This window comes from Sorex fumeus, unplaced genomic scaffold, assembly GCF_029834395.1.
Source record: "Sorex fumeus unplaced genomic scaffold, SorFum_2.1 ptg000007l, whole genome shotgun sequence".
Lineage (NCBI taxonomy): Eukaryota > Metazoa > Chordata > Mammalia > Eulipotyphla > Soricidae > Sorex > Sorex fumeus.
This window is the reverse complement of record NW_026606064.1, coordinates 62708184-62780272: the sequence shown is the minus strand read 5'-3', so window position 1 is coordinate 62780272 and position 72089 is coordinate 62708184. Positions and strand designations below refer to the sequence as shown.

The window sequence follows — 72089 nt, the reverse complement described above, 5'->3', positions numbered from 1 at the left end:
GACAGAAGTTTCATCTGAGGGTTCATCACTCCAGATTACTAGAAGATCTACTCAGGGACGGGATTCCTTCTAGGTTGTATTGCTTTCTCCTTTCCTCAGCTAGTAATCCATTTAAATAATCATAGTAAATTTACTTCTTATAATATTTCTAGTCATTTTGTATGAACACAGTAAGAGATATATTAAGCTTATATGTATCTTCCTGGAGATATATGTCTCTTCCTGGAGACATCTCACTATATATCCCAACCACAGCCCTGAAGCCAGGTAAGTGTTTCTTAACCCCCAGCAGGGTCCTTATTCAGTTACTTCTTTTGGGTCATGACAGAGTTTTCCCACGACCATGCTTTTAACTTATAATATGTATGGTGCTTAGCTTGTCTCCTTCACAATGTCAGGGTAGCTTACAGCTTGCCCTGGGTCCATCCAGTCCCTTTGTTGGAACCTGCTTTTGAAGTGCTAGGAACTAAGGGCAACTGAAGCTTAAGTCAAGTAAATATGGATGCACAGGAGTAAACATTATTTTGGAATCAATTAACTCCCATGTTACAAAGCATAACAGGAACTGTATTCCTGTGTCTATACAAAAAGAACATTGCTAAACAAACCACGCAAATGACATAAAGGAAAGAGAAAAGCAATATAGGATTATTAGTTCTTGATGGAATTGGGTGTGCCTCAGGGGCACTGTTGTGGGAGTAGCTCAATAAACCTTAAGCTCCCTGCTGGAGGAGCAAGGACAATCCAATGTTATCCAACAACAAGGTTTTACATTTCATGCTGTGTCATTGACACCCCCCCATATAATTTTCCCGTATTTATTTTTGTTTGGGGGCCACACCCAGTGGTGCTCACGGGCTACTCCTGGCTCTTGGCTCAGAGGAACAAGCAGTGCTAGGGACTGACCCTGGGCCTCAGCCTTTCAAGATCTTCTGCAGCCTCATATTGTTTTTGAAGGGAAAAACTTCACAGAGACAAATGAAGAAAAAGATAAACTTTCATTTGTAAAAGTACAAATAAGAGCTCTTTTCAAAACCTAACTTTGTGATACCCATAGTTTCCAGACACCAATCAATGGAGGAATTTTAATCATGTGAAATAACTTATTGACACTCAGATTTTTTTTTATCAAGCAAGTACTTAGGTCTTTTCCCCAAGGAGTTTGACATGTTTTTAAAGAAGATTTTGCATCACTCTTAAGAAGCATTTGCTAGGCTTGATTGCCTTAGGAAAAAAATAACTCTTTTATATAATTTTTGCATAGCAACATCCCAAACACAGAAAACATGATGATGCATGGAAAATAGAAAGAGTCTGGGAGAAATACGACCATGGAGGGACTGGGCATGTGTTCCCAGAAACCACTTGAGGACTGCTGTGTTTCTGCTCCCTGGCAGCTGCAAGAGGCCAGGCCTGTCCATGGTTCTCATTTCCTGAAGCTCTTCCTTAGCAATGCTTACAAACAAAGTTTTATTTTATTCCGAAATCAGGTGAAAAGGAAAAAAGAGTCATGTTTATTGAAGGGAGCAAATCCTTTCAAGATGATGTGTACTCCCATAAGGCTGGGCTGCATATTTCAGAAGTATAGTAAGTCTACACTGTTCTAAAACAGTTGTCATAGGAACCAAACCTTTTCTCCATTAAACGGAAGGGTAATCATTGCTGTCAATTTCCCTACACATATCTCAGCGACACAGATTGAGGTTCTGTTGGGAGTCAGATCTAACAGGGATTAAATGGGCAGGTGTGAGAGGGGAGGATGAGAAATGTTTGCATATATAACAGCTAGACTGGACGTTGCTTAACCAGCTATCAAAGTGCATACTTGGATGCCTGCTGTTTGCTATTTTGCTTGCTTTTCACAGAAGGGCATCACCCTTGTTCTCCAGTAAATCTGTACCCAGCAATATCAAAGAGGATTCTCACAGCCTGGTTCTGCAAGGTTCTCTGAGCAATGGGAAGTGTTGAGCAGGTTATTAGTACAGATGTTTCCACAGCGAACTGGACTAATGCCAAGTAGTCCCTCCCTCCTTCTCCCTCTCCCTTTCTCTCTCTATTTCTTTCTCTCTCCCTCCTTCCCTGCCTCCCTCCTTCCTTTCTCTTTCTTCTTCCTTCCTTCCTTCCTTCCTTCCTTCCTTCCTTCCTTCCTTTCTTTCTTTCTTTCTTTCTTTCTTTCTTTCTTTCTTTCTTTCTTTCTTTCTTTCTTTCTTTCTTTCTTTCTTCTCTCCCCTCCTTCTCTCTTTCCTTCCCTCCTTCTTTTCCTCCTTCTTTATTTCTTGTCATTCTTCCTTCCTTTCCTTCCTTCCTCATTGTAGGGCCCCAATCAAGAGTAAAGTAGGTAGGGCACTTACCTTGCTCGCAAATAACCCAATTTCAATCCCTGACATTCCATATACCCCTCCAGCACCTCTAGGAGTTCTCCTTGAGTACAGTCAGGACTACGCCCTGAGCACTGCTGCATGTTGTCAATAACTTTTTAAACCCCTCCCCCAAAGGAAAAGAAAATCTTTCTGAAAAAGATTCTTAATTGTAGAGGTGAGAGATAGCTCAAAGGCTAGTGCTCATGCTTTGCTTGTGGGAGGTTTGGGTTTGATTCCCCACACTGTGTGTTTGACGATAGTACTCTGATCTCAAGAGCATTACTAGGAGAAACTCCTGTGCATTGAGCCAGTAGCCCCCAAAGACTATTCAGAATGACCCAAAAATAGAAAAAAGGGAGTTAGAGGAGAAGAAGGGAGAGGACAGGAGAAGAGGGGAGGGAAGATGAGGGAAAAGAAAAAAGTCATCAAGATTCTTCACTGGGGATGAAGTTCAGTAGTAGGGCACTTGCCTTGTATGTGTGAGGACTCAGGTTCAATCCTAGCAACACACACACACACACACACACACACACACATACATCTTCATTGGAAGCTTTGAGATGTGGCCTAGAGATATTGTGCTTCCCTTGCCTGTATGAAGCCTGGATTTGAGGCTTGGCATTGAAAAAAATGTTTTTAATTGCAATTTTATCTATTTATCTATCCATCCATCTATCTATTGATCTATCCATTGACCCCTCTTCCCTTTCCTCTGTTGCTGCTGTTGCAGGGACTGGGGGTTGCGCATGCTTAGTTGTGGCGCCTGCACACAGCCTCTATGTTCGCTACTGATTTCACTCAGCCTTGATGCGCATGTACATTCTAGTTGTAGTGTTTGCCAAGGCTTGCTGTGGTGCTCACACCTGTGCTCATCAAGATTGCTCTCCTGTCTACAAATTCGCATACGTGGAGTTGTGGTGCTCACAGCTGTGTCTTGGAGATCACATAGTCTATTGTAGCACTGAGGTACTAGACAGTGTATATTTTGGGACCATGCTTAGTGCATGCAAGTAGCCCTGGAGATCAGACTCCTGGCCACAGGCTTGCAAGATGGTCACTTTCAGCCACCCTCCCCTTCCAGTCCCATGAGCCATAGTTCCAAAGACAAGATCCTATCTAAGGAAGCAGGTGTGGTGTTAGAAGCATTTATCATCTACTCTAAGGTGAATCTTTTTCATATTTGAATACATCTGAAATCAGGCTGCCTTAGAATGAATGTGTGTCCTCATGCCTATCAAATGGTGACTGTGATGTTTCAGTATACCCATATGAGGGCTGGAGAAATAAAATGAGTCTTAGTGGATTCCTTTGCATGCAGTTGGCCCTAGTTTTATCCCTGGCACTGCATATGGGTCCCTGCACACACAAGGAGTGACAACTGAGTATAGAAGTAGCCCCTGAACACATCCAGACGTAGCCAAGGGCACCCACCCTACCCAAATATGTATGATCAACTAAGGCAAACTTGCTTATTGTCTCTTCATCTGAATTTTGTCCATTGTCCATTTTCTACTTATGTTGAGCATAACTGCCAATGAAAAGGTCTTATGATTATACTAATTCATAAGATTCATAATATTAAGTAACTAAGATTATACTAATTATACTAATATTGATGCTTGAAGGTATTTGTAGATACAGAAAGGTATACAAACAGCAGAGTGGCAATTGATATTTTGTTATAAGTTGAAGGAAGAGGTTGCCATTAGGTGAGTAAGTAACATCAAATTTGCAGAAGAGGGATGGAAAGAGTACAACAGCTAGGGCTTTTGACATGCATGTGGCCAACCCGAGTTTGATCCCCGGCACCACATATGTTTCCCCAAGTTATGTCAGGAGCACAGAGGCAGGAGTAAACCCTGAGCACCACCAGGTGTGGCCCCAAAACAAACAAACTAACAAACAACAAACAAACAAACAAGAATATGTGAAAAAATTCTGCATCTTAAGTTGAAAAGATTTTTCTAAGAAATCTAAGATAAATATTTTATATGAGGGTCAGAGATAGTACAGAGGGTTAGGTGTTCACCTTGCAAGTGGCCTACTCTGGTCCCTTCCCTGGTGCCACATATGGTTCCCTGGGAGCCACCATGTGTGTCCTGAGCACAATTTTCTCCACAAAATTCTAAATAGTAAAAAAATTTACAATTTCATTTGTGTCTTTCAAGTTATTAAAACAATTCATCTTATTATGGTGCCAAATTATATTTACTGGGACATTAATATACAATGAGATTTAGTGTGATAAAGAAAGTAAGCAAATATTATTCTAAGAATATGCAGTGGAAAATCAGAAACTTCATAAGTTGGAGGGCAAAAAAGGTCACATTATATAAGAACTCAGAAAAATATGTGCTACCAAATATAACAACTTTAGAATATAGTTGTCTTAAATACTTTCACAATGTGTACTTAAAAGACTCTAAAAGAATCTGTCACTGTCACTAGTACTGTTCTCCTGTTATCGATTTTTGCTCGAGTGGGCCCAGTAACATTGTGAGACTTGTTACTGTGTTTGGCATATCGAATATGCCACGCGTAGCTTGTCAGGCTTTGCCGTGCAGGTGAGATACTCTCGGTAGCTTGCTGGCTAAAAGAATCTAGCAAAATATATAGTTTAAGAATCTATTCTTTTATGCAGAATTTGACTTAGGAAGGGCAGGGTGGTTGGGGGATAGAGGGTGGAGGCAGGAAGGTGCTTTTGTGGAATATGTGGTGTTGGAGTGTTGAACACACAAAACTTTATCATGAAGAGCCTTGTGAATCATAGCGATTCAAATAAAAAATCTGCTTTTTTGAAAATAGACTTTATGTATTAAAAAACTTATAATAAAACAGCAACTGCATGCTCACTATAAATTAATTTTATTAGTATAAAATACCTGAGTTCTAAAATATCCTACATGCCATGTGATGAATCAACATTAGGTTTTACTTAAGCATATTTAAGCTTATGAGATAATACCAGAAACATAAGACTGATCATAGAATAATGCGTTTTTCACAGTGACGACAATTTTGGTGAAGCCCCTCTTTTTATTTTTTTGCTCTTTGAGAATTTCTCATTGTACTTTAACTAAAAAAAAAAAACATAAAGGTCAGTGGGGTGGCACATGCTTAAGACCCCACATTTCACACACTCACACACTTATACATACTCATTCATACTCAAACACTCTCTCTCTCTCTCTCTCTCTCTCTCTCGCTCTCTCATTCACACACTCACACACAGCATAAGGGTCATGTCTCCTCAACTTGATAGGCTAATACTAAAGTGACTGGAAAAGTTGCCAACAAAATCTTGACACATTTCTCACTTTTTTTTTATTGTATAAAATGTACTTAGTAGAAAGGATCTTCTAGGCTTACTGTTGTGTTTTAATTCCTCAAAGGGTGTATCAAAGTGATGTTTTTCATGCTTTGAGTGTATTACAAAAGAACCACCACAGCTTAATGACAGAGTAAGACAGTAATCCAAATTCTAACAGAATGTTATAATTTGAGGCCTAACTCACCAATCTCACTGTTTCTACCATGTACAGCCGCTAAGACACTTGGGTTACTTCTGGACATCATCTTACTATGTGGGTGGCAGCTGCCTGTCATCTCAATAATTCTGAAGAAAGGCCAGGGAATTTATTTGAAAGTGTTTTGTCCAGATGAAACCATGTGTGGTCTCCAGGGTGCTCTGGGCCCTGAACCAGAGCCTGCTGGCTATGTAGAACCATAAGGGATGATCCAGGAGAAAATTCAACTGGCTCTTAAAAGCCAATGAAGACAAAAAAAAAAAAGTTCTGGAATATCCAAAGCAGCGTGGCTCATGCGTGGGAATTGCACAAGATAAAGAGATTTTGAGGCCTCTGTGCTGATCTCAGGAAGGTCAGGGACTAGAAAGGAAAGTAGGCAGCTGCTGGGCTCCTCTGTTTTGTTGTTTTTCCTGCTTAAAATAAACGTTGGTTGGTCAACTGTCTTGAGAAGCTCTGTTGGTGAACAGGGGATCAGATGCATGTGCTAGCAAAGACTGGTTCTGATGCCCAGCTGGGTGGTTTGTTCTCAATTGATAGGAGCAGAATACTGAGTGAGAGTGAGGACTTGACAGCTTTCTGAATCTTGAGAGATCAAATTCCTCTCAGACATCACTGAACTGGGTGGCACATGAAGAAAAGATTCTTGGGCATGTGGGATGTTGTGGATTCCTGGTAGTTCATGGAAAAATGTTGTTTTTTTTAAATTTTAAGTTTTATAAGTTAGTTCACAATGTTTGATTACATTCAATATTCAAACACCAATCCCACCAACATAACACCTTCGCACCACCAAATTCGGGATGTTTCCATCCCAAACCCCAATCCCTGTCCCAAAACACAACCAAAATATTATATTTTGTATTGTCTGTTATAAAGAACTGTTGAACATACTTACAAAAGAGTGTTTGTGTAGGAAACAGTGTGAAAATTGTTCTATTTTAGCAGGAGCCATTAAGACATTCTATAGGATATCACTAACATGTTGTTAAGGTTTGGGTGATATGAGCTTTGATATATATATATATGTATATATATATGTATATATATATATATATATACATATATATATATATATATGTATTTCCCAGGGAGGTAATCATTGACATCAAGAGAGGGGTTCTTCAGGGTGATAACATTTCACCGAAATTCTTCAGTGCCACCCTCCCTCAAGAACGTCATGCAATGACTGGAATGGGAAGGAATGGGAGTGAAGATAGACAGTCAGCAACTACACCACCTCCGCTTCACTGATGACATCGTTCTAATAACACCAAACATTAGCCAAGCGGCACAAATGCTGGCCGACTTCAACCGTGAGTGTGGAAAGGTCAGACTACAGCTAAATCTCACGAAGACAATGTTTATGAGAAATAGTCTCGTTCCTGATGTTCCATTCACTCTCAACGGAATGACCATCTCCGAATGCAACAGATATGTGTACCTAGGTCAAGAAGTCAACATGACGAATGACCTGGCACCTGAGTGGCGCAGGAGGAAGAGAGTGACTTGGAACACCTTCAAGAGCATCGAAGAAATAGCTAAGAGGACAAAGAGCTTCTGGCTTCAGGCACATCTCTTTGATTTCACTGTTGTTCCTGCATTAACATATGCCTCAGAGACCTGGGCCCTAGGAAAACAGAATGAGAACACTATTCAGGTCTCCCAAAGAGGAATCGAAAGAACTATGCTTGGAGTATCACATTTCACTCAAAGGAGAGAAAGAATCTGGAGTTCTGACCTCCCGGCGATGGTCAAGGCCATCATTTGCCAAGGCCTCGAAAATCAGATGGGCAGGACACGTAATGAGATTTGGAGATGACCACTGGACTAGAGCCGTTACCGACTGGATTCCACAGGATGTCAAAAGACCACGTGACCGCCAACCTACAAGATTGTCAGACTTCTTCATCAAGACCCTGAACAATCGGTTTGAGGCTGTTCATGTTCCTAGGATGAGCAGATGCCATTGGGCTACACTAGCACGTGACAGGGACGAATGGAGACATTACTGGTGTCCACTCAAACAAATCAATGAGTAACGGGATGTCAAGTGATCAAGTGATATATTTCCTTCTATGATTTCTTGCCTACTGTCTGAACCCCATCAAATATGGTGTGGTAATTATGGAGAGTGGGTAGGGAGTGTCTTATGATGTCCAGGAATATGTTTACTCATATGTGAGGCTCGGACCGAGCGCATGAAAGTGACCTGGAGTATGGTGGCCGTTGGGTTGTGGAGGTTTTTGGCTGCTGGACCTGGGTCCCTTGGGGTGGGGAGGGCTCTCACCAGCCCCCCTCTGGGGCATCCCATGTGAAATAGCCTGGTGTGGAGCCTGGTGGCATGGTTATGGGTGCCTCATGTTATGCTCCCTTTCAGGAGAAGCAGCCTTGTGATCTGGATGGTGGCCAATGATGAGATTATCTAGCGCTGGCAGGAAGTGTGTTATGGGCATGACCCCTGGGTCACCAGAGACTGGGGAAAGCTGGCAGAGGATCTCCACTCCTGGTCCCATTGAGCAGAGTCCAAGGTCACAAAGTTCCTCATTACCTGGGATCTGTAGGACTTCACACATGTATGAGGCTTAGCCTGAGCGTGCGAGGAATGGCCTTGAGCATGGTGGCAGTTGGATTGTGGAGGTTTTTGGCTGCCAGAGATAGGTTTCTTGGGTCAAGGAGGGCTCTCACACGCCTCCCTTTGGAGTGACCCAGTGAAGACAGCCTGGTGCTGGGTGAGGACATTCTGTGGCGCTCTCTGTCAGGAGTTTTAATTTATAGTCTCTGGGTCTTGGCCATTGATGAGATTACATGGCACTAGGGGCAGTCTGTGGGTGTGACTGCCAAGCTACTGGGAAAACTGGGGACCTGGGGGGAGGAGGCCCAGTCCCAATTCAAACCAGCCTGGAGCTCTCAGTCACAGGTTCCTGCCTCTCTCTGCGCAACAGGTCCTAAGTGCATCTTTAGATTTCTTGAGATTTATGGGTCTCTGAAATAAGGCCAATAAATGAACTTATATAGATGAGTCAGAGGTAGTTTGTGGGTGTGTCTCCCACATACCTAACTTTTGGCCATTTAATTTCTTGGTAAACTTGTCCACAAGTTGTTGTGGTCTGGCCAAAGGTGCAGCAGCAATTTGGGGGTATCTGGAAGTCTGAAGGCATCATCAGGCTGCTGATGCACTTGCTCCACAGGTATAGGTTGACCTGCTAGAAGCATGATACCCCCATGGCAAAATATTTAATAAAATTGCCTTCTACCATCATAGAAGAGAAACCACCTGCTTATATACTCCCCCTGAGGGAACTTAGAAAATTTTGGAAGATTTTGGAAATATTGTGGTGAGTTGACTGTTCCTAGCTGCTTCAAGGGACATGGTGTAAAAGAGCTCAGGTAAAGTCTGATAAAGGGGTTAAGGGAGGTACTTTTTGAATGCAGTCTTCAAACTCAAGCTAACAAATATACAGCCTTTTGGTACTGGGAAAAAAAGTCAAAATTGAAGAAAAACACACAACATAGGAAACATGCAGATGAAAATCAGACTCCATTGGTATGAAGATGAGAGCAGATCTCAACAAATCCCAATCAGAACATTCAACATGAGGTGCCAAGGACGAGACAAGGTTCTATGTTTATGGCCTCTCAACTAGCCAGAATGATCACACTAGCCAAACTCCAGTCAATAAAACCCTTGCTTTCTTGATGGAACCCAAAATATTGATGTTGTGTGGCTGGTGAAGAAGGATGAGACAAATCAAAAGCTATTCCTAGAGGAATACGTATCATACATGCTGCCTCTTGGCAAACATCTAAAGACTGTTACAGCCTGTATCACTCATCGATCAAATTGTAGTAGTCCTCCTATGGGGACATATGTTATGTTTGTGATGCTGTAGATACACACACTTGAATAAAGCATTCCTTGGAAAGGGACACTAGAAGCTGAATCTTCAGGTATCCGTAGAAAAGAGGCTTAAGGGAGACTTACTTCTCACTTCTCACCTTTGGGTTAATTATGAATTTTAGACCACTCATGTGTGTATGTGATCTGTTTTCACACACAGAAAAAAATAAAAATATTTCAGGGCCCAAAATATAGCATAGAGATAAAAAGCACTTGCCTTGCACACAGCTTACCTCAGTTTGTTCCCCAACATGGCACATGGTCCCTCAAGCACTTCCAGGAGTGATCACTGAGCACAAAGTCAAGACTAAGCCCTGAGAATCTACAGGTGTGGCTCAGCCCCCACCCCCTAAAAAACCCCAAATAAACATTGTTTCATAAAATTTCAAGTGCATATTTTTTTATCTAGTTAGAAGTTCCTGGGAGTGATTGCATACAAATATAATCAAATGTGTGAAATGATGTACATTTAAAGTCATTCACTGGAGCATTACTTTAAATAATGGAAACATTGTCAGTGGAAAAACTTAAATGCCCATCAAGTGAAAGTTGGTGAAATATATGTATTCAAACAATTTTATGCTACATGTTCACAAAAAGAAAAGAAGCACATTATGCAAAATGTGCTCCACAGTATTACTGAAAGTCTTCCTTTGTAGTAAGACTCATATGAGTTTTTTGAAAAGAGAGAGGAATATATATTTTTATACCTGTGCTGACATATTTGCTTTGATAAAATATTTATGAAAAATGAAATAAAAATACATGATGTTGGTTGTCACAGCAAAGAAGATCACGTTGGCAGAGTTTGGAAATAGGACAGACACATTTATTCCCAAAGAATTCCACAGATGTTTTCTACATTAGTAGCATCATTTAGATAAGCATATGTCCTTGGCTCATAAACGGAACTCACTTGAGTGCCTGATTAAGGCTGTTTTAAAAGCACACATCACACATAAAATTTCATTTCCTGTAATATGCATGATGCTTTAGAATAAAAAAGCTAACCCAAAAGACCATATCTGTAGACATAATTAAAGCAATTAACATGTACACTTCTTTTTTACACAAGTCATGTGAGAGAGTATGTTTAGGTTTTCAGAGATAATTCATATTAGCATAGTTGGTTGCTAATTTCAGTTCTTTCTCATCAAGCACATTATGTGTGAAAGCAAGTTACTGCCACCTCTGACCTCACTCAACAATTTTTTTTTAATCAGGAAGACAAGATTTTTGGGGGGTGGCCATAGATAATGTTCTGGGAATATCAAGATTGTGCAATGGCCTGAATGTTTCTTTATAATTGGAACCACTCTTCCTAGATAAAAGGGCATAGTCCATTTATTTAAAAATTTTGTCTTCCTATACTTCTCCCTACTCCTCCTTCTTTTTTAAAAATTTTTTATTAGTGAAACATCATGAGGTCCAGTTGTAGACTTACAAATTTTTGTGCTTGGGTTTCAGTTATACAATGACAGAGTACCCATCCCTCCACCAGAGCCCATTTTCCACCACCACTGATCCCAGTCTCCCTTCCCCCCACCCCCATCCCACCCTGCCTCTGTGGCAGGGCATTCCCTTTTGTTCTCTCTCTCATTTTGGGTGCTGTGGTTTGCATTGAGTGTCAATCATGTTCGGTCTATAGTCTACTTTCAGCATGCATCTCCCATCCTGGGAGGATCTTTCCAACACCTTTATTTGGTGCTCCCTTCTCTATCTGGCTGCCTTTTCCCCTAGTATGTGCGACTGTACTTCAAGCCATGGAGTGAACCTCCTGGTACTTATCTCGTCTATTCTTGGGTGTCTCCTATTTTGTTACTTTATGTTCCCCAGATGAATGCAATTCTTCTATGTCTGTCCCTCTCTTTCTGACTCATTTCGCTTAGCATGATACTTTCCATGTAATACCACTTGTATATAAATTTCATGACTTCATCTTTTCTAACAGCTACATAGTACTCTATTGTGTAGATGTACCAAAGTTTCTTTAACCAGTCATCTGTTCTCGGGCACTCAAGTTTTTTCCAGATTCGGGCTATTATAAACAGTGCTGCAATGAAAAAATTAGCAGATGTCACTTCAACTATACTTTTTTTTGCCTCTCTGGGATATGGCAGAAGTGGTATTGCTGGGTCAAATGGGAGCTCAATTTCTAATTTTTTGAGAATCTTCCATCCTGTTTTCCAAAAGGGCTGAACCAGTCAGCATTCCCATCAGCAGTGAAGGGGGGTCCCTTTCTCGCCAGGTCCGCGCCAACACCGGTTTCTTTTGTTGTTTTGGATGTGGGCCAGTCTCTGTGGTGTGAGATGATATCTCATTGTTGTGCTGATCTGTATCTCCCTGATGATTAATGATGTAGAGCATTTTCTCATGTGCCTTTTAGTCATTCAGATTTCTCCTTTGAGAAATTTTCTGTTCATTTTGTCGCCCCATTTTTTTGATGGGGTTGGATGTTTTCTTCTTGTGGAGTTCAACAAGTACTTTGTATATCCTTGATATCAACCCCTTGTCGGATGTGTATTTGGCAAATATCCTTTCCCATTCTGTAGACTATCTTTGTATTTTGGTCACTGTTTCCTTTGAGGTGCAGACGCTTCTTAGCTTAAGGTAGTCCCATTTGTCTATCTCTGTTTTCACTTGCTTGGCCAGTGGCATGACATTTTGAAGATACCATTAGCTTCAATATCATGAAGGGTTTTGCTTTATGGATTCTGGTCTGATGTTGAGGTCTTTAATCCATTTTGATCTTACTTTTGTACATGGTGTTAGGCAGAGATCTGAGCCCATTTTTTTTTGCATGTAGCCATCCAGTTTTGCCAGCACAATTTGTTAAAGAGGCTTTCCTTGCTCCACTTCACTTTTCTTGCTCCCTTGTCAAAGATTAGATGATCATATGTTTGGGGGGAGATGTCAGTATATTCAACCCTGTTCCATTGGTCTACAGCTCTGCCTTTGTTCCAGTACCATGCTGTTTTAATTATTACTGCTTTGTAGTACAGTTTGAAGTTAGGGAGGTTGATTCCTCCCATTTTCTTTTTCCCAAGAATTGCTTTAGCTATTCGTGGGGCTTATTGTTCCATATGAATTTCAGGAGTTTTTGCTCCATTTCTTTGAAGAATGTCATGAATATCATTAAAGGGATCTCATTGAATTTGTACAATGCTTTGGGAAGTATTGCCATTTTGACAATGTTAATTCTCCCGATCCATGAGCAGGGGACATCTTTCCATTTTCTTGTGTCCTTTTTTATTTCCTGAAGTAGGGTTTTGTAGTTTACTTTGTACAGGTCCTTTACTTCCTTAGTTAAGCTCATTCCTAGGTACTTGATTTTCTGGGGCACAATTGTGAACGGGATTGTTTTTTTATGTCACTTTCTTCTCATTGTTTGCGTATAGGAAAGCCATGGACTTTTGTGTATTGATATTATAGCCTGCAACTTTACTATATAAGTCTATTGTTTCTAGGAGTTTCTTGGTACAGGTTTTAGGGTTCTCTAAGTATAATATCATATCATCTGCGAATAGTAAGAGCTTGCTTTCTTTCTTTCCTACCTGAATGCCCTTAATATCTTTTTCTTGCCTAACCGCTATTGCAAGTATTTCCAGCACTATATTGAACAGTAGTGGAGAGAGTGGGAAGGCTCTCAGTTTTTCCCCATTGAGGATGATGCTTGCTGTAGGCTTGTAGTAGATGGCTTTTACTATATTTCCTATTCCTCCTTCTTGTGTCCCATTCTCCCCTTTCTTCTCTCTTCCAGCACCTGTTTCCAGGAAAGACCATCTGTTTCACATTCTTCAGAGTGAAAAACATACAACAGATAAGAAGGTCAAGTGACTACTATTAAGAAGCTTTTAAAAAGAAAAGGTAGAACATGGGTTCCACTGACACCACCATGTAAGCTAATCTATAAGCTTTGTTCCAGAGACTTATAAATATATATCTCGAAAGAGGTCGACAAGCTGCAAAAATTTCTTGGAAACCCAGAGCTGACTGAGACCTCCAGGGTGATCTTGGAGAGGGGAGGGTGGTTAGTTCTGCCTTAACAAAGCCAGAGAAGCCACTCTCACAACCCAAAGCTGCCACCATGCTTCCAGCCAGACCTCCCACTTAAAAATTCTGGATTTTCTGGACATCCCAAACTCTACAACACTGACATTCCATTAGAGGCACACTATTATGAATGGGATGTGATGCTGAAAGCAACTAATCTCAACGAACAAAAACATTAACACAGAAGGCTTAACTTGTAACAAGAGCTTAGCAAACCCTCAGACAAGGATTAATGTCCCCATGGTGAAATACAACAATATTCACAACCTTCCTTCTACAGAAATATTTTTTGATCATCTCGTTAGCCATTTAGTCATAACAAGCAATATTTAATAAAGTACTGTGGGCCTGCTACAGAGCCAGGCTTGAGGGGTGGTTGGGAAAATGAAGACAATGGTAGAGGGAAAGTGACAGTGGTGGTGGGATTGGTGTTGGAATATTGAAATGCCTGTAACAAATCATTATGAACAACTTTGTAAACCACAGTGTTTAAATAAAGTGTGTGTGTGTGGGGGGGGAGATAGAATGTTAGTGTCAGTTTTTGTGTTCCTAACAGTCCTTGCAACCTGTCAAATGGGTAGGTGGGGTGGAGAGAGCTGGTGCAAGTCATCAACTCCGAGCCTTCTAGAACTTTTCTACATACTGGTTGATTTAGAGATCAAACTTTTGCTTAAACTAAGTTGATGAGAGTTTTACAGTGATAAAATTGGACGAAGATTTGGACAAAATTGAGTTCAGTTCCTTTGTTTCATGAGAATGAAGTTGAGCAACTAAATGATTTCCCAAAGGCCACCAAGCACAGTGTCAGAATCACACCTGCTGATGGATATTATTACCCAGAGCCTCGATCAGCACAGAGAAACAAACCCTCCAGAAAAATTATCTTGCTCTTCTTTGATCTCTCATACTTGCAGTAACCAGTGTTTATGAATAAATCATTGTGTTGCTAGGAACTTGGAAACTAGAGAAATTAGATTGTTCTCTTAGAAGTTCTTTATATTAACCAGCAATGGTCCTCTTAACTACTGAAACATTTCTTTCAGCTGTTGAAAAGTGTTCCTTCGTATGAGTGGAAAAATTGTATTAGTGGGATCTATATTAATAGCACCTTAAGTCACATGCTAATGTTGTGACTTTGGCCCACAACATTCACTTATCTAGTGAGATAAAAGAATTCAACATAAGAGTTTGGACTGCAAATAAAAACCAGGAGGAAGCCATCCAATCTAGAAACTGAACTACATCCTGCTGACAGCAGCAGAGAGGAAGAGCTGGCCTGAGAGCCAGGAACTTTATTCCCATGATCAAGGTTCTACCTTAGGCATAGGCTGATCCTTTGAATTTTCTTGTCTTCCTGCTCTCCTTCTGACTCCTTAGGCCTCTATCATGTACTTCCATTTTCCTCTAGTCCCAAGTAGTAGAGTTGCCTGGAACTCTTCTGTTGGCATTTTACTCAATTCTTAGTCTGTATTTAACTTCTGGTGATGAATTTACAGATTTATTGCTCTATCCAGATCTCTTTTCCAACTCAGATATTTATTTGTATCATCAATTTTCTAAATTTTCAGTGAGTGAATTTGGGGCGGGGAGCCAGGTGGTCCTATTGCTTGGAGCAAGCTGGAGGCTGCTGTTATGACTTGGCTTCATTCCCGTTGAGCACCCCAGAAGTCTTCACCCACCCATGCCCATACTCTAAGTCTGGCCGCACCTGCCTGCATCTTGCTGTAGTTACCTGGCCCCAGTAATTTTTGTGTCTCACCTTGTGAACTGCATCTGGAATTGAGTTGAAGGCTAAAAAAATTTTAGGGGTTCTTAGAGGCATAGTGGTGGACTTCCCTGGATTGGATGAGGAGGAGGATGCCAAAATTCTCTGGAAAATCACAAAATGGCTGGGTGGCAAGAAGGGGAACATCCTAACTCTGCTGTTATCCTGAAGCAATTCTTAGTACCAGGGAATCATGAACCCTTATAACTCAGATATTTATCCATCTCCTTCCAACTGTGGATCAGCATCCAACTTCCATACCAGTCCACAGAGTGACTGTAATAACAAGGGCAAGAGACCAGTGGTCCTTTGTACAGACCCGCACCCTGCATGTTGAAGATCTGCTCTACACAACCTGAAATCAGAATTGACTAGAATGTTAAAAAACTGGATTCAGACTCTGGTAATACAATCTCAGGTCTATCACGCTTCTGAGCTGAAGTTCACTGAAGGAAGTTGGAAAGATGAGAAAGTCCTGACAGAATACATTGCTTCAAGGTCTCCTAAGGAATTGATGGCCACTAGGCAAATCTATGAAGAAGAGTATAGCTCAATTCTAGTGGTTGCTGGTGGGTGACATTTTTGGGCAGAGTATGTCGGTGCTTTGTCTTTGGATCACTAGAGACCTTGGTGCTGGAGTTGATAAAGCTCGGGTTGAACAAGATGTTTCAGGCTAGAGAACTGAAATGAAGGCTGATGAGGAAAATTTATCATCATCTTAAGAATATGAAGTGTATCTCACTTGAGAAAGGTATTTTATCAATACAAGAGCAGATCCAGATTTCAAATTATGAAAAGCAATGAACAAATTACCAGATATATCTCTGGTAATTTAAAGCAACTATGATATAGTAGTTCCACCTCAAGATGTAGTCAGAAAAGAATAGAAGGCATCACATTGAAGAAATATTTGAAAATCCATTTGCACATCAGCATTGTCAGCAACAGCTAATATTGAAAACAACACAAGCATCTATTGATGAATGCATGAATAGACAGACCAAAACTGGTATATCCACACAATGGAATATTTTTTTACTTAAAAAAATAAAGGAAAATTCATCTCATCGTCGGCCACCATCCAAATCATATGTCCTTCTCTCCTGGAAGGGAACATAACGTGACACTCACCATAAACATGCTGCCCGACCCCGCGCCAGGCTGTTTCACTCAGGGCACCCCGGAGGGGGACTGGTGAAAGCCCTCCCTACCCCAAGGTACCCAGTACTGGCAGACAAAAACCTCCAGAACTCAACCACTGCCAAGCTCACGGCTGCTCTCCACACGCTCGGGCAGAGCCTCACCCGTGAGTGAACCTATTTCACACCACCCATACTCCAAGAGTACACTGCACCACATTTGATGAGGTTCAAAGCAGGAGGCAACCAATCTTAGAGGGAAATATTTTTTTACACACACACATACATACACACATACATACATACATATATACATACATATATACATACATATACATATGTATATATAAGCACACAAGGCTCAACCTTTAATAACTTTTAACAATATGTTAGTGATCTCTTATAGAAAGGCTTAATGGCCCCTGGGTGAAATACAACAATCTTCACACTCTTTCCTCAAGGATACTTTTTTGTAACATTTTCAGCTGTTTTTTCATAATTCAGGTAGCAACTCAGCGCACATGCATTTTATTTTACTAGCATCAAGCCTTGAGGTTCTGTGAACAGTGAACTTCTAGTGACAAACATGAGGTCAGGTCTTGAGTCAAACTGATTCTAATAAATACCACCCTTGAAACTTTGTGGGAACCTTGTAGTCCACTTCCTGGTGTGTCTTAGTATTGTTACTGATTTAAGTTTCTTTCTTTTGGATGATCTGTGCTAAGAAACTTAGGAAGTCTTGCCAAATTTTTGCAAATTATTACAATTAACAATTACCAAATACAGTTGATATCACCTGTGTATGAAACAAAGTCTGGAGAATTTCAGGCTAGAACTCCTGAATATTTCAATTAGATCCCTTCTTGCAACTGAGATTTATAGACTTGAAATTTTATTGACATGATGCTAATGTATCTTGCACCAACGGGATCAAAGTTCTATAGAACTGAACATTCTTCGTGGCATATTGCAAAACTAAATTTGTCTCTCTGTATGCCAGGGTCTATGCTGTTCTACATATATTGTTTTATTCCCATCATAATTCTTTAAGGTTATGGGTTATCAATTTTATCTTACAGAAAAAGACAGCAGCGTTAAGTTTCATAGCATAGATGTGGCTCAGTGCCCCTGGGCTGGTGTGTTCATGGGTCTCTCCATTTTTAGCGCTTGAGCTCCCCAGAACATGAAATCAATTGCTTTTTCCTGACTTGATCATGAATTATTCTGGTTGATGCAGCACCAACCAGATTGTTGAGTAACCAAAATCTCTATCCTGTGAGTCTGATTTTCATCTTTATAATAAATGCCAGTGAGTCAGTTCATGGTGGAAATTTCCTCCTACATTCTGGGATTTTCTTGGGCTGGAAGAATAATCAAATGAATATGAGACATATTTGTAGAAGAGAAAACACAAAAATTTTATTATGTAGATACAAGAAATCTAAATATAATTGGTTTGTGAAGACTGTGAGGCAATGACCTCTGGAATGAGTTATGAACCTAGAACTTCAAGTAAGTAGGATGGAGTAAGTTAGACGAGGAGGAGACGATGATTCATATGACAAAGAGTAGATAGATGCTCTGTAATCAGATGTTTACCCTGCCATGGAGACATATTCTTCGATAAACAATATTATTTCTGGGAATAACTCTTGTTCTGGGTAAGACAAACCTGACTTTCCAATTTTCAATCTTTTATGTAAAGGATTGGTACAATGGGTTTTCATGATGCTTCAACTGACCTCAGTTTGAAACTGAAGGCAGGAGTAGCTTAGCTTGCAGAAGCCGACCCTTTAGTCCTTAGAGATTTTCAGGGGCTAAGGATATGGCTGTAGCACTGTCCTCCCATTGTTGATCGATTTGCTCGAGTGGGCACCTGGAGCAATAGTACAGCGGGTAGGGCATTTGCCTTGCACATGGCCTACCCGGGTTCAATTCCTCCATCCCTCTCGAAGAGCCTGGCAAGCTACCAAGAGTATCCTGCCTGCATGGCAGAGCCTTGCAAGCTCTCCGTGGCGTAGTTGATATGCCAAAACCAGTAACAAGCCTCACAATGGAGACATTGGTGGTGCCCGTTCGAGCAAATCAAACTGGACAACAGTGCTACAGTGCAAGGATAGAGCTCAAGTGGTAGAGCACAAGCCTTATAGGATGAGAAATGAAGATGTGAAAATGTAAAAAAGTGAGTTTTTTAAAGTTGCACATAGCATTTTCTTTAATAAAACTAAGCTTTTAGATCCCTGAAATTTTTTCTCTGTGAAAAACTCAAATTATTTGTGTTATCTACAAAATAAACGTATGTATACCTTGCTCTGGTATTTTGTAGATTCACAAATTTTATTAAATTTCACTAATTCAAAATTTTATAAATGTTTCCTTTTGAAGGAAATTGCTTAGACATTTAGATGTCTAAAAATGTTTAGACATATACATATTTTGAATTAAAACAACTTAATCCAAAAATTTAACAATTTGTAATCTTAACAATAGGAATTTTATAATTTACTCAGAAAGGTCCAGAAAAACTTTTAATGACATAAATATGGTAAATTACGAAAGAAGTAAAAAAAAGCACTTAGAGTAACAAAGATTCTTCTTTTCATTTTTGTTTTAGACTATAGCTGGCAGTGCTCAGGACTTACTCCTGGTTTTATACTCAGTGATCACTCAAGGATGCCAGGGACTGCATGAGCCAGGTGCAAGGCAAGTGCCCTATTCATTGTCCTATCACTCCAGCCCTTGGAGTAGTAACATTCTTAAAAGTTGTTGCAACAGGGTGAGAATTTGACTCAGTGGTAGAACACATGTGGAATGTGTGAGGCTCTTGGTTTGATCCCCAACACTGAACAAGAGAAATAAAAGTTGGTATGTTCAGGTATTCGGATGCCAGGGGGATCCTACTGGCGATTCTTGCCCAACCAGGCCAGCAGTTCAAGGTAAAAGTTTGAGGATGTGGTGCTGTGTGGGTCTCAAGGAGTCACAGATTACACAGGCCCAGTAGTTTCTGGGGTTGACCCAACAGTGCTCGGGGAACACCATGTGATACTGGGATTCATGTTGGGGTCTTCAGTATGCAAGGTATGTGCCTTAACCCTTGCACTATCTCTGCAGCCCTAAACTATTCCTTTTTTCCCATTAATTTATTTTGTGGAGCCAGGGATTGAGCACAAAGCTTCACACATGTGATATGTGTACTTTATACTGCTGAACTATATTCCTGACTCAGTTATTATTTTTAACTGTCTTCAGTTATGCAATATCTAACCTGTTCTCTTGATTCTAGAAATGATCTTCCTAACTTTTTTCTCCTCTAAATATAAGCCTTTTATTACAGGTAACAATATGGATATAGATAATAATTCTGGTTGGGATTAGTTGCCATGGAGGCTAACAGAGAATATATGCTGTAAAATGTGTGGCGTTCTGAAACAATCTATAAGAAACAATCTAGAGTTAGTAAGAAAGCAGACAATACAATTTCCACTTAAAATACTTCACAGTTGTTTTTCTTTTAGCAGAGTCAGGGCCTCACCTGTATGAAGCTGGCCCTCTAGTTTTATATAATATTCCTTATATTATGCAGTGTTAAAAAAAGTGAAGTTCCAACTGCTCATGTTATGTTTCAGGACCTACGTGAAACAAGTGCCTGATAGCAACAATGAAATGCACAATAAGGTAAAGGCCCTCCCGTTGATCGTCGATTTGTTTGAGCGGGCCCAGTAACGTCTCCATTGGAGACTTTATTGTTACTGTGTCTGGCATATGCCAGAAATGCACAATAAAACAGAAATACTTAAAGTAAGATTTTATTTGGTCAATTTTAGAAAACACTCAAAAATTTCTCTCAAGAGAGGAAATAATCTATAATCTAACCATTTAATGTTGCCCAACTATATGCTAGTAGAGACCCACTTTAATTTCTTCATGGGTCTGTCTTCTTGAAGAAACTAAGCTTCATTGGTATACTCCCCCACCTTACATGAAAGTGACTGCACCTTTAAAGATACGTTACTTCTTATTGGCAATATAAATAATTTTGTGCTTTTCAATGGCAGCGATATCATGTTCCAGTTGCTTCATTTCTTCTTCCAGTCTTTGCTTGTGCATCTTCTTGGGGATTGAGTCGATGAAGACTGAGAGGGACTGGAACTCTTTATGCACCTCTTCCCAGTTTTTCTTCAGCCCCTGCCAATGGTGGAGAAAATGGTAACAATGACAGCAAGTCCCCCAAAGCAACATATATTGTAAGAGTGAAAGAAACATAAAGCAAAGCTCTGAAAAGGAAAATGTAAATCGTTAAACAAAGAGACTTTGAACAATGACATGTACTTAGTCACAGCAACAGAAAAACACTATACAGACACCTGACCCAGGCCTTGCCCGTACACTCCATTCCTGTTGGGAATATTTGTTTGCTCTGTTTTTAGTGTTACTGTACTTATTTTGACCACTGAATACACATACACAGAGTTAGGAGTTGTAAGAAATGAAGCTCAGACAAATGCTTTGGTAAAAACTTAAAATTAATAGTCCCACGCAAAATAAAAAATTGAACAAGAAACTATTCTAAAATCTTCCTTCCTTCCTTCCTTCCTTCCTTCCTTCCTTCCTTCCTTCCTTCCTTCTTTCATTTGTTTGATTTTTGGGCCAAACCCAGTGATGCTAAAGGGTTACTCCTGGCTCTGCACTCAGGAATCACTCCTGGCGGTGTGCAGGGAACCATATGGTATGCTGGGTATCAAATCCAGGTCAGTCATGTGCAAGGCAAGTGCCCTACCTGCTGTACCATCTCTCATGCACCTGGGTTTTTTCTTTAGAGTTTTCTTTTTTTTTTCTTTTTTCTTTTTTTGGCCACACCCAGTGATGCACAGGGGTTACTCCTGGCTCTGCACTCAGAAATCACTCTTGGCAGTGTGCAGGGGACCACATGGAATGCTGGGATTCGAACCTAGGTTGGCCGTGTGCAAGGCAAATGCCCTACCCACAGTGCTATTGCTCCAGCCCCAGAGTTTTCTTTTTAAAAAATCATTAGCCTCAATGGTATCTTCAAAGATGCCACGCCACTGGCCAAGCGAGTGAAAACAGAGATAGATAAATGGGACTATCTTAAACTAAGAAGCTTCTGCACCTCCAAAGAAACAGTGACCAAAATACAAAGACAGTCTACAGAATGGGAAAGGATATTCACCGAATACACATCTGACAAGGGGTTGATATCCAGGATATACAAAATACTGGTTAAACTCCACAAGAAGAAAACATCCAACCCCATCCAAAAATGGGGCAATGAAATGAACAGAAACTTTCTCAAAGAAGAAATCCGAATGGCAAAAAAGCACATGAGAAAATGCTCTACATCATTAATCATCAGGGAGATGCAGATCAAAACCACAATGAGATACCATCTCACACCTCAGAGACTGGCCCACATTCAAAAGAACAAAAGCAACCGATGCTGGCGTGGATGTGGCGAGAAAGGGACACTCCTTCACTGTTGGTGGGAATGTTCACTGGTTCAGCCCTTCTGGAAAACAGTATGGACGATTCTCAAAAAATTAGAAATTGAGCTCCCATTTGACCCAGCAATACCACTCCTGGGAATATATCCCAGAGAGGCAAAAATGTATAGTCGAAGTGACATCTGCACTTGTTTGTTCATTGCAGCCCTCTTTACAATAGCCAGAAACTGGAAGAAACCTGAATGCCCAAGAACAGATGACTGGTTAAAGAAACTTTGGTACATCTACACAATGGAGTACTATGTAGCTCTTAGAAAAGATGAAGTCATGAACTTTACATACAAGTGGTACAATATGGAAAGTATCATGCTAAGCGAAATGAGTCAGAAAGAGAGGGATAGACATAGAAAGATTGCATTCATCTGGGGGATATAAAGTAACAAAGTATGAGATTAATACCCAAGAATAGCTGAGATCAGCACCAGGAGGATTACTCCATAACTTAGAGGCCAGCCGGGTATCCTAGAGGAAAGGGCTATTCAGATAGAGAAGGGAGCACCAAATAAAGGATGTTTGGAGGATCCTCCCAGGAGGGGAGATGCATGTCGAAAGTATACTATGGACTGAACATGTTTGCCACTCAATGCCTCTTTTGCAGACCACAACACCCAAAAGGAGAGAGAGAACACAGGGGATTGCCCTGCCACAGAGACGGGGGGATGGGGGGATGGGGGTGGGAGGGATATTATCCATGGTGGTGGAAAATGGGCACTGGTGGAGGGATGGGTATCTGATCATTGTATAATTGAAACCAAAGCACAAAAAATTGTAAATCTACAACTTTAAAAAAAATAAAATAAAATAAAGGGGAAAAAAAAAATCATTAGCCTCATTCTGAAATACGAATATGACATTAAAAGTTTGTATTCTGACTTGCCAGGTCAGATTCTCTAATCTTTGACTAAATAGAATTGTATAAAAATTCCAAAGTTTATTTTTTACAAGATCTTTTGATTTTATTTTTGTTTTGGGGTAGTACCCATTAGTACTCAGTACTTACTCCTGGCTCTCTCCTGATGCCTGTATAGGGTATTGGCCTTATGCAAAGCAAATACTCTATCCATTGTATTATCTCTCTGGCTCATTCACAAGATCTTTATGTCTCTTTTAATGTACTATAAAGAATTCTTCCTCTATATAGTCAAGGGACCTCTACGTCCCATTAATGTATAGCAGAAATCTCCGAAATGTCATTAAATGTAATGCTTGTGCCAATTCAATAGTGTAGTTAATATTCTATATTCTCAGAACCAACAAATTTAAAATAAGGGATCTCTTGGGAGCAATAAAGTTTATTTCCATCTCTGTGCAGTTTCCATTTTTAGTATAGGGCACTAGAGGCTCAATGACAAAATGGTCTAAGGTACTAATTGAATTCAGGCAATGAAATCTTACAAGTTAAGTGCACTAATCATTTTATTCATACAAATCATTTTATTCAAACAAAAGCAAAAACGGAAAGCATAATTTAAAATGTTGCATTGAAAACCAATGTAGTGCATTTAGTTTTAAAAGATTAGGAATATCTTTAGGGCTGGAGCAATAGCACAGCGGTAGGGCGTTTGCCTTGCACGCAGCCAACATGGTCGACCCGAGTTCGATTCCTCTGCCCCTCTTGGAGAGCCCGGCAAGCTACCGAGAGTATTCGATATGCCAGACACAGTAACAACAAAGTCTCCAATGGAGACGTTACTGGGCCCACTCGAGCAAATCGACGATCAACGGGAGGGCCTTTACCTTTACCTTTACCTTAAATCGGCAGTCATAAAAATCCCATCCATAGTCACATGCATCTTTTGAATCCCTTTACTTTTCTTTCTTTCTTTCTTTCTTTCTTTCTTTCTTTCTTTCTTTCTTTCTTTCTCTTGTTCTTTTTTCTTTAATCTTTTTTTTTTTTTTGCTTTTTGCGTCACACCTGGTGATGCTCAGGGGTTACTCCTGGTTTGGCACTCAGGAATTACTCCTGGCAGTTCTCAGGGGACCATATGGGATGCTAGGAATCGAACCTGGGTCAGCCACGTGCAAGGCAAATGCCCTCCCCACTGTACTATCGCTCCAGCCTCTTGAATCCTTTTTCATTCCCATCAATTCTCCACCTTCTTGCCCTGCTCTGTGACTGGAGGTGGTAGGGACTGATTCTGGGGGATTCTCTCCCGGTCCCCTTCCCCGTCCCCTGAAACTCCAGTCTTGTAGCCCTTTTGTCCTCCAGTTTCTCAGTTTAGCCAATGGTGATTCTGGTGGGAGGAGGGAGAGGTGGGGTATTTTCCCCTTAGTCTATGACATTAACCTGGACACTGGTTCTGGCTTATCTAAAAGGGATGACAATGCCTGTCCACTGCCTTTCTTCCAGCCTCCAGCTCTCACTGGACTCTGGGCAGTATGAGTCTTACCCCTGCTCTGCTAGGGTAACTGTGGGTTCTCACGTTTGTAGCCTAGGGGTGCCGCGGTGCTCCTTTCGGGTCCCCTTCACCCTGCTTTTGCTCCTGTCAATAGAAGTGTCTTCATAAACTCTCTTGAGAGTTTCGGCGAGCATTTTTGGGACTTCCTGCAGGAGCTCTGTTGGTGCCCCACCTTTTCCCTGACATAGGTGGGAGTGGACTCAGGCCCAGAGCTGAGTCCATGCACAGGCTAGTTTCCTCTGGCTACTTGCTAATTTGTGGACAAGGGCAAGCTAAACCAAGCTCTAGGTCTGTGATAGTGCTCACTACAGTGCCCTCCAGGGTGGGCACAGTGAACACTATAGGCTCCCTAAATGAATCAATGGATGGATAAACAAAGGAGTCCACTAAACCACTAAACGAGACCTTGGACTTTATGTCCTCCTGTCTGGGATCATCCTTCCTGGTAGAATCTGACTGCTGTTTTATGAAGAATCAGGACACACAAACACACTAATTCTTAACCCAGGGAGAGAAGCATGGCTCAGGATTTGTCAAGCCCATGACTAGAGACTTTCTTACCCTGGCAGCTGTACAACCTGGATAAGAAGCCATCCAAGACTTCCGACAGTCACTCCCAAGGCTATGCAGAGATGCTATAACCAACATATAGGAAGCTGACAGGTGCTTTATCTCGAAAAGAGCACACCCTCTTCCTTCTGAGAAGTTCCCTCTCTCTACGTTTTCAGCATCATTTAGTCAACTTTGGGATTTAAGGATAATCATGTTGATGGGGAGGGAAGGGGGAGACAGACAGAGAGAGAGAGAGAGAGAGAGAGAGAGAGAGAGAGAGAGAGAGAGAGAGAATGGGGCACCAACCAGGTCTCTGAAACTGTCAAGCAATGTCCCAGTTTTGCCCACTGGTTTCCTGCCTGCCCAGCTACCTTTTCCCTTTCCTCACGCCATTACTAAACATCAGTATTTATATTGGGCTCTGGGCTAGATACTGGGGATACTTCTGTAACTGAGACACAGACCTGCCCTTAAGTCACTCCTCTTGTCTGGAACTCCCCCTTGCTCTGCAGTTGAAATCCAGCTAAACAGGGCCACCTTTTGGTGGAGACTTATGCATGGGAGCTTTGGTGGAGACTCATGCATGGGAGCTTTATGAAAACTACAATTCCTGCATGCACACACAGCCATGCATAAGCATATATATCACCTCTCATCAATTCAACAATAACATCCTCTCCACCAGAAATTTTATCTTATGTCTCTGTTAAGATCCTTGGGACTTACCATGGTGCTTCATGCAAAACAAGACTATTTATTGATGATTGTGATGGCATTGATAAGATGTTAAGAATTTCTAACAGCACCTTAATGCAGTTTACATCAGAAATTAATAAGGTAAAATGAGTCAAAATTTTGTTTTTATAAAGTCACTAGAAAGGGCTTTGAATAAAGCTTTCAAAATAACAAAGAACCATGTCTATGGAAGATAATGAGTAGGTGCTTAACAAGTACTCTATTGTCAAAACATTGTGTTGGGGGCTAATAATAATGATGACACAGTGGCTAGGGTACTTGCCTTGCATGCAGCAGACCTGGGTTTGATCCCCAGCATCCCATATAGTCCCTGACAAGAGTGGTTCCTGGGCACAGGGCAGGGAGAAAAATTTGACAGGAGTGGTTCCTAGGCACAGGGCAGGGAGAAAATCCTGAGCACCACCAAATGTACCTTCGAGTTGTGTGTTAAAATATTTTGTGTAGTTGTTTGGGCAACTTTCTACAGGGTTAGGTTGTTTCAGTTAATCTTTAATTTGGGAAAAATTACTTGATTTTATTTAATTTGATTTAAACTCAAACAGTAAATGATTCTGTCATCTAAGCTACAGGAGAAAGTACAAGGAACTCTCAATTCCCACTTTCTGTACCTACACTTGTAACTGATCAGTTTTATTACCATTTATCATTTCATTGTTCCTTCTGAAATGCAGGTAGATGGATATGCATGTTCGTATTTTCTCCCTCTTATACAAATTATAACATACTATGTAGTCTCTTGATGTTTCTTATGCCTGTTTATTTAAAGCTGTTTTGAGTTAAAATCAAAAGTCTACGGATTGTATTTGATTGACATATAATAAAATACCTTAAGCAAAGAAGGAAGAATGATAATGTTGATGATGATGATGATGATGATGATGCTGCTGCTTATGGGGCAACCTGCTCCCTATCCCCCAATATCTTGAATATCTTGATGTAATTCTTATATTAAAAATCCCAAGATAAATATATATTTTAAGTTCATATTTATTCAAAATAAGGAAAATACATGTGCAATCAAATTATTGGTTATTTTTTAAAGTGGGCACTGAGAAGGAAGAGAAAATGGGTCTAAGGAAAAGTTTCAATTATTCTAGAGCTCCATCTAGTGAAAATTATCTGCTTCATGGATTGTGCTCTTGAAAAATTCTGGGACATGTCAATGAAAATAAAAATACTTTCTCACTGTATTTATGCATGTTTCGTGGAAGAAATGTTTTCTGACAGGTTGGGAAAAGGCAGAGGTTCACAAAATTGGAAAGAAAATATTATGTCAATGAAACCCTGTGTTACAATTTGTGGTTCATCCCAGAGTCAGTTGGGTGAAAGAGTTTTGATTTCAAAGAAGAGTGCCCACTTCCACTATTCCCCAGGGAAGACCTTTCCGCAGAGATAGTAAGTTACAATAGACCATGGCTCAGAACACTTACCTGCAGCACTGCCTCTCTTTCTTCATCAGAAACCTTTTTCATTGCTGCTTTTTTAAGGCATTCCTGGATGTAGTCATCATACTCCTCTTGGGCCTTCTTTACTTCCTGGTTGCGCTTAAAAATATACTCAGGTGTAACACCATAATCCTAGGGAATTTCAGGGAGGAGGAAGATCAATATCCTAAATGCAATCCTATTCCTATGTATATGTACATGTACATACTATGCAAGGCCTGGAAGGAAAAAACAGTGTTACAAACTTTAAGTCTTTGGTCAAGACACAGCAAATTGACAACACTCAATGACTCTTCTCTTTTGGAAACCAGCTGACTTTCTTAAATAGTCTGACATGTTATTGTACTTGTCTGTTTTCCCTCTGAATTGTTCCAGGGCCCGTTTTGGGCAGATGACTCCGCCCTTACATACCCACTCAGAGTTGCCTTCTCTTTACTTCTGTTCAGTGACTTCACACTTTTACCTTAAAATATCTTAAATAGCTTGGGGTTCCTTTTGCCTGTTCTTGTTAAATAAAAGATAAATGTTTCCCAAGTGTTATAAAAACAGATTCTTAAAATAGCCAAAGCTCATTGCCTTTAAGAGAAAACTGCCTTGGATCCCCCCTTCCCAACTCTTCTGGTTTCTGGAAATGCAAAATGTGTTTTTAGGCTCCCAGGCTGCATCAAGGTTTGACAGCTTGAGTCTTACAGATTAAAAGATGTACTTGCTATCACTGTGTAGAGAAACAGAAGCAGTCCTTGTGGAATCTTCAAAAAAATTATTTGAGGGGCTGGAGCGATAGCACAATGGGTAGGGAGTTTGCCTTGCATGAGGTCGACCCGGATTTGATTCCCAGCACCCATACGGTTCCCCGAGCACTGCCAGGAGTAATTCCTGAGTGCATGATCCAGGAGTAACCCCTGTGCATTGCTGGGTGCAACCCAAAAAGAAAAAAAAATTATTTGAGCATATACTTCTTGCTGGGCTTATCATTGAAAGAAAATAACCATGCATTTTATGGTGAAAGAAATTTGTCAAAAATGAGTGTAAAATAACATCTCTTAGTGATCTACAGTAAAACAAAAGAAAAACTGCAGAACAATGCCTTGTTTTAAGTTATTGCAACTTGTTAAGCCACCCCAATATGACTGAATGTGTTATGAAAACCTATGAAATCTTGCATAGATTTTCAAAACCCTAAGTGCACCTTAGTGCAATGGTTAACAGTGGCGAACAGTCATTATATTTCAGCAACCAATGAGAGCAACATCTCACTACAGCTAAGGACATTCGTGTTCAGAATGGTGGTTCTGAGTCATCACAAGAATGTTGGTTCTGAGTCATCACAAAAAAAGATGAATTTATATTTGGAATACTTTTTTTCTCCCTTCTAACTCCCCTTTTTTCCTCATTGAATCACCATGAAATACACAGTTACAAAGTTGTTTATGATTGTGTTTTAGTCATACAGTGTTCCAACACCTGTCCCTTCATCAGTGTATATTTCCCACCATCAATGTCCCCCGTTGCCCTCTCCAATGCCATGCCAGCTTGCCTCAATGGCAGGCACCTTTCTTCTCTCTCTCTCTCTCTCTCTCTCTCTCTCTCTCTCCCCTCCCCCATCCCTTTCTCGTGTTCTCTCTTTCCTTTTGGGCATTATGGTTTGCAATCAGGTACTGAAAGGTTATTATCTATATGCCTTTACCTACTTTCAGAACTCAGTTCTTGTTCAGAGTGATCACTTCCAATTATCATTGTCATAGTTATTCCTTTTCTATCCTAACTGCCCTCCCCGTCACCCCATTTGTGGTTTCCAATCATGGACCAGTCATTCCAGCCCTTGTGTCTACTATCCTTGTGTCTACTATCTCATACTATGAGACTAACACTCAAGGATAGACTAACACTCAAGGATAGTGTTACATCCCACAAGAGAGTTCAATCATTCTATGTCTGTCCCTCTTCGCTAACTCATTTCATTCAGCATGATGCTCTCCATGCTCATCCATTTATAAGCAAATTTCATGACTTCATTTTTCCCAGTGGCTGAGTAGTATTCCATTGTGTGGATATATCCTATTTTCTTTATCTAGTCATCTGTTCTCAGGCACTCAGTTGTTTCCACATTCTGGCTATTGTGAATAGTGCTGCAATGTATGTAGAAGTTCAGATGACTTTTCTGCATTGTGTTTTTGGGCTCCAAAGATATATTCCCAGAAGTGATATTTCTGGGTCATCTAGAAGCTCAATTTCTAGTTTTTTGAGGAATGCCCATACTGTTTTCCAAAAAGGCAGAATCAGTTGGCATTCCAACCAACAATGAGAGTCCCTTTCTCCCTGAATCCGCACCAGCACTGGTTTTTCTTATTATTTTTGATTTGTGCCAGTCTCTGTGGTGTGAGATATTGTTGTTGTTTTGATTTGCATCTCCTTGATGATTAGTGATGTAGAGAATTTTTCATGTGTCTTTGACCATTTGTATTTCTTTGGAGAAGTTTCTGTTCTTTTCCTCTCCCCATGATTTATACTATGTTGACATTGTACATAGGAAGGTTTTTAAGTTAGAGTGAACTCTACTCCTCTCTCTCACTTTGCTAATGATTTAGTCTTAAAATCTTCTGAAAGACTAGCCTTTCTGGAATGAAAACAGTGACTGTTCTCCATATAACATTTCTACCATACCAAGGTTTGTCATCATTGTTAAATACATTGTAGTGAATGAGATCACACAGGGGTCAGTGGCACATGCCCCTCATGCATGAGACCCTGGTCTGATCCCTGGTATCACATCACTCTGAGAACCACCACATGCAGCCATGGAGGCTCTTCAAGCACTCTCTAGCCAAGTATCACTGGGAGTGGCCCTGGATCCCTTGAGCACTGTTTGAGAGCACCATTCCCCCTCCCATGCAAAAACTAGAACTGTAGCACTGTAGCACTGTCCTCCCGTTGTTCAGCAATTTGCTAGAGCGGGCACCAGTAATGTCTCCATCGTGAGATTTGTTGTTACTGTTTTTGGCATATCGAATATGTCACAGGTAGCTTGCCAGACTTTGCCATGTGGGCGAGATACTCTTGGTAGCTTGCTGGGCTCTCCAAGAGGGGCAGAGGAATCAAACCCAGGTCGGCTGTGTACAAGGCAAATGCCCTACCCGCTGTGCTATTACTCCAGTCCGCAAAAACTAGATATTGATAAAAGAAACTAAGGGAAATAATTATGGTTTCTCTCTACTGAACTATATGCTGCTGTCCATTACAAATTCTTAATCATCACTTTAGATTTGCCCCAAAACAGATTACAGAGAGTGGGGATTGGTGATCTAAACCATTTATCCTATGATAACTCTATTGACAATAATATAGGCAATCATTATGAATGTCTGATTTAAAATTCTTATTGCAGGGGAAAACTGGGGCCATACTTGGTTCTGCTTTGGGCTTGCTCTTGTTTGTGTGCCCAGGGATCACTACTAGAGGGGCTCAGGGAACCAAATGTAGTATTAGGGATTAAACCCAAGTTGGTCATAAGCAAGGCAAGCACCTTATCCATTGTACTATCTGTCCAGCCCCAGTCTGGGCTTTAACTTAAATTAAGGGCTGGTCCTTGTTTAAGAACCAGAGAAAGAGTATAAAAATAGGGTGCTTGCATTGCTTGTGACCAACCCAGATTCAATACTTGGCATCCCATATGATCCCTTGAGCCCCACCAGGCGTGATCCCTGAGTGCACTGCAAGGAGTAATTTCTGAGCACAGCTGGTATGACCCAAAAACAAACAAAAAAAATCCCAGACATCTTTTTGATTTGCTCTTTTGTGGTGACCATACCTGACAGTGCTCAGAGACTACTCCCATCTCAGTGCTCAGGTCACTCTCAGCAGTGCTTGGGGCACTGTGAAGTGACACGGACTAAACCGAGGGCTCCTGCTTGAAAAGTGTGTGCACCAGACTTTGGAACATCCCCCACCCTCTCTCCTTATTACAGGCTTACCTTTTTATTGATATACTTTGGAATTAGTCCTGAGGTTTCAAGATTATGCCTGTCTCCGGTTCTGTTGTCAACATAAATCGGTTTTGGTTTCTTAGCGACTCCCATAATAATATCAGCTACATTTGTGCTTATAAAATTTTTTTCACTCTGTATTCCCATGACTGGATGTTCATCCCTCCGTGGCACAGGAGGCTTTTTGCCCACATGCAATGACGTTCTCTCAAATGATTTTTCTGTTTAGACATAGCACCAACTAGTTAGTTGAAAGTAGAAATATAGCACTTAGAAAAATTTATAAAATTCAGATGTTTTATCACCAGTGTTTTAAGGGGGTTTAAAAAGTTTTATTAATAGTATACTCAAATATTTAACATAAAAGATAATTATCATAAATGCAAAAACAAAATATAACAGATTCAGGTGAAAAAATTGAAGAACAATATTATAAACATGTAAAGAATAAGCTCCCCATTGTCACAAGTAGTGAAGGAAGGGCAGTGAGGACAGAGAAGGGACCGTTATGACAAGGATAGTTGGAAATGATCACTCTGGACAAGAACTGAGTGCTGAAAGTAGATAAAGGGACAAACATGATAAACTTTCAGAAAATGTATTGCAAACCATAATAAAAGGGGCACGGGGAAGTGTCTGCATAGAGGCAGGCAGGGTGGGAGGGACAGGAGAGAAACTAGAGACATGGGAGGTGGGAAATGTATGCTAGTGAAGGGACAGTATTGGAACATTGTATGACTGAAAGCCAGTCATGAAGAATTTTGTATGTGTGTCTTATAGTGATTCAATTTAAAAAAGAAAAAAAGAAGTTCCCTAAATCCAATGGAACAAACCAATAAATTTTGTTATCTATTGTGAAAATAATTTCTTGTAATGATGTCCACTATAAACATTCAGATTTCCCTCTGAAATAAAGAAATTGTATTCTGAGTACTATTAATATTACCGGTAGTTACTTCTTCAGGGAAGTTACCATAAAATCACTAAGTGAATAGATTAAATTTGGTTTATTATCAAGAGAGTCTATGGATTTTTCACTAGCATTTTTATATGGTTTACAATCATATTGTAGCACTGTCCTCCTGTTGTTCATTGATTTGCTCGAGTGGGCACCAGTAATGTCTCCATCGTAAGAGTTGCTGTTACTGGTTTTGGCATATCGAATATGCCATGGGGAGCTTGCCAGGGTCTTGCTGTGAGGGCAGGATACGCTTGGTAACTTGCCAGGCTCTCTGAGAGGGAAGGAGCAATTGAACCTGGATCAGCAAATGCCCTACCCGCTGTGCTATCGCTCCAGCCCTTACAATCATAAAATTAAAAAAAAAAATTAGTGACCCAACAGGTAGCTTACCAAAATTTATTAAAAAATTGCTAGTCAAAGTCTCCTGATCTCTCCTCCCTAAATGCAATGCACTTTGAAGAGACTTGGATTATCTTTTCAGTCATTTTGACATATTCATCTTCTATTGAGAGCCAAATCAACATATAAAATTTTAAATAATTATAAAATTCTATAATGTCAGGCCACAGCAATTGGGCCACATATGGTCCCCAGAGCCCACCAGGAACAATCCCTGACTGCAGAGCCAGGAGTTAGTCCTGAGCACTGCCGATTGTGTCAACCCAAAACAAAAATCAAACAAGTAAACAAAAAGTTATAAAGTCTAAAATACTAAAGCAAAATAATTATAATTTACTTCCAGGAACTAAAAAGAACAATCATCTCAACAATGTATCCCTCCATTCTTAACCAGATGAAACTGGACTTTGTAAGGAGTGGAATTCAGGGGCTGGAAAAATAGCTCAAGGTTTGGGATCCCAGCATTGCCTGGGTCCCCCAATTCTACCCCACACTGCAGGAAGCAAAGCCTGAATATAGAGCCAGAATAGCCCCTGAGCACCTCAGGACGTGGCCCAAACCAAAAATTAAAAAGAAAGAAAGGTGAAATCTATTTAAATTTTGTTATCAGAAAAAGCAATGTTTATTAGATTCTGTGAACTGGATTAATCTCTTGCAATGGACTGAATTTGTCCCCTTAATATTTGTGTATTTAAGACCTAATGCTACCAGACCTCAGGATGCAAAGGCATTTGAGACAGTCACGGTCACGGTCCTCCCATTGTTCATCGATTTGCTCGAGCGGGCCCAGTAACATCTCCACATAAGACTCGTTACTGTGTTTGGCATATCGAACACATCATGGGTAGCTTGCCAGGCTCTGCTGTGCGGGCAAGATACTCTCGGTAGCTTGCCGGGCTCTCTGAGAGGGGCGAAGGAATAGAACTCGGGTCAGCCATGTTGGCCGCTTGTAAGGCAAACGACCTACCACTGTGCTATCGTTCCAGCCCATACTTGAGACAGTATCTTTATGAACTACTTAAATGGAGATAACTTCAACGGCTGAGTACACACTTTTTATGTGGAAGACCCAGTTCAAGCTCAGGTATAGGGATATCACTGTTAAAAGAATGTACTTTCTTTCTAAGATGTTCAGGTTATTAGTGGTTGTGGATCACAGAACGCCAATATCCCACCTGAAGATACAAAACGGAGTTCAGAAGTCATAGATTTAAAGCAGGAAGGTTGTATTTTCAGACATGTTTCATCTAAATTTCCAGATGATGCCTTGTCAATTTTCAAGGCATCTGGGTTTCAGGGAGAATTTTTAAGTACATAAATTTTAGCTTTGGGAATAGTATTGCTTTTGTGAAAAGTTACATCCAAGCTGGAATTGAGATGTTGTATTATTTCTCTAATGCTAGAAGATACTAAAAGATCAATGTTTATAAAGCAATAGACTCTGGGGCCAGAAAAATAACTCAATGGGTTGTAATGCATGCTTCGTATGCGAAGGCCCAGGTTCAATCCTCAGCACCACATGGTCACCCAAGCACAGTTGGAAGGGACTCCTACCCCAGACTTGATCTGGGAGTAGCTCCTGAGCACTGCTGGGTGTGCCTCTACCAAAATAATGAAAAAGTAACAGATTGTGGGGCCACCATGATAGTATAACTTGTAGGGCATTTGCCTTGCATGTGGCTGTCTGAGTTCGATCCCCAGCATCCCATATTATCCCTTGAACACTACCAGAAGTAATTGCCGAGTAAAGAGCCTAAAGCATTGCCAGGTATGGCCCCAAAACAACAACAAAAAACAATAAACTCATTTATCTCTCCTTTTCATTGTTCTTAAACATCAGGGAAGTCATATCCAAGATGGAAAGATGACACTTATGCATAACTATCATAGTTCCATTTTCATTTATTCTCTGGTTTCCTGGAAGCCTCAAAGTTATGTAATCTATGATCATGAGTGATAGCACAGTAGTAGGGCATTTGCCTTGTGCACAGCCAGCCCGACCGAGCCGGGTTCAATTCCTCCACCTCTCTCGGAGAGCCTGGCAAGCTCCCGAGAGTATCTCCCCCTACAGCAAAGCCTGGCAAGCTAACCGTAACGTATTCAATATGCCAAATACAGTAACAACAAGTCTCAAAATGGAGATGTTACTGGGCCCACTCCAGCAAATTGATGTTCATGATAGCTTTCATAATTTGCAAAGTCCAATATAAAATGAAAATGTAAAAGGACACATTGAGGAAAATTTAGAGATATCAAGATGGCAAGTGCAGAATATTAAACCAAGCATAGGATTCTTCTAAACTTGGATCCCTCTAGGACTAAAATGGTAGTAGAGCCAAGAAACTGGCTTTGACTACCACTTATTCATAAGATCTTTTCCATTCCTTCTAACTCCATTTATGGTTCCAGTGATCTTAGAGAACTGGGAGAGTGAAGGCCTTCATTCAAGCATAAAGTTGTCCTGATAGTCGTTTCTGCAATGCACAGTAATAGCTCTAATTTTCATGTCTTGGAGAAAACAGTTGGGGTTTAGAAGCCTGGCAATATTGCCCACTGGAACTTAAAACCCTTCTTCTAATTGCTTTCAAATGAAGTCATATGGCTAATGTCTAAGATGATCAGCCATGTGGTGTTGAAAGTGTAGCTTTACAGGAGAGTCCAAGATATAGTCCAAGACTCTTGCTTTAGCAAAAGGAAAGTGGAGTAACATCTTGTTGGAGTAACAATATGTTCACTATTCTTTTTACATCATATTTCTATTTTCCTCTAGCTTCTCACATTGCTATTATTTTTTAAAAAAATTGGGGGCCATATCTGGTGGTGGTCAGGGGGATCATATGGTATAGCAGGGATCAAACCTGGGTTAGCTGCATGCAAGGAAAATACCCTACCTGCTGTACTATTGATCCATCCCCCTCTCAAATTTTGTTTATCTGAAGTAAAGTAGTAATCATTTTTCTACTTAATATTCAGACAATAATTGTATTTAAAATTACAAAAATATTATATAATATCAACGTGATTATATAACTTTACACGTTCTTATTAAATGCCGCTTAATTTTTTTAAAGTGGGAAAACATACTTGGTGGTAATGCTTTGTCCTTTGAATGTTTCTTCAGGAAATCCTTTGGAGAAGGTAGTTCAACTTTTGCTGGTCCCATTGTTTTCATTGCACTTTTAGATTTTTTCAAGTCATTCTTTATAGCTTCCTTAAAAACCGATGCATACCTAAAATTAAAAAAGTTGGAGTCTTTATACTCAAATAAAATTATTCCAAGCTTTAAAGATATATTAAAGATATTTTTCTAATTTATGTATCTATATAAATTATAACACTGGCTTCATTAAGTTCTGTTTTGGCATCAGGCCATTGGTTTATAGTATGAGCAACATTGACTCTATGGAACCAGTGCATTTAATGTAATGTTATTAAAATCTTAATTTCTTACACTATTCTCATTGTCTCCCTTGCTCTGTGATCTAAGGAGGAAGCATATTTCTCATTTCACACCAAGAATTGGTATCAGCCACTTCTTTGCTTTTGTCTTATGGAAAATGTGACTTAGGGTATAACTGATCTTCAAAGGATCATTTTTGTGCATAAAGACCTGATAAAAGATCAAATATCTGAAAACAAAGAAAATGTCCTTAAAGATTTAAGTAAGTTTACTCAGATTCAAAGGTAGTATACAAACTGGTTTAAAATTATGGGTTTTGAATTCTGTGACAATCTCAGTTCTTGTTTTCCCTAGTGACCTTGGATTTCTGGGCCTAAGTTCCTTTTCGGTAACATTGGCAAGTTTTTACTCATCTCACAGTGTTTTGTGTTAACTAGGTAAAATGATGCAAGAGAAAAGCATAGAATAATACTTGGAGGCAGGTGTTTTCAAGCAGTGCTGGGGATCCAGGGACAACTCCATGAGATACTTGACCATGAGATACTTGGTTAGAAGGTTCAGTACTCAGCCTTATTGATCTAATGCTGGCACAGACAAGTGCTCAGGGAGCCACCAGTCAGTCCCCAAAGTAGCTTGGGAGATCCAGTGGCTTCCTGCGGACCATGTTATTCCAGGGCGCAAACTCAGGGCTTCATTTATGAAGGCAAACATTATAGCCCTATGAGCTATCACTTCAATCCTTTGCATAATTGTTAAGAATAGTCGCAGTATTTTTGTTTCTTTGTTTGTTTGCTTGGAGGGGAGGGATACCCAAGCAGTACTTGGGATCAATCTCAGGCCTCCATTATGCATATATAGGCTCAACCCATTGAGCTATCTCTCAGGGTCTGGCAGTCAAGTGTCAGTCTTAATGTTATTATACTTGGACATTCATCTTGCTTAAACTAAAAAAAAAATCTTAAGCCCTTTCCTCAATTTTACTGTGTCCTAGAAGGCACACTCACATGCTCTGGAAATTCAAGTTAAATGATTATTATTATAGACAAATACATACTGAAAAACTTTTCTGATTTGTAATAACCAGATTCCCATAGTATGATATAGTATGTTAAATGCTTAAGATACATTGTTCTCTAATAACATAAACTTTCTAAAAATGAGTCTAATACTTGTAAAAGTTAAATTTTATACACCAACTTTCCTGGCAATTAATTGTCAAACACTTTTGGTATATTTATTTTCTACAGTTTTAGGGATAAGAGAAATGTGCAAATATTCCACATTACGTCTGTAGAAAATTTAAATGTGTAGCAGCAATAGCCCATGATGAACAAAAGCTAGTCATTCATATAAAACTGCAATTTTTCTGGGTGACAAAAAGCCCTACTTGTAGGTATTGTTGTACCCAGGCACAGTCTGAAATGAAAGGTGCCTTTTTTAATTATCCCATTTCCTAGGACTTTGATTCATCAACACTTTCAAGGTAATTCTACTCATGCTAACTCATTTGCTGTTAATGAGCTTCCTTTCCTTGGTGACTTAAAAATCCTTATGAGCTGTGAAGTTTATATCCAGAATGACTAGTATTTAGGGAATAGAGAGATAATAAAGTGGGCTGGGTGCTGGCCTTGCAGCTCCAGCACCCCGTATAGCTCCCTGAACCCCAGCAGGAATAATTCTTGAGCACAGAATCAGGAGTAAGTTTGAGCATCACAAGATGTGGCCCCCAAACAAAAAGAATAGCATTAGAACACTTTGATGAAGTAAAGTGACAAAGAAGTCTTCAGAGATTATATCATATGGGAAATATTAATAACCTATGTTAATAATAATTATTTATAATATATCATAGAACTCTTTCTAGGGACCAGAGACATGTTCCAAGGGTCGGAGCACATGTTTTGAATGCAGGAGCCCTAAATTTGGTCCCTGACACCACAAAGTACTCCAATTTTGTTTGTACCCCCAATTCTCTCACCCCCAAAAATATCACTTTCAGAAACCATTTATTGCAGCGTAGAGGAATTTCAATATAAAAATTCATTGTCCGGGGCCTGAGCAAAGTCTGGGGCCTGAGCCTGTCTGGGTCCTGATAGTATAACGGGTAGGGCATTTCCCTTCTACTCTGTCATCCTGGGTTCAATCCCCAGCTCCCCCTATAGTCTCTAAGTTCTCCAGGAGTGATGCCTGAATGCAGAGGTAGGTATAAAACCCGAACACCACCAGTGTAGTCAAAAATCCAAAAGGAAAAAAACCCCCACAAACTTCATTATGCTAAATACCAAGACTTTGCAATTTGTTGAATTTTTTTTCTTTTTGATGATGATCACTTGAAAAAGTAATCTTTGCTTACCCACATACCTAGGAGGCTGACGAGGCTCCTTCCAGTCACAGGGTATGAGGTTATAAATGCTCTCAGAAGGGCACGTTGGATCCATGACCACCAAGGAACTTCTTAAGAAGTGTACAATTTTTTTCTTACTCTACCAGTATTTCCCTCTCTTTCTTAACCGCTTCCTCCCTTTCCTCTTCTACTCTCTCGCCTTCCCAAGAAACTAAAATTTCTCTCTTTCAAATAATTCCCCTTTGACCACTTCTCAACAGTCCCCCATTGGGAGGAAAAGAAAATACCCCTTCTATTCCTCTAGGTCCAAGGGTTGCTTAGCGTTGTTGGCGGCGCTGTCGCCATAGAAACTGTTGCTAGGCGACGAGAGATGTAAAGGTTGAGATGCAAACTAGGTTTCCTCGGATTCCCTCAGCGCCTTCTAAGGAGTTCCTGAAGGAAACCATGACACATATGGGCCTTGGGGAGATAAAAAGTAGGGCCCACTTAGATTTTTTTCTCTTTTTCTGTCTCTATATATTTGGAGAAAAAGATATCGGCCAAGATAGTCTGAAAACTGATGCGAAAGCGTCACACAATAAAGCTCTGTTTGCGAGTCCCGACCACCCCCGCAGGGGCGGGACGAACGGCCGAGCTCAACGACGCACAGCCAATGACGAGAGCGAAACGACAAGGGGAGGCGGGGCCTCAGGAGCTACATCGACTTGGTGGGCGGAGCGCTGGAACCCAGTCACGAATCCCGCGTGAGGCTACTTGGGGGCGTGGGCGTGTCGTGCCGCAGCGGCGCAGGCGCAGAGGCTGCTGCGCGAGGGGGCGGGTCGGAGCCCAGGCGGCTTCGAGCGTGGGTTGTGGGGACCCGGGACTAGCGCCTGAAGTGCGGGCGTCCGTCCCCGAGACGACACTTCGCGGTTCCTGGACTCTTCCTTCCCACTTCCTCCCCCTTGTCCCCGTCTTCTCAGTGTGGTTTTCTTGGTGAGTTATTTGAGGAGAAAGAAAGGAACCTGCAAACGGCTCCCGAGCATGCTTCCCGGCCCTCACCTCCCCTTCCCGTGGCCCCGCGCACCCGCGCAGGCTCGGGAGCGGCCGGAAGTGCCGCCCACGCCCACCTGTCGCGCCGTGACCCCGCGCCCTCCCCGCCGCCCTTCCCCCCGTGCTCGGCCGGCCTCAGCCGCCCTCCGCCGCGCTCTGTCCAACTTCCCTTCGGGCCTCTCCTTCGTCTTGGCTCCCTTGACATGTGGACTTGGCATCCCGGCGCGTGAGCGTCACCCGGAAGGAGAAACCGTTGAAAGGGCCTTGGGTTGCTCTGGGTCCGGCGTCTCTTGGGGGGAATTTCCTTCTGTTGGGAGCTGCGTCCCCTCCCGAGCTGGCCAAGGCGTTAGAGAGGACAGTCCGCTAATTCGGTTGGGAAAAGGGGTTAAGACGAAAAGTTCCGCCCCCCTCCCCAGAGGCCACTTTGACTGGGGGGAGCACAGATGTCAAGAGCACCCCGATTTTGAACTGCCCTCTGGCAGGCTGCTGAGACGAATCGAGGCATGGTTACGTCTTTTTTTTTTTTTTTAATTCTGCCTAAATAGGTTAGCTTCTTGGATAGGTTTGACTTCTTTGGGGGCCAGATGAATTTCATTAGATAATAAATTTTTAAAAAATCAGATTTAAACGATTTTTTAAAAAAAAATCACAGGTTTTTAACGATTCTTTTCATTTCAGAGGAATGACACCTAAAGGATGATGCTCCGGTTTTCTTTGCATGCGTTGGAATTGTTTTCCAAAACAATTTGATACGTATATACCACTTGGCCCGTTGCGTTTCTCCTTTGAGGATACTTTGTTTGGGATTTTGTGGTTAGTTAGCCTGTATAGAGAAAAATTCGCTGGGGAGCTGTTCCCAGTACATGATAAGGTGAACTAAGGGCTCAGAATGATACTGCGAGTCACTGGCAAAGCTTACAGATTTTTTCTAATTAGTGGGAGCACGTTGGGACTTTGTGCAGTCATTAAGAGCAAAGCATCATTTCTCCACTTAGTAGGCACCAACTCGCCTCTGCTAGAATTGTATTCCTCGTATTACTGAATACAGTCATTCCACAAGGCTGATGTATTGATTTTGATTTACTGAAACACCTTAGCATCACAACAGTAGCATGTTTAGCTTAGGGTCACAATGAAGTCGTTAAATCATGGGAAACAACTTTACCTAGTTAGTAATTTTGCTTGCCTTTTGAAAGTGTTTACAAAGGACATCTCATTTCTGCTATTTACTCAGAATGATGATATTGTTAAAGAAAATTTTTGTTCCCGTTTGCATAAAACACTTTAAAAACACCGTTCTCCCATTGTTCATCGATTTGCTCCAGCGGGCCAGTAATGTCTCCATTTTGAGACTTGTTACTATGTTTGGCATATTGAATATGTCAAGAGTAGCTTGCCAGACTTTGCTGTGTGGGCGAGATACTCTCGGTACCTTGCAGGGCTCTCCAAGAGGGGCGGAGGAACCCAACCGGGCTCAGCTGGGCAGGCTGCACACAAGGCAAATAACCTAGTACTGTGCTTTCTCCTTTGCATGCAGGGAATTGATACTGGTATACCGTCAGAAGATAAGGAAATTTCTCTGAAAGGGCTAAATATAAGTTAGGCCTTTGTAGGTCAGGTGGTTTCTCCTGCTTACATTGTAGCTCAAAAGCAGCCAAAGGTGATACCTTTGAGTAGTTATGTACCCATGAACTTAAACTTTCAAAAAACCCTTCAAAAAACCCTGTAATTTGTCTAGTTTGACCTTTGGGCTACACTTTGCATGAACACTTGAATAATTTTGCATACAAGTAAGTTTTCCCTTTTTTGGCTAAAGATGTTTACCTGTTTAGAAGAATAATGTAGCACTGTAGCACTGTCTTCCCCTTGTTCATCGATTTGCTACAGCGGGCACCAGTAGAATAATGTTTTATATATATATATATATATATATATATATATATATGAGACAACTGGGAGGAAAGTAAACCCTCGAGAGACATGCTGTACAGTATTCTTATAGGTTATAGAATTTATACATTCATATAGGTTATAGAATTAAATACATAATAGCCTGCAACAAAAAAATAACAGGAAAAGCTTTGGAAATAAGAAAATAAAAAGTCACAGATAAGTGGTGGACTTGTGAAATTGTGCTTTTCATTGTAGGGCTTGGCATCATCTGCTCCAGAGAGGGAGGAGCTGATTTGGACTCAGGGCTTCCTAAGAGGTTTTGCTTGGTAGTTGAACACAGATCATCACTTCTCCTTGGCTAGATTATGCCCTCTATAATTTCAGTAGTTGAAAACTCTGGTAGAATTGAAGTAATTTAAAACGCTTATTTTTTTTACCATGCTCAATTCAGCCTAATCAATGACTGAACAAATAGTAATGCTCCTACATTAAAAAAAAAAACAACACTTTTTTTTCAAAACCAGGATCTATCTATGTAAGATAATAATTGAAAATTCTGATAATGTTCAGGAGGTTGCATTACTAAAATGACAAAACCATAGAACTTTTTACAGAAGTTCATTCCAGTTCACATCATGAAATAATTTTCAGAGTTCCATGTCCTGTTTTATCTTGGAAGAGTATCTGATTACAAATATTTTAAATTGGTGATTTGCTAAATCATTTTGTTGAAATGGGGCTTTATCAGTTTCCTGAGAGAATTGAATGCTAGGTGATTTTATAAATTAAAATGTTTTCTTAGCCAATCTTGAAAATATTCATAATAGAATATTTGATTTTTGATTATCAGTGGCGAAGTAGCAAAACATTAAGCAAGCATGTGTTTTGGAAAAGAACTATATATCTCTAAAATAACTTAGCATGATTAGGAAATGTATTTAAAAACCATTTTCTGTAGTTTTTCCCCTTATAAATTTTTTATTCTGTTTTGATCAGTTTGCCACAATAAAATTGTGAAATTCTGTGTTTGTGGTCACACTGGTACTTCAATTAATTACTTATGGTCTGTGTTTTTTAAAGTTTTCGCTATGACACTAACATCTTTATCTTTTCACTGATCTGTTTAAATAGCAAGTGTCTTTTATGTTTAAAATATATTAGCTGGAATGAATAGGTTAAAACCCTCCACTTAAGTCAGAAAACTAAAAATCACTAATAGTGGGGCTGGAGAGATAGTATAGGCGATAAGTTGCTTGTCTTGCATGCTGCTGTCCCTGGCACCACATAAGGTCCTCAACCCTCCTCCCCCATCAGCACCACGGGATTACTCCTGACCACAGATCTAAGAATAGCCCGAGCACAGCTGGCCACTGTAGAAACCTCCCCCCCCCCCCCCCACACACACACCTGTCTTTCTCCCCCTACCTCAGTCAACGATGTGTGGATCAGAGAGAGCTCAAAGGACTGAGTGCCATATCCCTGAGTGCCTGAGTATTGCCAGGTATGACCCAAAAACCAAAATATAATTTTAAAAAATCACTAATGTGTAATGGAGTTGTATACATCTTTTGTATTTTGAGAAGTTACTAACTAAATTTTATTTTTTTATAGAACTTGGCCGTAAAAAGAAATGTTGAGGCAGCTGGAGCGATAGCACAGCGGGTAGGGCGTTTGCCTTGCCCATGGCCAGTGCAGGTTCGATTCCCAGCATCTCATATGGTCCCCTGAGCACAGCCAGGAGTAACCCCTGTGCATCACTAGGTGTGACCCAAAAAGCAAAAAATAAATAAATAAATAAAATTTTAAAAAGTTGAGCTCTTTAGTATTACAATAAGCCTGAATACTTTATGGCCTCGGAGAGCCCGGCAAGCTACCGAGAGTATTCAATATGCCAGACACAGTAACAACAAAGTCTCCAATGGAGACGTTACTGGGCCCGCTCGAGCAAATCGATGATCAACGGGAGGACCTTTACCTTTACCTTACCTTTACTTTATGGCCAAGAGATTTGATCCTTAGATATTTTTCTCCTTTTCTGACACATAATCGGAAATGATTTTATAAAACCTTTGACTGAATTTATCCAGAACCATTTAATGGAAAAACATACCAAAATATTAATAAATGAAACATGTAAAAATGACTTGGAAATATTTTAGAAGTGATTTGTAGCTACATGTTTGTCATTTCTGCTGATTTATATTTGTTTATAGCCCTCAAATTGGTGCCTACAGTACTTTGGACATGCACCTTCACAGACATGTACTTGAGGATGAGAAGTTTGTGTTACTGTTTGCATGTCCACAACTGAGATCAGATAAGGTACTCTTCCTTCTTGTCTCAGCTCTCATCCTGTAAACAGATGTTCCTTTTCCTTTCTATTCAGTGGCATGTAATTTGCGTTTTTTGTGCCTTGGTTTTGATGTTTAATAGGCCCATAATCAGATGCTGGAGTGCTGCCTATTTTTCCTAAGGATAGCAAGGGGAGAATGTGGTCAGTAAGCTTTGTATTCAAGAATTAGTAGGGTATCATTGGCTGTGGGCTGGAGAGATAGCACAGCGCGTAGACCATTTGCCTTTTAAGCAGCCAACTTGACTGACCTGAGTTCGATTCCTCCGTCCCTCTCAGAGAGCCCGGCATGCTACCAAGAGTATCTCACCCACATGGCAAATATTTGATATGCCAAACACAGTAACAATTGTCACAATAAAGATATTACTGGGCCCGCTCGAGCAAATCAATGAACAACAGGAGGACAGTGACAGTGATCATTGGCTGTGAATTCAATGGTAAGGAATCAACAATGCATACATTAAAGAAGGCATCCTTAAAGGGAGGCACAAACCATGCAAAACCATGCTGCATACTGATTTGTTGGCAAAAATGTGACCAGAGACTCAGAGGAACCGAAGTCTGTGTATGCTCTAGGAGCAGTGGTTTGATTTCTTTTGGGATTGTTTTGTTTTTATAGTTTTTGGGCCACACCTGGAGGGTGCTCAGGGATCACTCCTGGCAGGACCGGTGTCGGGGTGGGGTAATCTTAAGGCTGTAAGACCCTACCCACTGAACTATGTCTTGGGCCCAATAATTTTTGTTGAGTCAGTAGGTTTATAGACCATAACTGCCATGAATATTGAGAAACAACTACCTCTTAAAAACCCATTTTACAAACGTTAGAAACATGCAATCTTCTCTTTTCTTTTGGTTTGCTTAAAAGGGATGTTGTAACCCTAAAATTAGTTTGTGCTAAATGTTACAAAACAAATTTTGTAGCTTAGAATTCATCTTTATTTTTTTTCAAGATTGGTAGTGTTATATGTTACAACACTTCATTTTCTTCTGTTAGTTTTAGGAATATTTTTGTGGTAAGATAATAATGAATTTTCTGTTTTAATTCAACAAAGGGCAGGATTACAAAAGGTGAAATTAACAATTTTGTATGCAATCTCTTAAATTGTTCAGCATTATAACTGCCAAGGTAAAATGGAAGAAAAAGTTTAATAACTTTAGTGTCCATAAAAAAAATCTACTCAAGTATTATGTAGTTAAGTCAGATATTACAAAATAACATGCGAAGAAATAAAACACTAATATATAAACAAACCTTTCTGGACAGGTAATTAATTGGTACCTCAAAATAGCTAGTTTTAAAAGTACAGTACTAACATTTAGTTTAAAAAGAAACTGCTCATATCGTTCAGATATACACTTTTTGAGTATTAGACTGTGCCTGGCAAAACAAGTATCAATTCACGGATAAATACTATTATTTTCCCTGAAGGTTTATAAACAAACCAAATCTTAAAAAATAAAGACTCACCAGAGTCTAAGCTTTTATATATTTTAAATCATTGCTACTGAGCGATTATTCATATTACCTTATATATAAATATTCCTATAAGCAACCACTAAGAAGTGCTTTGAAATTTGAAATGATAGAGGCATTCAAGTAGCTAAGAGAGGACGAATATGGCAGATGCTCCATTTGTACCTATTACAGTAGATATTGTCTTCGATCACATATGATACAGATGGTTAAGAGTGCTAAAATAGTGGAAAATGGGCACTGGTGGAGGGATGGGTATCTGATCATTGTATAATCGAAACCCAAGCACAAAAAATAGTAAATCTACAACTGTACCTCATGGTGTTTCACTAATAAAAAAATAAAAATAAAATTTAAAAAAAAAGAGTGCTTAAATAGTAATCCAGGCATTTATTCCATAGCTTTAGTATACTGTTCTTTTCACTCTGATCACTAAACATGCAGGTAAATCATTTAGATGGCATTGTGAATGATTTACCTTATTAGCTTTTATATTGCTTGATTCCATAAACTTCTTTAGTACTGCTTAGAAAAATTTGTATGATAGGACACATGTTGAATTTTAAAAATGTCTCTTCTGGGGAAACAAGTTTATTATTTTTCTGTAATTTGAAATTTTCAGATGGATGTTTTAAGCACTGTTGAATTTTATGGTACTGTATGCAGTTATGAATGACTTGATTTTTTTTTATTGCAGAATTCATTTTCTTTTTCTTCCAAAGGTTGATGTTTTTCCTCCCCATCAACAAACTCTTCATCTAAGATTGGTTCCTGTGTGTCATGTTTACAAGCAGTCGAAGTTAAACACAGCACATACAAGTTGAAAAGCCAAATAAGGAAATGTATTCCTTCTCATGACTATTCTAACTTGACTTGTAAGTTAAATTCAGTGCTAGCTTAAAATGGTTTAAATGTTTAATTATAAAAGTGTCAGTAGCATAATTAATGTTTTCCATAAACATGGGACTGTCTTAATTTTTAATATGAGTTCGTTGCATATCAGTTTTGCTATAGAACTTGTGGAAAGTCCTGGTCTATAGAGTTATTATAATTAACTTAAACATTGTAGAATTTATTTTATATAAAACAAAAAAATTGGATTTTCAAATTGGTGTTTTCATGGTAATTATAATTCCAAAGATAGTGATATGACAAGTAGAGTGAATTGTGCTTCTTTGAATGTTAGAATAATATTTTCCTCTCATCATTGGAGACATTCTTGAGTTTTTTGGCTCTCTTTCTCTGGAATCTGGAATTTGAGTTAAACTTTACTGATGTAGAGTACAGGCACTTAAGTGATGGTAAATAAAGTTATAAAATATGTAACCTTTGACTTTCCTGCTAATTATCCATTTCTCTGAGCCATTTGAATACAACTGTCTTTCACTTTAACCTTTTTTAAGGCTTTCAGCATAAAAAAATCTGCTAGGGCCTGGGGCACTCAAGTATGCATGCAAAACCAAATTCAACCCCCAGCACCACTTACCACCCACTACTGCCTGGATGGCTGTAGTAGCCCCTTGAACCTCTGGCCAGAACAGCTCTGCATCTTGGGACCTGAGCACCAGTAAATTATCAGACTTATTCCTCCAGAACAGATATTGGCAGGAGTGATCTCTGAGTTGCTGGGGTGGCTCCACCCCTTAAATATGTAATAATCATTTTTTTAAAGAGTAAAAGGCACATAAAGTAAAAAGATGTCTTGCCTTTGCCCTATAGTTTGGAAAGCAACTTAAAACATTTTGTTAGCAAATATGTTCATTTATTCTGTTTTTATGCTGTGAGTTTATATCAAAGAAACTTGTAACACATTAGTCTATTTACATGTTCATATAAGTAAAGATAAATGAAATATATAGAATATTGTTTTAGCAAGTAAACAGCGTGTTCAAATAATCCTTGTTTAAATAATTTTGAATCAGTAAACCATGAACTATGGTTTTATTAAAGGAAAATGTGTACTAATTTCTAATTTTATTTAGTGTTCTTTTTTATAAAAGCACTTATGATGCCAAGTTTTCTCAATAAAGTTTATGCTGTTCATCATTTTAACTTTTAAACTCTGATCATTAAGTGTCTTGAGATTTTTTTTTTTTTTTTTTTTTTTTTTTTTTCCCCTTTATTTTATTTTATTTTTTTTAAAGTTGTAGATTTACAATTTTTTGTGCTTTGGTTTCAATTATACAATGATCAGATACCCATCCCTCCACCAGTGCCCATTTTCCACCACCATGGATAATATCCCTCCCACCCCCATCCCCCCATCCCCCCTGTCTCTGTGGCAGGGCAATCCCCTGTGTTCTCTCTCTCCTTTTGGGTGTTGTGGTCTGCAAAAGAGGCATTGAGTGGCAAACATGTTCAGTCCATAGTCTACTTTCCACATGCATCTCCCCTCCTGGGAGGATCCTCCAAACATCCTTTATTTGGTGCTCCCTTCTCTATCTGAACTGTGTCTTGAGATTTTTAAAGCTTTTGAAGGTAATGTGTAGTAATTTGTGTTGGGATATTTTGCTAATGTCTTATACATTAGAAAGATTCTTTAAGTTATATATTTGGGCATCATTACATTCAATCCTATTGAAATTTTAAGCCTTTTGAAATTAGTAACCAACTCTTTTTTTGTTTTGTTTTGTTCTTATGTTTTGAAAAGGGCTAAAGCAATTTTTAGCTTGGCTTGGGCAGAAAAGTGGAAGGACAATGCTCCACTTTAACCGAAAACAGCACCTGAAACAAATAATACAGAAATGTTTTTCTAGTGTACCTTTTAAAACAGATAAACACGCACAGCAATTTCTTTCAAGAACACTTGCATTTGCAAAATCAAGGAAGTCATGGCACTCAACCCACTCTCTCATTGGAGACAAAAATATTATCCTGATGGGAGCGCCTGGTGCTGGGAAAACAACAGTAGGCAGAATAATAGGTCAGAAACTGGGCTGTTGTGTCATAGATGTGAATGATGATATCCTTGAAAAAACATGGAATATGAGTGTGTCTGAAAAATTACAGGAAGTCGGTAGTGAGCAATTTTTAGAAGAGGAAGGAAAAGCCGTGTTAAACTTCTCTGCATCTGGAAGTGTGATTTCCCTTACTGGGTCCAATCCAATTCATGATGTCAGCATGTGGCATCTAAAGAAAAATGGAATAGTTGTATACCTGGATATACCACTAATAGATTTAATTAATCGTCTGAGCATTATGCAAGTTACTAGGATTGTAGCCCAGAATTCTGAAACATCTATGAAAGACTTACTTAAACATAGAAGACAGTATTATAAGAAGTGGTATGACACTCGTGTATTTTGTGAAAGTGGGGAGTCCCCAGAGGAGATAGCTGACAAAGTGCTTATTACACTGAAAAGGTACCAAGATGCTGACTCAGAAACATTCACTTCCACAAGACACAGTTGGACTGAAGATTGTAAACAAAACATTTCAACCAAGTTCTTTTCTGAAGCTGTGATCGAGGGGCTAGCTTCTGATGGTGGCCTCTTTGTCCCCGAGAAGGAGTTTCCAAAATTAAATGCCGGTGAGTGGAGGAGACTAGTAGGAGCAACATACATAGAAAGAGCACAGGTACTACTGGAGAAGTGTATCCATCCTGCTGACATCCCTGCTGCCAGGTTGGGAGAAATGATTGAAACTGCTTATGCGGAAAACTTCGCCTGCTCAAAAGTTGCCCCTATCAGGCATCTTTCAAACAACCAGTTCATCCTGGAGTTGTTTCATGGACCAACAGGATCATTTAAAGATCTGTCCTTACAACTTATGCCTCATCTTTTTGCACATTGTATCCCACCAACTTGTAATTATATGATACTTGTAGCTACTTCTGGAGACACTGGGAGTGCTGTCTTAAATGGGTTTAGTAGGCTTAATAAGCGTGACAAGCAGAGAATAGCTGTGGTCACATTTTTCCCAGAGAATGGGGTAAGTGAATTTCAAAAAGCACAAATAATTGGCAGTCAGAAGGAAAATGGCTGGGCAGTGGGTGTCAGGTCAGACTTCGATTTTTGTCAGACAGCTGTAAAAAGAATGTTTCAAGATAGTGATTTTACTGGCTTTCTTGCTGTGGAATATGGAACCATCTTAAGTTCAGCGAATTCCATAAACTGGGGTCGACTGCTTCCCCAAGTAGTTTATCATGCTTCTTCATATCTTGATCTTGTCAGCCAAGGATTTATTTCTTTTGGAAGCCCAGTTGATGTCTGTATTCCCACAGGAAACTTTGGTAACATTTTAGCAGCGGTGTATGCCAAAATGATGGGAATCCCTATTCGAAGATTTATTTGTGCCTCTAATCAGAACCGTGTTTTGACAGATTTTATTAAAACAGGACATTATGATCTAAGGAAAAGAAAATTAGCACAAACCTTTTCACCGGCAATTGATATTCTCAAACCTTCAAATTTGGAACGGCATTTATACTTGATGGCTAATAAAGATGGACACTTAGTGACAAAATTATTTAGTCAGTTAGAAGAGCAGCATCACTTCCACATAGAAAAGATCTTAATGGAGAAACTTCAGCAGGATTTTGTAGCTGACTGGTGCGCTGAGGGTGACTGCCTTGGAGCTATCCACTCGACCTACAATACTTCGGGGTATATTTTGGATCCCCACACAGCTGTTGCAAAAGTGGTTGCAGACAGAATGCAAGATAAAACTTGCCCTGTGATTATTTCATCTACAGCTCATTACTCAAAATTTGCACCTGCTATCATGAAGGCTTTAAAGATTGAAGAAATTAACCAAACTTCATCAAGTCAGCTTTATTTACTAAGTTCATATAATGCATTACCTCCACCACATGAGGCTTTATTAGAAAGAACAAAACAGCAGGAGAAAATGGAATACCAGGTGTGTGCAGCAGATGTGAATGTCCTGAAGGGTCATGTGGAAAAACTAATACAAAACCAATTCATATAAAAGTTTTCAGAGTAAATTCCCCCCCACCCCACCCCGGTGATAAGCATGCAATAAACTACAAAAGCTGATTGGGATAACAGTAGAATCTTGGTTTTTGTTGTTGTTGTTGTTGTTTGGTTTGGGGGCTACATCTGACAATGCTCAGGGCTTACTCCTGGCTCTGCTCTAAGGAATTACTCCTGCCAGTGCATGAGGGGCCATATGGGATGTTTGGAATTGAACCTGGGTCGACTTTGTGCAAAGCTAGTGCCCCATCCTCTGTACTATTGCTCTGGCCTGAATCTTGTTTCTTTTATGTAAGCATGTTTATATTCACATGTATTATCTTTGGGAATTTTGGTAGCCTAGCGTCCAGGACTGAGTTTTCTATGGATACATGCTCCTTTCATCCTTTATCTAGAAAAAGAATGCCTGGCTCTCTGTGAGCTCTGATTGTGCTATGTCCTTTGTGCTGTGCACTCAGGAGGGTTATGTTAGTTTCTTTCCCTTATATTCCCCTGTAGGTGCACCAGAATGTCTGGTATTCAATTTAGCAAAAATAGTTAAACATGACGCTTAAGTACTACTGTTGGAACCAGTTTAGTTACATAGACGGTTGACCAGAAAGCTCAGTCACCACTTAAATGGTTAATTTGTATGAGTAAGTAGTAAGTACATCTCTTCATATAGGGGCATATAGGGAGCCCATCTTGAGCTCCACTTTGGACTATAATTATGGATCTGCACCATCCAAATTAGGTAAGTGCTCTGTCCTCTGTTTCCTTGGGATGTTCATAATTAAGATGGCTTAGTTTGAAGATCCAGATACATGGTTTTAGTTCAGGATGAAATAATGGAACTACTGAATGAATGCTTTAATAAAATGCTGAAATATTTCTAAAATTTGCGATATTTGAATAGTTATTTATTGGCATTCGGAACTGTACCTGGTAGTGCTCCGAGTTTATCCCTGACTCTGTGCTTAGGTGTCACTCCTATGGGACGTGGGTGCCACGGATCGAACCAGTGTTAGCTGCTTGCAAGCAAGTACCCTCAACCCTGTCCTAGCTTTCTGGCCCCTGAATAGTTGTAATAGAAGTCTATGAATAAAGATATCTTTATCTTTTGGAATCCATTCCAGTACAGTCTCTGTTGCCTCTCAATATTGTCTGTTTTGTAACTGGAAAGATACTCTACAAGCAGGAGGCCTGGGTTTTTTCCCTGCTCTGCAACATCCAAGCATTTAAGGAGTAGCCCCTGAACACCAGTGGGAGTGGCCCCCAAACTGAAAAAATTTCAAAAACAAAACAACTATTTGATGAACTGAAGCTGCATGCAACTAATGTAAATATTAAGTTTCTTTTCTTTGTAATAACTATGTTTATCGTGATTTAAATCCGTGAATTTATGAGGTGCTTTATTTTTGTTTAGTTTGGTTTAGGGGCCTATACCTGGCAGTGCTCAGGAAGATTACATCTGGTGTGGCTCAGAGGACTGTACAGGGTGCCATGAACCCAGGTTCTGCCTGTGGCAAGGCAAGCACCTTTCCCACTGTACTATCTTTCCAACCTTATTAGTTTTGTTTCCAAATTTAAGATTGTCACTGAAAGTTCCTATGGATGTAATGAACTACTCTCAACCACAAGATGGCATTCCTGACATAATTTGTCTTTGTTAAAGATTGTTTCATTTTCCTGAAGAACTACCTCTATGAAGAAATATATTTAAAAATTGTAAAGAACATGTTTTAATAGTTAAATTAGAAGGAGCAATTTTTTCATTTTGTTTTGCTTTGGGGCCATCCACTGCAGTGCTCAGGACTTACTCCTGACTGTGCTCAGGGGCCATTCTTGGAGGGCTCGGGAGATCATATGGGGTGCCATGTATGGAACTTGGGTTGGCTGCATGCAAGGCAAATGCCCTAGTCGCTGTACTATCACTCGGCCCCACAATTAAATTTATTCTTGTGGTTCCAGAAATTAATCATAGGTCTAACACATGCAAGTGCACTCTACTGCAAATCCACGTTTCCAATTTTTTTTTTTTAATTTTGGTGCCATACCTGGTGGCCCTTGGGGGTCATTCTCAGCAACACTCATAGCACCTTGTGGTGTCAGGGATTGAATTGGGCATCTTTCATGCTAAGCATGTGCTCAGGGCATTAAACTATGTCTTTCACCCAATTTTTGTTGTGGTTTTTGGTTTGGAGCCACACTCACGTGACCACGTGATGATGGGGATTGAAACCCCAGAGCTCCAGCAGGCCAATTATGTGCCTCCCCACCTCCTCCCCCCAAAAAAAGCAAAACAAAAAGAAACCCCTACAAGTAAAAGTATTGCAAACCACGGTACTTAAAATGGGAAAAGTTGTTAATTTTTAATCACCTTTTAGTTTGTACTTGCTTGTATTGGTGATGATACTGAATTTATAAGTATACTTTCTTATTGATCTATTGAAGTCATGTAAAAATACTGTTTTGGGTCTAATTGGTAGTAAATATCCCAGATCTGCAATCCAAGTAATTGCATATAATTTTCTTCAGAATTAATGTTGTTTTTAAATGCTTTGTCTGTATCATTCATTGTCTACTGCTCTTACTGAATAGTAGGGTTTTCAGGGGGTAGGGGGATGGGGAACATGTAAGATTTCATGTTTTTATTTCTAAGTGTTTTGGTTTGGGGCTTCACCTGAAGTACTCAGGACATATTTCTGAGTATACTCAGGATGTATTTCCGAGTGCACTCAGGGATCAGTCCTGGTGGTCTTTGGAGACCATTTTTGGTGCTGGTTATTGAACTGGGTCATCTAAGTGCAAGGCAAGCAACCTACCCATTATTAGTACTTTTGTTAGGGGCCCTCAGTACTTTCTAAGACAGAAATTAAGAATGACTTTGGAAATTTGAATTTCATTTCTATCACTTGCTAGTTGAGTATCCAGGGCAAGTTTTTGAATCTCTTTATGCCCCACCTGTAAGGCATGGTCCATAGAATAACTTTCCTTCTTCATAAAGTTGTTGGGAGGACTAACTGTAAATTGCTTAGAAGAATACCTTGCACAAAGTATATGCTCAACCCATTTCAACCATTTATTTTGTTTTACAGATACAGCAGTAGTTAGATGATCAACAGTGTGCTAAGCACTTAGCTAAGTATTGGGAAAACCCCAGCAAAAAATATGTACAATCCTGTAATGTCAGGAAGTAATAAGTGAGAAATTGGAAACTTTGATAAGGATCTGTAAATAAAAAGCTTGTAAAGTAAACAATGTCCATGTGTGACATGTGAAACTCATTTTTCCACAGTTAAGTCTATGGAAATAGAGGTGTAGGTCATCCAGAGAAATGAATTATGGTGGCAAAGAGCCATTGGGGATAGGAATGAGCAGAGGGGACACTCAAACCCCAGATTTACTGCTTGGAATTTGTAGAGAAGTTATTGAAATGAGGTAAACATGTCAGAAAGAGCAAAGGGACTTCCTCTCTATGGCCATCACTCCCTTCCTAGAGCTGGACTAAATATTACAAATCTGCTGTGATATTGGAAAACTGCCACGGCAAGAGTTGGCAAAGTCCAAAGGAAAAGGAACCCCTAGAGAAGAGAAACCATGGGCTCTAGTTCCCCCTATAAGATTTACTGATTTTGAAATCCAGACCAGGCTGAGAGACTTAAAAGCAAACAAAGCTTTTGTTGGCTACAGGATAAGAAAATAATGAGTTAACAAATTCGCAGAGTTACATTTAGAGAGACCCTAGGAAATACCCCAAAATTTCATTGAGACTTGTGATTTAGATTTAGCTATTTATGGATTTAAGTTCTTTAAATAGGAATATCAATTAAGTTTGTTTCTTTAGGAAAAAAACATTCAGATTTTAATACTCTACTGGAAGTCACCGCATCCCAACTCAGGGTGTGAAATAACTACAACATTCCCCTGGGATTGCCCTGGTCCTTCAGGAATTTTTGTTACTTTTTATCTTTCCCTTTTTGAGGGAGGATCTTTCTATTTTTCTCTGTGGAAAAATACATTTTTCTTAGAATCTAGTAAATGATTTTGCTTCACTTTAAAATAAAAACCTCAAAATTTGGATTATGTTGAATGCAAACATGAAGGGAAAATTTTTTAAATAATGAATTGCCTTTTCTAAAATCATGAAATGTGTCTTCACTTATTCAAATACTCTCACTGTCTTTTTCAGAGATCTTACATATCTTTGGTTGAGCTAATCTCTAGATAGGTATAGTTTTAGTTGTTAGTGTTCATGATAAATAGCAAGTTAAATATGATTGCGAGATTAGAAAGAGACAATGTTTTACTTTTTTTTTCTTTTTGAGTCACACCTGGCGATGCACAGGGCTTACTCTTGGCTCTGCACTCAGGAGTTACTCCTGGCGGTGCTCAGGGGACCATATGGGATGCTGGGAATCAAACCCAGGTCGGCCGTGTGCAAGGCAAACACCCTACCCGCTGTGCTATGTCTCCAGCCCCATGTTTTAAAATTTTGATCTTGTATTCAGTAACAGTAAACTTTATCCTGTTAATTTTTTCAGTACATGACCATGTTAGCCACAAATACGATTTTTAAATTATCTTTATCATTTGTTGTTGTGTATCACAGCTGTGTTCAGAGGCTGCTCAGGGGATTTCTCCTGCATGTGCCTAGAGGATCATGTGGTGCTGGTGATCATCAAATCCAGGGAATCTTGCATGAAAAGCATGTGCTCTGACCCTTGCAGTATCTCTCTGACCCCTCTTTCTTTATTTCTCTTTCTTGTAATGTTATTTAGAATATCCTGTACTATGTTAGATGGGATCAGTAATACTGGGCATTTTTTAGCTTAAAGAGAAACATTTATACTATCTTTTAAGTATAAAATTTGTTCTGAAGGGTCTAGTAAATAATTTTTATACATCTATATAGGATTATTTCCTGACCATGTCAAATTAAGTAGCATTATCATATTTACCCTTCTTATTTTCTCATTGTTCCTAAAAGATGTCAAATTAATCATTTTAAACATTTCATATTTTCCTTGAATAATATTTTAGCCCAGTGTAATCAATGACCTTGAATAATATAGGAATTATCTAAAGTAATTATCATAGATTAGAACAGTCATCCATTTTATGTTTATTTCGATGCAGGCTTGAGATTTAATGGAACTGTCCAACTTAGACCCTAATCAGAAAACTGTTGGGTAATCTGCACAGTATGGAGTGATGAAGGGTGCAGACCATTGTTTTGTGATCCATTCTTGCAATTCCTTTGAAAATTTTGATTGAGGGCTGGAGAGTTAGTACAGTGGGTAGGGTGTTTGCCTTGCATGCAGCTAACCTAGATTTGATCCCCGGCATCCCATATGGTCCCCTGAACACCACCGTTAGTAATTCCCGAGTGCAGAGCTGGGAGAAACCACTGAGCATCACCGGGTGTGGCCCAAAAACAAAAAGGAAAAGTGGGGTTGACTTGATTGGGTTATATAGAACACATCGCTAAAGAATTTCCTCTTTTCAATTTCATTGTCCTCTTCTAAATTACTTTCACTAAAAAGCCAATAAAGTCTACAGTAATGGGGATAGTATAGTGAGTGGGCATTTGCCTTACGTGCAACTGACCTGGTTTAATCCTGATCTTGAGTAAAGCCAGGAGTAAGCCTTGAGCACTGTCAGGTGTGGCCCCCAGCCACAAACAAATGATACGGAGTCTGGATGAGGATATAAAGGATAAAACATGAAATGAATACTTAGGGTTTAAGTAATTAGATGGTATTAAAAACACTTGCATTCATAAGTTTGTAAAATAGAAGTGATAATCTCCTGCTTTGAAGTTAAGTTGGCAGTTGATTCCCTCCTAGTTGCATGGACATCATGGACATGAGAGGGGGTGGGAGTCTCTTGATGCCAAGTAGAAAGTCTCCCATTATCAGTTTTTTTTTAGAATGTAAGACAATTGACAAAGACATTAATGTAGAATGGAACTAATAGAGTTCCAACGAAAGGAGTTGAATTAAGCCATCAAATTTTGCTTCCAGTTCAGTTTAGTTCACCTTCAGGATGAAATCGAGCTTGCTGAGCATCTGAAAGGATTCTGTATTTCACTGTGGGGACACCTAGAGGCTGCTAGGCGCATTTGCATCCGAACGTATACATGCTGAATGATTTATTTTAAAAGTAGTAAAAATTTGGGTGCTTGATCATTGTATAATTGAAACCCAAGCACAAAAATTTGTAAGTCTACAACTACCTCATGGTGTTTCACTAATAAAAATTTGTTTAAAAAAGTAGTAAAAGTAACAGCACTGTAGCACTGTCCTACCATTGTTCATTGATTTGCTCGAGCGGCACCAGTAACATCTACATTGTGAAACTTGTTACTGTTTTTGGCATATCTAATATGCCATGGGAAGCTTTCCAGGCCTTGCTGTGTGGGAGGGAAACTCTCAGTAGCTTGCCAGGCTCTCCGAGAGGGATGGAGGAATCGAAGCCAGGTCGGCCACATTCAAGGCAAACACCCTACCCGCTGTCCTATTGCTCCAGCCATTAATCAGCGAAATTATAATTTTTGGTTTGGGGGTCACACTTGACAATAGTCAGGGATTTTTCTAGCTCTGCGCTCAGAAATTACTCCTGGTGGGCTTGGGAGACCATATGGGAGACCAAGGATTGAACCCTGGTCAGCGACATGCAAATCAAGTGCCCTCCCCACTGTGACTCTGACCCCAAAATCATAATACCTGAAAAAAAGAGCAGAAAGTAGTTGACTTTTTGTCATTATCCGAAAGCTGCATTTGTAGAATGCTTAAGTAGGGTGTGAAAAAGTGAAATATCAGTTACCTAGTGAAGAGCCTAATGTAGCAAGGAAAAACAGTTCCTTTCATTTAACAAATTGATAAGAGAAGGAAAACAAAAAGCCAAACTAAAATCAGGCTCATGCTGTGCTCGCAGAAGGCCCAGGTTCCATCCCAAGCACCAAGCTGGGAGTAACCCCTAAGCACTGCCTGGTGTGGTTCCAAACAAAAACAAGTAAACCACACAAATAAATCATAATGGAAGCATCAATAAATCATAATGGAAGCATCACTTGTGTTTCCATTTCTCACCCTGGGAAATTAATCTTATACTGTTGCTTTTTGGGGGTTGTTTTTGGTGGTGTCAACTCTTGAAAGTTGGGGCCTCATACATGCAGGGCAAATGGTTTACCACTAAGCCACATCCTCAGTCAGAGAAATTAGCTTTAAAATACAGTTGGAACTCCTAATGTTCTCAATCTTATCTCCCTCTCTTGTCCCCTAAAGAGAAAGAGAAAACAATGGAATTTACCAGAGTTGTCACATGTTTCCCCCTCCCCCCAAAAAGAGTCCTGGTTTTATTGATCATTCCTTCAGTTACCAGCCCAAGCCTGAGTTCTGAGTAACAACATAGCTTGAAGATGCTGCTGTTCTCCAGTTCCCAAATATGCTTATATTGCTCCCAAGTGATAGAAATCTCTCTCCATAGACATGAACTTAAGGGAGCAAATAAATGTACAAAATGGAAACTTTCATTAAGATGACTCTAGATTTGCCCCGAATTGGAATCACTTTGATTAGAACTGCCTCCAAAAATACTTAGGATGCAAGAAGTTGTCTTTTTAGGAAGTTTGTAATATCCTACTTGGAATAGCTAATGGTGAAACTTTTTATGTATCTTTTTAGTGACTCTCTTTTTTACTTCCTGGATATGTGATTCATCTCTTTATTCCTGCAGCATCTCCAAACTCTTTTCCATTTGAGCTATTCAAGCGACACACTAATGCAACTCTCACACGTCAGATGTGAGGAAACTGAGTTTCTTTCTGGTAGAGTCAGTTGCTCTGGATTATCCATCCTTAATTGTTGAGGACAAAGAGAGAACATTGATTTCCTATGATCATACCTGAAACCTATATAATGCTATTATGTGTTGATACTTCACAACAAAAACTAAAAAGTTGCTGAGGATATTGCTTCCTCCTCGTCCTCATTAGAGGAGGACTCATGTATTATCATGTCCATATACCCGGTGCCATCTTTAGATTCCTTTGAGGCAAATATTATCTCTACATTTCAAGTGAGATAGAATTTGTTTAAATAGCCTACAATGTCACCACTATTTCTCCCCAGTAGAATCTCCCAGTATTCATGACTGCCTTTTTTCTCATGCAGGACAGTCAAAGATCCTTTGCTCATTTGTGAGGCATAGAGAGTCAAAGTTGCATTTAAATCTGTCTTAAATTGAAGACTCCATGGAGTTGTATGAGTATGAGGTTAAGGTTCTTGCACTGATCCTAGTTCACTCTCCAGCACTCCATATGGTTTCCCTGGCACCACAGAGACAGCATGATCCATGAGACCCACAAAGATCCATGAGATAGAGCCAGGAGTCCCAAGAACCCCTGGGTACAACTTCCAACCCTTTATAATAATAATATAATAATAATAATAAAAGAGTTATACATCTGTGAAGCCCTTCTGTCACCTCTGTGCCCAATGCATACTCCAAGCCAATACCACCTGCATAAGGAGTTCTCTCCTGGGGGGGGGGGGCAGGGGGGAATCATACAGAGCCAGTTTGTGGATCACTGTGGAAAGGGATGTGTTCTATGAGCCTGGGGGAAGAGAGATTTATATTTGGTGGCAATTTGAGATTTTATGATAGTCTTGAACGCTTCATTGAACATCTCTATGTGGTTATTTTGGCTAATACAATCAGTGTCTTTAGTTGGGAAAATGGGGTGAGGGTTTCCATGGATTATAAACTCACCTCCTGTATTTGTCCTCCAATTTTCCATTTTAAGTAGATCTTGGGTTGGCTCTCACCTTCCATCCAATCCCATTCTGATCAAAGATGAGAGTGCGACTTTTCCTTAGAAGGCAACCAGCAAAGAGGTGGAAATTCTCTGTGGATAATGAGTCAAGGACACACCAGCCGCCCTTAGAAGCTGCTACCTGAATCTCCCCCACCTGCTCTGTGCTCCAAATTCCAACATTTTTTCTTTTTTAAAGAAATCTTTTCAACCTAAGAGGACATTTGATTAATGTTTATCTTGATCTGAGTTTTCTCACGATAGCTTTATTAACTCTATTCAAGGGATTTGTACAAAATCCAGTGAAAAATTCACATAGAAATAACAAGTTGCATGACAGCTGCTCCAGAGACTTGTCTATTTGCTTGACACCAGAACCTGCATCATCCTAGTGCCTGGCAAAGTAAATGTCACCGGGCACATCCTTCAGGAAGGTGCATTCGGGTGGGAATGAAAGGAGCTGTTCTCTCGTATTGACATTAGGAACTATGGGGGCAAGTCCTGGGTGAAGTCCCAGTTTCACCATTTTACCCAGTGCAGCCTGTGTCTGGATCCTAGGGCAGGAAGTGGTAAAATTGTGACCCAGACCTGGCTATCCCAGGTAACATGTCTAACATGCCACCTTTTGCCTGCCTAGGCCTCTCTACTTCCTGCCTGCCTGCACAAGGAGAAGTCCAGGTAGTTGGATGCTGTTGACTGTAATCCAAGGTGATAGCCAGGAGAGAGAGAGCCTGCAGTGACTCAGCGTCTAAACATGTCTTGTGCAAATACACAGGGTGCCAGGTTCATCGGGCTGGGTTGGGAAGGCTCCGGAGAAGCAATGCTGGCCTCTGTTCTCCACACAAGCTCCTGCAAGGAGCCTAGGAACCTGCGACCAGCAGTCAGTCCAACCTTTCTCATGCCCCCAAGAGAAGGGGCTCAGATTTCCCCACAAAAGCTCAGTCTCAGCCTCTGCAGAAACTCAATTCTTAACCAGTCAAGTCTAATGGTGGGGAATGACACTTGAAAGTATGAAATGAATGGGAAGAGCCACTGCAATCTTCCCGTACTCCCCCGACTCCACGCTGGCCCACCCATCAAATTCTAGGGCGCTACATTCCCAGAAGGCACTTTCCAAAGCTATATGGGCTTTATTTATAAACTGCTTGTTGAACTGGAGCTGACTGGGAAAGCCACGGAGTTTATTGGCCGAGTAGACAGCAGCCCAGGGGAGGGTATGAGACGGGGATGTCAACCTCTTCTGTTTCTTTGAAATCTTCCAGGTTTCCTGGTGGGCCAGCTACTCATAAGTGCCATCTTCCAGAAGGCCAGTACTGGAGACCCAGGCTGGCTCAGCTGTAAAAGTGTCTGCCTGTGGATATGAAGCCTTGAGTTCAACCCCTGGTGCACCCTATGTGCCTTCAGTCCCAGCGGCCATGCTACTTGGGACCCTCGGTGCCTCAACCCATTCAGTGATGCCCAGTGTGTAGTCAGCTATGTGTGAGCAAGGTTGTGTGAGCATCTGGCCAGGAAGGCAGCGCTCAGCAAGCACCTGGGCTGAGTGTGTGAGCCCCCCAAGAGCCATGTGTATAACTCTCATCATCTCAAAAACAAAGGCAAAGGCAGTGATGGGGAAAGTGTGTCAGCATTGTTGGGGAGGTGCCTCCTGTCACCTGCTTGTCTTTCTGCCGCATGGCAACCGGGCACTGTGGGAAGCTCACAGGTGCCAGGAATGTGTGGCAAGGCCCCAAGCTTTGAGATCAGCCCAGGTCTGACAGCTGCCAGGCACATCCAGGTGAGGAAAATGACCCCCTCCCAGGGCCAGTGCCCACCATCCAAAGCAACGCCAGGGGCTGCTTTCCACTGCTGGCCTGTGGCTCTGCCTTCCGAGTGCGGGGCGACTCTTTCTGTCCCCTTTTGTGTCCTCAGACCTGGGTGCTGGCAGGGACAGAGCACAGATGGCAAGGTCAACCCTGCCCAGCAGGAACCAGCGTTCAGCCCCTTTGTCAGACTCAGCCTTGTGTGGCCCACACATTTCCTGCTTCACAGAGGACACATGAGAGAAGAAAAAGCTTTGAAGCTGAGCCCCAGCCCTGTGGCCTGCTGCATGGGAACGGAGTGACCAGGTCCCTTTCCCAGGCCTGACTCTAGCTCAATTGAGTCTCCAGCAAAATGACAACATCCATACGTTTCTTTTCTTGTGGGGCAACCACCCCATTTCCTGTGGTCCCTGAAAGTGTTTCTGCTCCTGATCATTCGGGGAGCCTGACTTGGGGTGCAAGTGGCCAGACCGGGGCCAGCCGGCTCTGCTACCTCTGCAGGAGGAGAAAGATTCAAAAGTAGCTCTTTGGGCAGCTTCTCAACCTCTGGAGCAGAAGTGAGCCCATCTCTGGCGTTGAGTAAATACTTATGGTGGGTAGGACTGTAGAAGAGAAGCCCATCAACTCCAGAGGGAGAATCTGCTTCTAGAACAAAGAACCGGGCAGCACTCTGCTCCTTTGCAGGAATCCCCGTGACCTCTGCTCTCTGCGCCTTCAGAGAACAGGATCCCCAGCCCTCCTATACCTGCGCTTGGTCTAACAAGGAACCTCACACCAGGGACACAGCTCTGAGAAACTCTTTCCCTGCCCACAAGTGATCCTCCTTCCGCACAGCAGATCAACCTGACCCAATGGGCCTTCCAGCTCCTTCTTCACAGAGACACTGGGTCCTTCAAAGTGCTGAGCACATGCTTTCCACGTGGAGGCCCAAGGATCCATTTGGGCACCACGGATGAGCCCCTGAGCTTCACCTGGAGCAGCTACTCACAAACGCGGAGTAGTGAGAAGAATCTGAGCACCACGAGGGATGCCAGTCTCCAAACCAAAATTAAAAAATAAAAGACATTAAAAGTAGGGCTGGAGACATAGCTCAAAGGGACGAGTGCATGCTCTGCATGAGAGAAGCCTAGTTCCTTGTCTCCTATACCACTACTGAGTGCAGAGCTGGGAGTTGGCCCTGAGCATTGTCAGGTACTGCTCAAAAACCAAAACGGGGGGTGGTGGGGGAAGAGCAATGGGTAGGGTACAGTGGGTAGAGCATTTGCCTTGCATACAGTCAATCCAGGATTGATCTCCGGCATCCCATGTGTTCCCCCAAACTGCCCAGAGTAATTCTTGAGCCCAGAGCCACGAGTGATCCCTGAGAATGACTGGGTATAATCCTCCCCCACTTCAAAAAAAAACCCAACTAAATAACACAACTTCCCTCCCCCCCCCCCCAAAAAAAAAAACCCAAGCCATAAAGGATGGGACCAGAACCATAGTACAATGGGTTGGACATTTGCCTTGCACATGGTCAACCTGGGTTCCATCCCAGCACACCACATGGCCCCCTGTGTTTGCCAAGAGTGATCTCTGAATGCAGAGCCAGGAGTAAGCCCTGAGCACAGCTGGATGTGGCTTACAAACAAAAAGAGAAAAAGAGAAAGAAAGAATGAAAGAAGAAAAATAGAAAAAGAGAGAGAAAAAGGAGAAAGAAAAAAAAAAGGAAAGAACTATAAAGAAAGAAGAAAAGGACAAATAGGCCCCTCCCCCGCCTTTTTCCCCAGTTGACTGTTCTGGAATGCTTGAGGGACACCACCCTCTCCAGAGTCCCTCCCTGTCTGGGAAGTGGCAGTTCAACCCCTGGCAGTTTTCCCTTCGTCCCTCCCAAGTGTGTTGTCCCTTCCCTGAGGCAGGAACCGTTTGTGGGTCCCTGTGGCGGCAGGTGACACCGTGGCCAGGCCTTCCCATGAGTAATTGTTGACTCTGGTGTCCAGGACAAGCCAGTGGTGACACACCCCTCCAGCCCCCATGTCAGGCCACCCTGGGGCCTGGGCAGAGAAGACAGCCCATATGTCATAGCAGGAGTGAAGGCTGATCACCTGGGTAGCTGGACAAAGGACAAAGACAGGAAATGGGAAGGAGGAGCCTGGAAAGTCAGCCCCCCACCCCTGAATTCCACTCTCAGCCTCACTGCAGTTTACCCTGGAGCTCCCCTCTGTGCGGCTTCTCTCCCTAAGTCAGCTCCCTTCCCTCCCACCCACAACTCCAGCCCCACAGGGAACAGGTCTTGCTCTCTGAGTAACTCGCTTCTCATGCCTCTGGTTTTTCCACATCTCTCTTGGACTACAATGCTCTTCTGTTAAGTTCTATGCTGGTTTGGTTGTACCGGTACTTCAAAGTCCATTGTCAGCAGCTTCTCTTCTTTGGAATGTTCCCCTTTGTGACTGGAACACTGGCTTAGACTACAGAGAATACTATTCTGCCATGAAAAAGAGATTGTGCCCTTTGAGACAACACAAATGAATCTGGAAGTGATTGTTAAGTGTCACAAGCAAAAGGAAATCATCAAAAAGTTTTATCCGTAGGTGGAGTAGAAATGCCTACAGTAAAAGACAAGCAGAAGCCAACAAACTTAGATTGGATAAAACTAAGCTAATTACCAGAGGTGAAGGGTTAGAGGAAGAAAACAGTGTTTGGGGGAGGTGGAAGGCATTGAAATTTTGGAGGTGAGAATGATGACAATCACACAAATAGGTGAGCCTCTAACCTCAGAAATCTTAGTTTTATGAGTCAGTGATAAATTAATGAAAAAATAAATTGAAGCTCATTAACTTTTGGTTTTAGGGGAGACCACACCCTGTGATGTTCAGGGCTTACTCCTAGTTGTATGCTCACACTTTGAACAGGGGACCATACGCAATGTTGGGAATTGAATTGGGGTCCGCTTCATGAAAGCCAAGGACCATAACCTCTTGCTCAAACTCTCAAGTGTTGAACTGTCCAGGGGTCCAATTTGATCCATGGTAGGTATGAATCACTGTTCTCATTCCTGCCACATAGCACCTAGTATCTGCCAAAGACAGCTGGGGAGAAGGAAATAAGGCTGTCCATGCTTCTGTTGGACACCCAAAGACCATTCTGTTTCTCTTTTCAGCTAAAAGCATGTTTGAATGAGGGAACAAGATAAAAATTTTACTCACCTGCCTGTTGTTTTATCCTCAAGGATCATTCTATAAGGCATCCCTGAAAGAAGTGTCTGGAGATCAGGCACTTGCCTTGCAAACCACCTCAGTCAGGGTTTCATCCTGGCACCACATAATGCTTGCCCAAACACTGCCCAGGGTGACTCCTGAGCACAGAGCCAGGAACAGCCCCTGAGCAGTGTGGATTGGGTGGCCCCCAATACCCACCTCAAAAAAACTAAAAAACCCAAAAGAACACCGTCATTTAGAAAAGGTGAAGGCCTTGGTCCTCCTGAAATAATAGTATCAAGGAACATCTTGCATTTATTTCTAGGAAACTTGGGGTGGGGGGGGGGGGGGTGGCGCGGCAGGGTCAGAATTTTCCTGGGTCTCTCCAGGCGCATGTGGCCCCGGTTTGGTACAGGACTGAGTGAACAGGTGGTGCTCAATTCTTGCTCAGAAGAATGCAGGCTGAAGCACACCCTTATGTCCTGGTGTGTCAGCCTGCCAGCCAGGACAACAGCCTGAGGGACGCTGATGATCCTGTGTCACAGGCCTGTGAAACAAAGGGAGGAGGAGGCGCACACATTCCTCAGGCATCACCCACACAACCATTTGAAGTGGAAATGACTGGGGAGCATGTCAGTCTGGGTTCTTCTAGAGGTCCTAGGGCACATGCACACATAATCACACACACGCACGCACGCACGCACGCACGCACGCACGCACGCGAGCACTCTTCTCTCTTAAGTTTTCTCTCTAGGTTTCAGCTTCCCTGTCTAGGGTTGCCTTTGTCTCCGTGTCTTTGGGAAGAGAGGCTCTCTGGGAGAAGGTGTGGAGGCCTGGGAAGTGGCCTCCTTGGGCATCCTCTCCCCAAAGTTAGGTAGCTTTGGAAAAGTTCTAATTAGGGAGCTGCACTTCAGAGGGGGGTTACTTAGCACTTCAGATATGATTACTGAAGTATCCCCCACCTACACTAGGGAGTACTGATTAGCATTGGAGGTGAGGAAAACCATAGCTAGAATGAGGAGAGAGCTAGTAGAGAAGCTCAGCTCTTTAGACGACTTCTCAGCCTATGCGAGATCGTTCTGGATACGTCCCCATCCTGACTGACTCCATTCCGCCCGATACTTTCCAAACTGTTGGACTTCACTTGATGTACCAAAAACCTAAACAAGGTAAGGAGGTCAATTTTGACCTGAAAACCAAAACTGACTGAGAATCCCATATTAGTTAAACTGACTGAGAAACCCATGTGAGTTCGCCTTATATAAATAAATATATAAACACAAATGGCAGAGAAAAAAAAATTTTTTTTAACCTCCAGAAAATAGTCAAAGGCCAAATCAATACAAAGTTCAAGCTACCTTCCCTAATACTAGCCAGCTGATCACCATCACCAGGGGAATTTTCTCAGCTCCAGAGTGGGAGCACACATGAAGTAACCAAAACATTGCTGTGCTACCTCTGGAGCAAGTGTTCAGACTCACTAAGGAACACAGGAAGGCTTCTACTAACAAGACATTTTTGACAAGTTTCTAAAAAAATACACCTATGCTGTTAGGTGAAGCATAGGCCAGAGAGATAGTACAGCGGGTGGGGCATTTGTCTGGCATTGGGTCAACTGGGGCTGACATCCCAAATGGTCCCCTGAGCACGCTAGGAATAATTTCTGAGTGCAAAGCCAGGACTAACCACTGAGCAATGCTGGGTGTGGCCCCAAAATAAACAAAGGAAAAAAACCAAACAAATTAAAAATACATCTAATCTACTTAGAAGAAAGCTCTTGTCATTTTAAGTAGGGGGCAGTGTGGGATTAAACAATGAATAATTTTCGGTTTTGGAGTTTTTCTTGGAGAGGCAGAAAGACTCATATGACCTTGAGGGAAGAACCAGATCACACCAAGTATTTCTATCCTATGAACAAGCGCCTTTTCTTTATTACTTTATGGATTTTTCTCTGCCTGCATTCAGCAGGTTTCCAGGATGGAATGAAAGCTATGCCTTAAATCAAAGGTGTCTCTCGATAGCACCCAATCAAATGAAGACCTAAATAAACAGCTAATGGCATCACCTTGGCTTCCTCTGGCTCCTTCCTCCACTCTCTCTTCAAGGAGAGGTGAGTGTCGTAGGGGTTGGAAAGAGGAACTTCCCATGGCTCTCTTCCCTCTTTCTCTGAGCAATTTGAAAGAAACATTGCTTTTTCTGGTCAGAGTAAGTGCAGAGGATTCTGGAGGTCTCATTGATGGGGACCCAAACACCAGACTGTGAGGTCTCAATTCTGAAGCCCATTTATTTAAAACACACACACACACACACACACACACACACACACACACACGTAAAATATGGTACATTCAGCAAAGCATGACACCAGATGGACCCCAGAGCTTCACCTGCTGAAGTATGGTGGCCCCAGTACTTCTGGCTCTGAATCTCACTAGCCCTGAGCATTCATTCGCATGACTTGTCTCCAGGCTTTCTGAGCATGGCCTTGGGGGTTTCTCCTGGCTGGTCCCTCATCTCCCCAAAAGATTTTTCCTTGTCTCTTACAAAATATACTTTTCTTTGTGCTGCATGTGACAGCTGTTACACCTTGGGGCTCACATTAGCAAGACTAAAATTCCTGGCAAAAGCCTATGAATAAAAGACTTCATAGCCACTGACAAAAATGTCATTTTAAGACTTTCTGCTGGCATTTAGTCATTTGAATATAGGCACTGTATAGTGTTTCAGAGAGACATGATGTGAGTTTTCAGAAATATTTTATGCTCTCTCAAGTTAATAAGATCATAACATTCTCAATCTCATGATACTGAGTTTTATTTTTGTTTTCCTGTCCAATATGCTATGTCATGCGCAGAGTGAATAAAATGACAGCAAGCGATTGATGGATAGTGAAACTAATTCTATGTAGGCTTCTCACTCACAACTATGTGTCATTATGATTTTTAATGGAATACTTTTAAAAAATCTTAAGAGAATTTCAGATATGCAATATTTTTCACTGGCAAATAGCATGAACTTAAAAAACAAAGCAAAGCTGTGCAATATCATCTATTGCCTTTAGGGCATTGAGTAAACAAGGATTTTATTTCTTCTTAAGCAGACTCCTAATTTATAAAGGAGAAGGATTCCAATAGCTAAAATCTGGCTGAAATTTACCTTAAAATCCTATCATTTCCTATGATTTTGAATTTATAACAATTTCCTTGATATAATGCTCAAGAGATTAGAATTTCCTTAGGCTAAGCAACCCTGTGAGAATTCTAAAACATTGGCAGCTATGAAAAAGTCAGATATCTGACTAGCTATTTCTAAATACCAAAAGAAAAATAGCCCTAAACTTTAAGAAGCTATTCTACATAGTGCAATATTTTGAGGAAAAATAGATCAGAGTATCTTTAAATAGGAACACATTGAGAATAAATTAGTTTTATTTGGAACATGGTCTATAGGATATGAATTGCTTATGCTGCCCATTTAGAATACCACAGTAGTAATAAATTCTATTTAGGTCTTCCCAGTTTATTTACTGATTCTCAAAAATATCTGAGGATTCTCCCCTACTTCTGAGAAACACTTTATAATGGCTTTCTGAGTCTTGTTACTAATGTTTACAGTGGCAATTGTAGTATTTTATTTACTTTTAATTGCTCCTTAAATCTATTTATTGATACTGTTTCATAACATTGAAATAGAAGCTTTGAATTTCTTTCCAGGGAACAATATTTCTTCTAAAACCAACGGGAAATTATTCAATGTCAAGCTAAGGAATGCACAAACTAAAGTGTCACTTAATTTTAGAAAACCATCTCACCCGCACGGCAGAGCCTGGCAAGCTACCCGTGACGTATTCAATATGCCAAACACAGTAACAACAAGTCTCACGATGGAGACGTTACTGGGCCCGCTCGAGCAAATTGATGAACAACGGGAGGACCGTGACCGTGACCGCGACCTCATGGTCTCCTGAAGTATATATTGATTATGGACTTCAATTTTTACTTTTCATGTTTGGGTTTTTGGACTACACCCAAATGTGCTCAGGATTACTTCTGGTTCTGACATTCAAGGATCACTCCTGACAGGCAAGACAAGAGCCTTACAGATCTGCTATCTCCCCAGCTATTAGTTATAGACTTAACGCAGGGCTGGAGTACTCTGGAAGCATTTTGCAAAGGATATCCACCTTGACTGAACTCTGGGCATAGCCAAGCAAGCTTTTGTTCCCAGTGAAACACCAGGTATATGAAGTGACCTTTCAAGCCAACATTTACTGAGTTTTATCATACATTTTTGTTCCAAAAGTCTGAGTTCTGTTTCACATCCTTCTGGTTAAGAAAGCAAAAAGAATACAGGAAAAATCCTTATAGGATCTTGCCTATGCAACCATGGTTAGGTATGATGCAGAACAGAATTGGATATTTAGTGATGAACTTAATGTAACACACACAAGTCGCTTTTCAATGCTGCACAGCTGAGATTAATATAACGTTATAATCCAAGGTGACCTCAATTCAAAAGTACCTTTTATTTCCTTTTTTGGCCACACCCAGCGATGCTCAGGGGTTAATCCTGGTTCTATACTCAGGAATTACTCCTGGCGGTGCTTGGGGGACCAAATGGGATGCCGGGGATTGAACCAGGTCGGCCATGTGCAAGGCAAACATCCTACCCACTGTGCTATTGCTCCGGTCCCTTCTAAAATACTTTTAAAAGAAGTGTGTGTCTAATCAGAGTTTTAGTAATCTTTCCTTTACCTACAATGGTGTCTTCAGGAATGAAATACAAGATACATTTTCATTTTAAGGACAGAATTGGGTATATTTATTTTGAAAGAAGGAAATCTGGAATTCTATGTACAAGATGTAGGAGGAACCAGAATATATTGAATATTAAAGAGCTATTCAGAGGCAGAGGGATTTAACTTACTTACAGGAATATAGAGACATTAAGAACAGAGTGAACTAAAAAGTTCTATTAGAGAATAGTTTAGCTCAAATATGCAAGGATATTCGATCAGCTTTCCCAAGTCCATTGAACTGAATGAGTATTTTTCAAGGGCACTAACAGGAAAATTTATATATCCACAGGGAGTAGCTTCAAGTAGCACTGAATGTGGGCCCAAGCCCCATCCCCCCATTCTGTTTCTTTCTTTTTTCTTTTTTTTTTTCCTCTTTGGGTCACACCTGGTGATACACAGGGGTTACTCCTGACTCTGAACTCAGGAATTACTACTGGTGGTGCTCAGGGGACCGTATAGGATGCTGGGAATCAAACCCGAGTTGGCCAAGTGCAAGGCAAACACCCTACCTGCTGTGCTATTGCTCCAGCCCCCTCCTCCAGTTCTTACCTCTGTAGGTTAATTTGTTCTTTGATTACAGTAGGAATGACTATATGACACTCAAAAGTATTTAGCAAGGAAGAAATTATCAGCTGAACTCTTTACAATAGCCAGAAACTGGAAGAAACCTGAATGCCCAAGAACAGATGACTGGTTAAAGAAACTTTGGTACATCTACACAATGGAGTACTATGTAGCTCTTAGAAAAGATGAAGTCATGAAATTTACATACAAGTGGTACAATATGGAAAGTATCATGCTAAGCGAAATGAGTCAGAAAGAGAGGGATAGACATAGAAAGATTGCATTCATCTGGGGGATATAAAGTAACAAAGTATGAGATTAATACCCAAGAATAGCTGAGATCAGCACCAGGAGGATTACTCCATAACTTAGAGGCCAGCCGGGTATCCTAGAGGAAAGGGCAGTTCAGATAGAGAAGGGAGCACCAAATAAAGGATGTTTGGAGGACCCTCCCAGGAGGGGAGATGCATGTCGAAAGTAGACTATGGACTGAACATGTTTGCCACTCAATGCCTCTTTTGCAGACCACAACACCCAAAAGGAGAGAGAGAACACAGGGGATTGCCCTGCCACAGAGACAGGGGGGATGGGGGGATGGGGGTGGGAGGGATATTATCCATGGTGGTGGAAAATGGGCACTGGTGGAGGGATGGGTATCTGATCATTGTATAATTGAAACCAAAGCACAAAAAATTGTAAATCTACAACTTTAAAAAAAATAAAATAAAATAAAGGGAAAAAAAAACATTAATTCAGTACTGTCAATTATCACTCGCTGATTCTAAGTTGTTAAGTAATTTTTAAGATAATGGGCACTGGTGGAGGAATGGGTATTTAATCATTGTATAACTGAAACCCAAGCACAAAAATTTGTAAGTCTACAACTGTACCTCATGGTGTTTCTCTAATAAAAATTTTTTTTAAAAAAGTAAAAAAAAAAAAAAGAAATTATCAGCTGAATTGTGGTTTACTATTATGTAATCATTTTAGAAAAGGATCTAAAATGCAATTTATAGCTTTTTATCTAGTTGCCTGAAGAAAACAGTAGGACCTATTTCACCTTTCCCAGATGACTGAGTGATGACATCAACATAAATTTGCAGATCAAACAATCTCACCCCTGTTAGCCAATACCTGATTTGGAAAGTCGAGCCACAGTTATTTGGGTCAGTCTCCTGCTGCCTCTTGCTGCTTTTGGATGGTGGATTCTGGTTCTCAGACTCCAAGGCCCAGTTCACCCCAGTCCATCTGCTAGGTCGATGTGATAATGAATCTTGCTTCACCAGCCATACAAATCAGTCTTTCAACCCTTGAGATGCTTTTGCTTGTATGATGTTTCCTCGTTGATTTAGTGATATTTTTCATTCCAAGATGGATAAAGAACTAAGGAGCATTTTCCAGTATGAAAGTTGGATGCCTCCCAACCTTTTGGGAAAGCTGACAAATCAGCCACTATGCAGTTGATGAAACTTTGTGAGTATCAAGAAAAAGGGAGAGAAACGCCCCCTCCAACTGAGATGTTCTCTCTCAGTTGAGACTTGTTTCTTCTACAATATCATTAGGTCTATGAGGCCTCTAATTGTACCAATATCTCACATGTCATATGTCTACGGTACTTTGGGAGTTACCAAGTATTATCATGAAATTGAAATTAATTGGTGAAATTATAGGATTTTTTCTATTGATGTGCTATGAATTTAAAATTTAAGTAGAATGCCTCTTATTGGAAGATGAACTTCCGACTTCATAATAATTGACTACCAATTATAGAGCCTTTACTATGCACCAGACATTAGACGAAATTTGTTAAAACACAAGATCTGGTTCAATACCCTAATAATAATAGACCTTAATATCAAAGGTACTTTCATAGCCTTTGGTAATAATGTCTCTTTAGCACATAAATGAGATAACAGAGGTTTAAAGAAAGTTACTTGTTCAGTGTTAGAAAGCCCAGTTAGGCCTCTGGACTTCCTTTACTTAATTCTATTATCTGAGAAAACTACTATTCCTTCTGCTCTTTCAAAATAAAAAGGCTTACATTCTAGTGAGGCTGACTCAAAGCTCTATATCATGCAGAATCTTGATTCTGTTCTAGTACGCACTGGAGTTGGTGTTCCTAGGCCTGTGTTATAACAACTAGCCCCTCAGAGCTCCCCTCATTCTGGAGACTCCACCAGTTTACCTAAATCCACTATGTAATCCAATCCTCCCCCCACAGCCCACTTCACTCCAGCCCATTCTTTCCCTTTACTCCCCTCTCCAGAGAGCACAAGCCACCAAGTCACTGGAAAAAGAATCATCACTTGACGGGGCTGGAGAAATAGTACAACATGTAAGGCACTTGCTTTCCATGAGGCAAGGAATAATCCAGGAGCATCACCAGGTGTGGTTCTAAAAACAAAGCAAAACAAAACAAAAGAATCACCACTGGAGGTCTGCTTCTTGGAAAAGAGAGTAAAGACAGTTGGCATTGTTGTGTTTTTCTATCCTGTAATCCTTATCTCTCATTTAGTGAATCCCATGCCCTTAAAGCACTTGATGTAGTAAATTTTTCTCCCTGAGTGTATTTGTGCTATTTTTACTTTTATTTTGGTTTTAGGACCACCCCTGGAAGTGCTCAGGGGACCATATGCAGTGCCAGGGATTGAGATTGAAATGAATCCTGGGTTCTTCTTCCTTTTCATTGGAGGGTAAGGGGTGGTGGGATGCAGATCTTTTTAAAGAGAAGTTATATAATATCATGAACACTAGTAGCAATCTGGCAGTTTG

At 40.7% G+C, this 72089-nt stretch overlaps 2 protein-coding genes across 5 annotated transcripts; one reads left to right on the top strand and one right to left on the bottom strand.

The window, feature by feature from the left end:
• Positions 1-20678: 20678 nt before the first annotated feature.
• Positions 20679-38895, bottom strand: ENKUR (enkurin, TRPC channel interacting protein). Its single transcript, XM_056138381.1, has 5 exons — positions 38518-38895; positions 35841-35986; positions 31385-31617; positions 27399-27545; positions 20679-20927 (listed from the first exon to the last, which is right to left on the bottom strand). Exons 1-5 carry the CDS (start codon positions 38592-38594, stop codon positions 20751-20753), a joined length of 780 nt encoding a protein of 259 aa, XP_055994356.1. The 5' UTR covers positions 38595-38895; the 3' UTR covers positions 20679-20750.
• Positions 38896-39323: 428 nt separating this feature from the next.
• THNSL1 (threonine synthase like 1) lies at positions 39324-50246 on the top strand. 4 transcript variants are annotated; one of them, XM_056132336.1, is made up of 4 exons: positions 39324-39472; positions 43636-43744; positions 45972-46124; positions 47900-50246. In XM_056132336.1, the coding sequence occupies exon 4, from the start codon at positions 47947-47949 to the stop codon at positions 50176-50178; it is 2232 nt and encodes a 743-aa protein (XP_055988311.1). In that variant the 5' UTR covers positions 39324-39472; positions 43636-43744; positions 45972-46124; positions 47900-47946; the 3' UTR covers positions 50179-50246. The 4 variants fall into 4 exon arrangements, with proteins under 4 accessions (XP_055988311.1, XP_055988305.1, XP_055988318.1 ...); XM_056132343.1 differs by lacking the exon at positions 39324-39472 and adding an exon at positions 41243-41319; XM_056132351.1 differs by lacking the exon at positions 39324-39472 and adding an exon at positions 42908-42923.
• Positions 50247-72089: the final 21843 nt, after the last annotated feature.

Coding starts and splice junctions, on each gene's coding strand:
- THNSL1 (XM_056132330.1), top strand. CDS start 47,947: ATGCTCCACTTTAACCGAAAACAGCACCTGAAACAAATAATACAGAAA.
- ENKUR (XM_056138381.1), bottom strand. CDS start 38,594: ATGGATCCAACGTGCCCTTCTGAGAGCATTTATAACCTCATACCCTGT. Junction 31,618..35,840: donor GGACAAAGCATTACCACCAA/GTATGTTTTCCC, acceptor ATGTCTAAACAG/AAAAATCATTTGAGAGAACG. Junction 20,928..27,398: donor AAAGAGAGGCAGTGCTGCAG/GTAAGTGTTCTG, acceptor CACCATTGGCAG/GGGCTGAAGAAAAACTGGGA.